The sequence below is a fragment of the Gopherus evgoodei genome, chromosome 9 (genome assembly GCF_007399415.2).
Source record: "Gopherus evgoodei ecotype Sinaloan lineage chromosome 9, rGopEvg1_v1.p, whole genome shotgun sequence".
NCBI lineage: Eukaryota > Metazoa > Chordata > Testudines > Testudinidae > Gopherus > Gopherus evgoodei.
This window is the reverse complement of record NC_044330.1, coordinates 59,432,694-59,493,641: the sequence shown is the minus strand read 5'-3', so window position 1 is coordinate 59,493,641 and position 60,948 is coordinate 59,432,694. Positions and strand designations below refer to the sequence as shown.

Genomic DNA, 60,948 nt, shown 5'->3' with positions numbered 1-60,948 from the left:
ATTGTCACCATAGAAGGGAAGGGCTCTGCATAGACAGAAATTTGCCTGGGCATCAGTAGAAAATGTTAAGTAAAATTTGCTGTAAAAATTAAACCTGGCGCTTTGTCATCTTGTGTTGTCATTTTTATTTCTTAGCTTTCAGCTATTTAAGTGAACTCTAAAACTTTCGTACTGACTGTTTACTATCTGCCATTGTATCTCTCTAATCTCCTTCATAACCATCATTGACTTTTTTCCATTTTAATACTATCCCATAGTATCAGAGACAGTGAGAAAAATAGCAAATAAAGGTACAGGATTATTTTTCTCTCTCTATAGAGAATGATAGATATACAAGCATCTGTCTCCCATAGAGAGATGTGATGTATTCCCTGCAGCCACGGCCTGCTTTAGGAAGTGCAGGGCCCAATTCGAACAGTTTTGATGGGCCCCCGGGAGGGATGACTAAAAAAAAAAACAAAAAAACACATGTGAAACAACACGTGGGGCTTGTACTCACTGGACAGTGCTCCGAGTCTTCAGTGGCACTTCGGCAACGGGTCCTTCACTCGCTCCAGGTCCTCGGCGGCACTGAAGGACCCGTCACCGAAGACCCAGAGCAAGCGAAGGACCCACCGCCACGGTGCTGTCGAAGACCCAGAGCGAGCGAAGAACCCGCCATCGAAGACCCAGAGCACCGCTGGGTGAGTAAAAACTAAAAAGGCGCCTCTAGCCGGGGAAGGGATTCTCACTGTGCGCGGGGCCCTCTTAGGCGTGGGGCCCGATTCGGGGGAATTGGTAGAATAGGCCTAAAGCCGGCCCTGACAGTGCTCAGTGCAGTGAGTCCCATGCTAGCTGGGGCTTCTAGTCATTGCTAACATGCAAATAATAAATGCTGTCTTGCACTCAGAGTCACCAGCTGGGGAATGCAAGTTGAGTGGTGGAGGGATAACAATGTTTGCAGCTAACCAATCTGTGCAATCTGGATGCAAATACTGTGACAGCTGCTTGATTTGCTGCTCTCCTTGATGGTGTCTCTGTTAGTCCCAATGATCTACTTCTTTAACTTCATCCTCACCAGGAGCACCACTGGGCGTTCAGAGAGGACTGACCCCACAGAGGTTAAATGAGAGGTGCTGCAGAGAGGAGAACAGAGAATAACGATACTGAGTTGTGGTTTCCAAGGTGAGGCAAGGAGAATGGTACTGGAGTGTAGCAGCTCTGGGATTGTGACACTGTAAAACTATAGAGATCTTGAACCAGCCTCCTGCAGCGAGACAGTCTCACATCTATTAATAAGGTCTTAGTCTGCATCATGAATTCAGAGGCACTGAACCGATGGGGCTCCGTGTATGACCATCATGTAGGCTGTCCCCAATTCATGAGCCTCAACAAGATGCTACTTTCTCCCTGGTTGCTTCTGCCTGAGAAGCGTGGGATACACGTCATTTCTGCTGAGAAAATCTCAACTCTAAAATAAGAGCAAAGGACTTGCCAGAGTGGATCGGATCTCAAGTCCAGTATCCCATCTGGGACAGCAGCCTGCACTACAGAGCAAGAGCAAAAGGGGTCAAAAGGTTCCCTCTGTCACCCAGAGGTAGGACTCAGAATACCCAGAAATGGCCAATCTGCTAAGGAGGACAGGCACTTCAGTGTAACCAATCCATTGAGCAGTGTGGTGTGTCGCTCATTCTGGGAAAGAGGGTGTGAGTCTGTCTCAGCAGCAGCTGCATGCAGGGGCTGGCTCTTTAGCTCAAGCTGTACAGACTCATGCTTCTGGCCCTACAGCTTCTTGGCCCAGTGCCTAGTGTGCTGGCTTCACCAATGACATTCGGTTTCTAATGCCACAGTGCACCCAGATACTACAGTGATGGGCTCTTAAGTATGGGGAATGAATAACTATACACCCCTCACTCCGTAAGTGAATAAACACCTAATAAGTATGTGGATTCAAACAACCGCATATTCCCTTGTCTTTCCAGACCCCTGGAGTGCAGATGATGGGCTCCTGGAGCACTCTTTTTCCTGCCACTCAGTTCACACAGCCTCAGACAAACAGCTCTGTTTGTGAGATCCAAGATGGCTTCCTTGCAGTGACCCTCCCTGTGATGTATTCCCTCATCTTCATCATCAGCCTGCTCAGCAACATGCTGGCCCTCTGGGTGTTCTGGTACCACACGCAGAGAAAGACCTCCATCACAGTGTACATGAGGAACCTGGCTTTGTCGGACCTCCTGCTCTCCCTCTGCTTACCCTTCCGGGTGGCCTATCAAAACCACAGTGGCCCTTTGATCCTCTGCACGGTAGTTGGTGCTTTCTTCTACCTCAACATGTACGTCAGCATCATGTTCCTCAGCCTGATCAGCCTGGACCGCTACCTGAAGATCATTCGGCCTCTCCAGCAGTTTAAAATCCACACCTTGCCTTGCAGCACAGTAGCTGCAAGAGTGGTTTGGCTGGCCTATGCCATTTTCACGCTGCCTTTCTTTTTCGAGACTAGGGAAAAAAGGCCTTGTGCCAACAAGTGCTTCCACTTCAGGAGCAAACGCCCACTGGGGGCAGCCCTCAACATGGTCGCTGTGGCCACCTTCTTCATTGATCTGCTGCTCTTCCTCTATTTTTATGGCAAGATATCTGCCAAGCTCCACGAAGTCTCCTCAGGGAAAGTTCAGCAGCAGAGCAGAAGGACAAGCAGCAGGGCCATCACAAAGACCTTTGTGGTCCTAGTCATCTTCACTGTGTGCTTTGCCCCCTATCACTTTGTCCGCGTGCCATACATCCTGGCTCAGCTGGATGTCATCTCAAGCACACAGTGGAAGCAGGCTCTCCACATCACCAATGAGCTTGTTCTGTGCATCTCGGCCCTCAACAGCTGCTTGGACCCTGTGATTTTCTTTTTCTTGTCCAGCAACTTCAGGAAAGCAGTATTATGTACCATCCAAGGCAAGCTGAAGAGAGCTCTTCTGAGGAATCAGGGGGCTCTAAACCACAGTAAATCCATCACAGAACCAGGGATGGATTAAAGAATTTTGAGGCCCTGTGCACTAGGAAGCTTGGCCTGCCCACATCTTCCTTAAACTAGACAGAGCATGTGATCTGCAGTCTGTAAATAGGAGAACAGGTCTCGTTACCATTACTTAAAATAAAAACAAAACACACACAAACCAACCCAACGTTTAGCTCAGCCAGTCCAGTGCAGTGAGCCACACAAACATAGGGGCTTGCTCCTGAAGGGCTGAAGGTTTGGGGTCTTCCAGCTCTGATTACTGAAGGAACTGCTCCATCCCACCTGCGCCACATTAACAGCCTGGATGGGACCTTCTGGAGGACAGCGGGAAGCGGAAGAGAAGGGAAAGTCCAGGGGGCTGTGGTAGAGACGTCAGGGAAAACCCTGACCAGGAGGTGGAACTCCAGCCAGCTAAAGCCTGGGAGTGACTAGTGACTTGGTGCCCATCTCCTGGAAGGAGGGCTCGGGACTTCCTACCCGAGGGGAGAGAGACAATGCATGGGGGTTGGGGACTGGAGACTTTGAATTGGGCGCCAGCTCTGAGGACTCCCTACCAAGGGGGCAGGGGGAAGAGACTGAATTGGCGTTGGCACCAGGAGGTAGTTTGCGCAAAGACTAAATAAACTGGATCCCAGAAGAGGAGTGTTTTAATCACCTTTTGGACTATGATGGCGGAGTAACTGAACAACCAAGAAGGGACACAAAAGCAGGGTGCTGCTGAGTGGCCTCTGGCCACAAGGGGGCACTCCAGAGGTGGCGCCCCTGTTACAGTGGTTATGGCACACCTCTCAGCGATGGGGGTTGGAGGAGTTTAACTGCCAGGCCAGTGCCACAAATACCACCTATTCACATTTGGCCCGGCTGGTCCCTGTCATGCCAGAGGTTTGGGTGTTGTTGACTGGGGCTGGCAGAGGTAAGGTTTGGGTTGCTTGGTTTTTTTCCCCCAAGCCTGAGCACATCATAAGGTTGACCTAACCTCCAGGGCAGCCACAGCTAGGTCAATGGAAGGTGAACTACAGCGATGGAAAGGCACGTCTGTGAATGCAGGAAGTGCTGATTCCATAGAGCCACATTTATGCTGCTACAGTGTAGACAGGGCCAGTGACTTACTAGGAAGACTGGAAAAGAAATTATAACTGTTTCATCGCTTCTTACATTGCAGCTCTCTAGGCTAGAACTGTTCAAGAGAGCAAATGCAGGAGAGGACTAACTGAGTCCCCTTCAGCTGGGAGAAGAGTGCGGAAGAGAGCAAGGCTTCAGTTCTTGCAGAGTCTTGCTGTTTTCATGAGCATATTCCTCAGAGCGCAGGACTAGTGGCATTCGAGAGAGCACGCTGTCATGGGCCTTTCCCCTCCTCAGTCTCCCCTGCTATGAGGATTCTGAGACGAGAAGAAGGAAAAGATGTGACTTCTAGGCCACAAGAATACTAGGCTACTGTGCATCAGGGGGAAATAGATGAGTCAGTGATCTGACTTGTATAGACATCACATCCCGCTCAGATGGAAATCCAGCAAGAGCAGGAGGTGCAGCAGGAACTGAGTAACACTTGGGCAGTGGGTGAACACATCCAATATACTGGGGGGGGGGGGGGGGGGAAGGAGTTGGGAAGATTGGCAGGCCAGGGAACAGTGAAAATGCTGTAATCTGAAATAAAGACAAGTTGAGCCTTCTCTCTCTGGTGCCAGTGTCTGTTACACCAGGTTAACCTCCCATTTCTGTACAGCTCCTGCCAAGAACTAAGCAGGTGGCCACAAACATCTCACATTTTTATTGTCAGTTGCATGCACCGATTCCATTCCCTGCCAGTGTATTCCTGGGGTTAGCATTTGGCCAGCTGAATAGGAAGCTCACAGCATGGGCTTCTGATCCTGTAATATGTTGCAACAGGGAAGACCTTGTAGTTTAAGTTCTCAAAACCAAGACAATCACAGACTCTGATGTCCCATGCACTATTTACATTGACCTTTAAAGGTAACTTGCAAAGGAAAAGCAAAATCAGCAAAATTGTTGGCTTTTTTATGAGAAGTAAGACAGGCGCAAGGTTCCCTCACCCTGCAAAAGAACAGGATATTATTCTACCTTTTCTTTTTTTTTAAACTACATTAGAAATTCAGGTCTAGTCTGGTCTGTTTTTCTTAAAAGCCTCCACCACACTGCCTAACACTACTTTGGCCCACAGAGCCCCACTTCTCTTCTTCAGGTCATAAGAGGGAGTGTGGTCTAGCAATGAAAGCAGAGACTAGGAGTTCTGGGTTGTATTTCTGGCTCTGCCACAGATGTGCTACGTGACCTCGAGCATATCCCTTAGCCTGTGTGTTAGTTTCCCACAGATAACAGTTGCTTACAGCAGGGGGTGGGTGGAGCTTAGCATATTAATGCAGCACAACAAGGTAAGAATTGCCACATTGGGTTATACCAACAGCCCAGGATACTGAGTCCAGGACCAGGTTCACAGGGACATGTTAGAAATGCAGCACCCAGCCTGGATTTTTGTGTCACTGTGGAATGGACTTCTGCCTTGATTGACAGTACTTGCTTGAAAACCCTTGTGAACACAGGGGTGGAAGGGCTGGGGTGTACCTGTTGCGGGTGTTGGGATGGGTGGGACTACAACTGAAGATCTGCTCCCTCAACCAAGGGGAGGAACTACTGAATGAATTCTGGGGACAACCAAGGGAAAACCAGGGTCAGAGGAGAAAAAAAAATCAGAGATCCAGCCAGGGACACTGAGCAGAGAACCCCTGACAGTGCCCAATGCTCCTCCCAAGTGGCTGAGTCGTCAGTGGAACTCTGCTCACAGGTGTGATTTGATGAGAGACCAGAAATATAGCCCCTCCCCCATCCACCTGCAGGAGTGATGGTTGGCACAAGGAGAAGGTCAATGAGGAGGTCTTATGACTTTATGGGGCCACACATAGGGCATGCTAGGATCAACAGGGGAGGGGAAAAGTGCTGGAAGAGGGGTTGCAAGCTAACACCCTAGGGTGTGCCAGGGTCTCCCCCTTGGCACAGAAGGTATGGGTGTCAGTCCATGAATCATGTCAAGTATGCATCTGTGTTCACCAACCAATATCCCCAGAGGGCCGTGGAACCAGAGTGGTGCACAGACTGGCCCACTGGGGTTCCTGGCCCTAGGTTAGGTGGCAGCAAGGCCTGCGATTTGGGGTCAGGGCAGGAGACAAGGGCAAAGAAGTGGAAAGTATGAAGCTCAAGCATACGCAGATGTTCTCAGGGTATGGTTCAGAAGTGGCCTAGCTGGTATTGTGCGGGGCGCAGCTGGGAGAGCTTTCATAGCGGGGGCCCAGTGACAAGCTCTAAGGGGTCTGGGGTGAGGAGCGTCCTCCTGCAGGCCCCATTTGAGATAAGCAAGAGCAGTGAGGGTCAAGGCTGCACTCACCCCTAGGAGCACACAACTGGGGAAAAGCAGAGTAGGCAACCCCATGCACTGGCTGAACACCCCAACTCCTCCAAGCATCCCTGTAGCATCCTACCCCTGCTCCTGTGGACACTCTCAGAATTACCAGACCTGCTGTTCCCCAAGGAACCATACACTACAGCAGGGGTCGGCAACCTGCAGCACGCATGCCAGACATGGCACGCAAGCCGATTTTGAGCGGCACGAAGCCGCCTGCCGCAGTCCAGACCCCCAGCCCCACTCAGCCCCTCCGCCCACTGCTCTCCCCTGCGGGGGCAGAAGGCAGAAGCTTGGTCCTGCGGCAACCAAGCTTCCCTCTCCCCCGCTTTTTCCCCAACTGTGGTGCTTTCCTGCCCTGCCCACTCTCCTTCCCTGTGCCAATCAGCTGATGGCCCTAGCGAGGGGGTGGGGGGGAAAGAGCAACAGCATGCAGGCAGTTCCCTAGAGGAGACAGAGAGGTAGGGAGGGAGCCTTGGGGAAGGGTGTGGAACAGGCATATCTCTTCCAGCCCCCTGCCCTGGGCCGCTCAGGGGAGGGGGTTGGGAGCACCCCAGCCCTAAGCCCCCCCCCCCACTGTCTTCTGCCCTACACCCCCCCCACACCGCAGCCCTCTGCTCAGACCCCTGAAACCTCCCCACCCAGGTCTGGGTTCCCGGCCGCAGGCCCTGCTCAGCCCGCTGCCGGCCTAGGTGAACAGAACCCCAGGCTGGCAGCGAGCTGAGCAGGCCGGCGGCATAAGATCAGCATTTTAATTTAATTTTAAATGATGCTTCTTAAACATTTTGAAAACCTTGTTTACTTTATATACAATAGTTAAGTTATATAATATAGACTTATAGAAAGAGACCTTCTAAAAACGTTAAAATGTATTACTGGCACGCGAAACCTTAAATGAGAGTGAATAAACGAAGACTTGGCATAGCACTTCTGAAAGGTTGCTGACCCCTGCACTACAGCTTACTGACTAAACCCTGCAGCACAGCTTTAGCTTAACACACAGCACTTAGATATGTTTATAGCAAATCTAAGTAGTTTATTTAACAAAGGAAAGAGGTTGGAGAAGCAGCAAGCAGAATTAGTAGAGACAAAAGGTTACATATAAAATAAAATAATGACATACTTTCTAGGGCCTAAATGTAACTAGCAAGTTATTCTCTGGTCTAAAGAAGCCCATTTCACCCAAAGTTATTCCCCGTGGTTTCAGCCAAGCCTGGCTGAGATTTCTTTTCCTGAAGCAAACCCACTGGCAATTTCCCTTCTTCCCTTGCCGTCTGTCTGCTGCACCCAGAGAGTTCCAAAGGGTCTTTGTCTTTACTTGCAAGCAGGATGCCCCTGCTGGTTTTCTTTCTTTCTGACCCCTCCCCAACCAATCCACTGATTAGCATTTTGTTCAGACTAGAAGTGAGCATCCATTGTGAACATTCCGATACTCATGCAGGTGCCCAGCCCAAGTGAGAAGTGTCTCTTGCCCCATGCTGGGCAAGAATATGTGGGTCACCTTTTGGTAACCTGCCTTAGCTCTCAGACCTAGAGACCATCGTCAGCATATATACGCAATTCCCCGCAGATTTCCCATACATACATCTTGCAATGCTTACGATGGCCAGTGTGACACACAGATCTCACACTGCATTCTGTGGCAGACTAGTATGTAGGTAATAGACCCCAGGGATCCCTATAACCCTTATGTCCCCCCATGCCGTCAGGCTGGCCGGCTGGAACAAAAGTCCCTGGATCACAAGCTCCTTGGCAGACTAGGCCCAGAATATGGGCCTTTGGCCAGCTCCACATCCAATTCTCTTGCAGGGGTGGAGTGGGATACCCACACTCACACTGGGTCGTACCTACGTCACAGTCCCCAATGTAACTGCACCTCCGACCCCTTCATGGCCTGTTGAAGGGCACCCTATGTAAGTCTCAGACCTCTAGCCATCACCTTTCTTGGGATGGAGTCTCACAATTCTCTCCCTCCAGACTGGGGATTTAGGCTGCAGATTCTTGCAATCCACTGTGATGCTCTCAAAAGGACAGACTTCACTTCAGCACCTGTCAGTGTGTGTGTGTGTACGTGTGTGTATGAACGACGGGGGTGGGAGGGGAGACCAGTGACCAGTCAGCTAAGCAAAGTACTATGTATTCAGAACAAAAGCATTACAGAGAAATCACATCAGTAATACAATCAATTGCTTCTATGCAGGACCAACTTACTAGGCAGTCACCCATCCTCCCCATGGAGACACTGAAAGGACTAAAGTACTTCAGGCCCCATCTCTCCTGGTCAGTCTCATGTCAGGTCTTGGACTGAAGTGTGTGACTCTCCTCAGGGCTGATATTTTTGAACCATTTCAAGTCCTCTGTCTGGAAAGGCCTTTGAACCAAAATGCATCAATCTGGGTGCTGTTTCCCCTGGGCGTGCATTTAAAAAGATGCATCTGCATTGTTTCAGTACTGGGATTTGCATTATAACCCCCAAGTGACTTCAGTTTCTGCAGGAAGCATCCGCCATTGAGCCAGGAATACAATTCCTAGCCAGCCCATAACCATACCTATTAAATCTTTATGAATTTGATACAACAATCTGAATATTTCAGGCATCCATAGTACATCACATCTCAAGGACTAATAAAAAATAATTATATTGCTTCCAAAGCATTGCATGTGTCACACCTTACATTAGTTTCAATGGGACTACTTCTAGAGTAGGTACTACTCCATGAAAAGATATCACAATCTGGCATCTTTATGTTGTGTTTCAGGCAAAGAGGAAAATTACCCCCTCCCCCCACCAAAAAGTTTACCAAGACCAAGTCACTCTTGGAAATTTAACATCCTTGGGAGGAGAAAAACCCTGGAGAAGTTTGGACTGAGGACCGGCTCGATGTAACAGAGCACATGTAATGGCAGGATCAGTGTAACACAGGTGAGGGATAAGTCCCATACTCACGCACTCACAGACCTAAGCCTCCAACTCACTGTGGTGAAAAAAGAAGCAATTCCTATTTTATTAGCCAAAAATGAGTTTGAAATGCTTGAGTACAAAGACTGATCAAAGAACATCATTGTGAACAGACTGTTCCAGACATGGCATTCAAATGCATAGATTTGACAAATTGCTAGTGTGTGACTAAGAAATACTGTTTCCCCAAATAATACTTGACTCCAGCAAGTTGCTCAGAAGAAATTCCAACTCCTTAAGATCTGGGGAAGGGTGGTGAGGAAGGTTAAACTAAATTCTCTCCCCTCCACTTTTGTTGCTGGGGTGGGAGGTTAAGAGAAGTTGAAAAGGACATGCAGGAAAATATGTTTCAGAAGCTTACACATTCCTGGTAGCTTTCCCCACCACGTGCTTCAAGCGGAAAACAAACCAGGACCACATCATTATACTGGAAAGTGTATAGTCACTTCCGGCAAGTTAGGGAGGAGGGTTCAGTTTCCAGCAGAGTTGCTCCTGGGTAGATTGGTGTCCCCATCTATTCAGTCTGCTGAGTCCAGAGGAGCTTGCACCTACCATACCCCTGTTCCTTATCAGAAAGGCACAGGTTTCACTCCAGTCTCTCATCAATAACCTTGAAGCAATTTCTCCCTTGCTCTAGTCTGAGTCCTGGGTATTTGAGCTTCCTGAAGTAGCAGAGCCTTACCTAGTAACAAGTGCTGCTGGGAGCAGCTGGCCCCACTGGAGAGAAGACGGAGTGTCACTGGCTGTGTTATCCACAGTGCTGCTTTTTGAAATACAGAGATTCAGAATCGGGAAATCTGGTACTACTTTGCCATGTGCAAACATCACTGCCATTCCAACAAAATCCTGACATAACATCCCCCAGGCTGTGAAGGAATTAATGAATTCCACTCCCTCTCAGATAAAGCCTGTAGCCCTTAGGCAGAGAGAACAGAAAGGCCCAAGCAGCAAGTCTGCAAGAAACAAGTGCAGGGAAGCTCTGACCAGGTAACGTAGCAGGCCGCGGGAACTGTGGAGAGAAGCCTGCGCTGCTGCTCAAGCCAAGGAGAGGTGTGGGAAATACTGCCCTTGCCTTGCACTGCTGCCTGATGAACCGCACCTTGTTCCCTCCCAGATCTTTCTCACTTCTCCTCCTTCCCCATAGATCTCCATGGAGAGGTTCCATACTACACTGGCTGATCCATTTGGGTCAGTCAGCACAGTTTGCCTTCAATGACTGGAGAAGGATGACATTGTATCTGCCCCGAAATGCATGCACACAGGTGGGGCCAGGGGAGGTGTTTAAGGAGCAGGAAAGAGAAGAGAAACTCACATTGGAGTAACTTGGTGTTTGCATTACTTCAAGCAGGACCAAAGAGATCCTCTTGTTCTCTCTCAAGCTGGAAAAAGGTCTAGCTCAGGGTCAAAACAAGGCAAATAGCTACTCTGGCCTACCATGTGCAACGAATCCTGGAAGGCTGCTGACAAAACACCCAGGGGAAGGTGAGGGCTTTGCCACCTCATTTAAAAACCAGAAGGCACTTGATTGGAATTTTGCATCAGCTGGCGTGCGTGAGCATTTCCAGCTGCAACTCAGCTCCTTGGCTTCTTCCTTCTCAAGCTGAGTCAGCCTGTGCTGAAGGCCATGGGGTGGGGAGCAAGAGAGGTCTCCCCCTCTGCACCATAGCTGACAATCAGGTAAAGCTCTGGTGACCCTTACCTCCCGCCCATTCCCCCAGGCACCAAGAACTATTTGGCAGGGATGAGGGTGTTTGAGGTATTTAAAACATGTTCATTCTGGTGACACAAAGTTCCAGGAGCACTGTAGCTGACAGGTTTTGCTGTCTCTCTGCTGCTGACAGTCTATGTTAAGCTTGCAGCCCCAGGAAGCGTGCAGTATTTAGCATGTCATCTCTCGTCAGGTAGCACCCACAGAGCTGGCGGTATCCCGTGAACGATTCCCGCCCATGCAGGATGCGCCAGTTATCCACAAACAGCGCCTACATAAGAGGAGAAAAGCACCGAAAATACGGAGTGAAGAAGTGTCTACATGAACAGAGGTCACATTAGAGCAGATTATGACCTAAATGGCACATTGAAACAGTAGTTGTGGCCCTTGAGCTGCTCGATATATATATAGGCATTGAAATGAAGAATGAATTACTATTTACAGTGCAGTAGCTCCTAGGAGCCCCAGTCATGGACCAAGGCACCACTGCAGTAGGTGCTGTATAAACGCAGAACAAAAAGGCATGCCCTGCCCCAAAGAGCTTCCAATCGAAGATGAGAGATGATAGATAACATAGACACACAGCGGAGTACAAAGAAACAATGAGACAGTACTGGCACAGTTTATACCATTTGCTTGTGCTTCCATGGTAGTGGTCTGTTGGCAGAGTTCACCAGCAATATAAACCTCGCATCCTTTGTCCTTCTGCAGTAACAGAGAGAGGGTGGAGGGGGCCCAAACACTAACCTCAGGGGTTGCCATACTCCACTTTTCTGGCTGCACATCCTCCCCTCAGCCATGCAGGAGCAGACGCAGATTGTAGCATCTTTCTGACACTAATCTCCCCTGGCTGAATCTGTTTTGTGTATATGTAAACCTTTTCAGTAGGCTTGGATGGATGTGTCTGCTGGGCCAAAACATGCCTAGGATCTGCACACTTGTAACATGGTCTGGTTCTGTGCACTGTAATTGTAATGCTAGATAAGGAGTTAAAGCACAGCACGTCCTTGGCATTGTAAACCCTGGGGTGCAGCCTTCTTTTTTCTGTTTCCATGGTTTGTGCACCACACCCTTCAGTCATGTCTAGGGGGGGAAATATTGATTTTATATACTGTTTGCAGTGCAAGACTCTGAGAGCAGCCCAAGAGGATGGAGCTTGATAGGAATTTTGGTCTCATCTGTTTCCTCAGACGCCCTCTACATGTTTCATATATTTCCATTAATAAGACCTCCCACTTCTACAAGACCTCAAAGCACTTCACACATTAACCCTCACAACCTACCTCACACTGGTATTTTTATTGGCCCTACTTCACAGATCAGGAGATCTATTTCCCTATCTGTGGCAGCCCTCCTCGCACACTGTTTTTGGGTGAATTCCCATTATTTTTGCTATGACATGTGGCCACATCCTCCCTCTGCCCCACTTTTTCTGGTGGTAAGAATGTATGCAATGGAGACTTGTGTTCTGTTGATACAATGCATCCTACCACAGGGTTGACAGGGGGAAACTGAGGCATGAGGAACTTATCCAAAGTATTACATCAAGTTGGGGGAAAGATCAGCTGTCTTAATTGCCAGTTCCCTGTTATAGCTAAATAAGTCCTCTGCCTCCCTCAATGCAGTGAGCTCACATGCTCCCCCAACCTGTGACTACCTTGCCTGGCTTCAGTTTGACCCAGAGTTCGTTTTCCGGTCTCCGTAGCTCTGTGGTCAGTGTGCGATGCGCAGCATACCAGCGATGCACAACATCATAAGGCACTGTGTTGATGACAGCTCGGTCGTAGTTATTGTACCTGGGTAAGAACAAAACAGAAGAAACAGTCACCATGGATCTATGAGAAGAGCAGAGCCAGATATTCCACCTCTAGAGTCTAAATGCACAAAGGACGTCTTTAGGAAGGCTACAAAAACGCACTGGAGTTGCTCTGTATTTATGTAGTAAATGTGGTGGGTTGAGGTGGGCGAAGAGTGGGGATTTAAGTAGGAACAAGTTTAAATCCAAACAAAACTATCCTCACTGAATTATTTAAAAACAAAACCAAAACCAAAACCAAAACACACCACACCACATTTTTGTTAATATTTTGTTTTGGATTTTTTTGAAACCTGCTGGCCTCAAATGACCAGATTCTTATAAAAACTTTTTTTTAAAACTACAATTGACAATTTACCCGGTGCAGGGTGAAGTTAGAGCACTGCAGTGCAAGACAGAGGCAACATCACTCATTTGCCAGCTTGGAATGCTGAGAGGGTGAAATTCACCCAATGCAGAGAGCCAGCAAAAGGCCCACACACCAGAGTGACTATTTCTTTATGGCTAGCAAGTAGGAACAAAATAAAAAACGATGCATGGTTAGTGACCTGTATGTCAAGGGATACATGGGTATAAACTCTAAGTGGAAGATCAACCCTGAGGTATCATGGAGAACCTTAAACTCCTCCTGTCGTAATAAAAGGAGATTGTGCCAGAAGTGCATGTGCAATCTACTATCTTATTCTCCAGTCAGTGACTAGCTCAACACTGTTTTGGGAATACTAGTGCTTGAACAAACTGACCAATCAGCATCCTCAGTAGGAAACAATCAGTGGAAGCCTGCTTCAATGCTATGTAAGTTTAATGAAATAGAGGTATAGGGAGCAAGGCTGAATGTTTATAGTTCATCTTAGGTGCTGTTATGAGGTACAGAGGTGGCAAACACAACTGATCATCATCCAAAGTAAAGAGCACAAGCTGGACAGCGTGCATTCTAACCAGAATCAAAGGCTCAATAAAATGTGGGCTAAGTTTTACCCCACCTCCCTGCAGACAAGGTGGAAATTCATAAAGACCTATGTATAAGGGATCTGATCCTGCTGGCACTGAAGTCAATGGCATGACTCTCATTGACCTAAATAGTGCAGGATCCAGCTGAAGAGGAAGACTTGTGCCAGCCGCAGTCCCGCTGCAGAAAGATGACTGTGCACGGCAATGGGTGGGTGCACTGGGGTTGGCAGCTACTCGCAGTCTGAGATTTAATAGCCAGAATTCTCTGTTGAAATGTATAGAGTGTTTGGACTTGTGGCTGCTTGCCCAGGAGACAATGCCCTGAAAATTCCCTGGACACCTCCCCATTGTTAGTCTGCAAATTTGGCAGGCATGGAATTGCTACAGGTAATTGTTTTAGACATTTATAATGAATGGCATGGGTAACCACTGAAAAATGTGTGTGTGGAAGTTGGTGAGAATTACGTAAAATATTCAGATTAGAATAGTAGCTCCCACTCTTTCTGGGCAACTGTCCTCATTTTTCAGATGAAAACCTTGCCTGTAGACAGGGCCTGTCCCCTCCCTTTCAGCCGTTTGTGCTGTCACCCACATTAGAGCCAAGGCTGTTTCAAACCCAGCCCTGCAACTGTTCCGTTGCACAGCAGACAGCTCGCAGCTGAATGGGAGATGGTCAAGAAGTGGCATTGCCAGAGCTCAAAACAGAGGCTTATCTTTAAAAGATAGGGTAGAGAGCCTAAAGTACCAGTTAGAAGAGCTGGCAGCACTGGTACAAGATTCAGTGGCTGGGACGGCAGGAGAAAATGCAGGATGTAAGAGAGAGTGGTTCTATCAGTCTACACTGTGCAACAGGACCAGCGTGCTGGAAAACCCACACATGCCTTTAATAGCTGCTCTCCCCCAACCCACTCAAAATAGTCTGATCCATTACTTCTCACCTGATCAAATAGAGCTCATTGTTCCAGGGGTAGATATTCAAAACTGGCCCAACCCCAATCATGTGGTTGTGACAGCCCACAACATTCTCAATGTACTCATGTTTCAGCGGCACCTTGGTGAGGAGCTCAAATTCTTCAGGAGCTCGCTGGAGAACCTGCTCTGCTGCGTAGAAGCCATCCACCAGCAGCGTCCTGCCACCTGTCCCTTCGTGCTTGAGGCAGTGGAACACCTGGATACTGCAAGGGGGGAGAGAACGCACAATACAAAGGAATATCCAGTCAGTCTGTCACATGGGAGATAACGGAGTCATGTGGGTTGTTATAGGAAGATAACTACCAAGATAGGGGAATGAACCCAGAAAAGAAGCAGCTCATGACAGCTTCAGAGTCTCTTTTATAGTATACTTCATTTAATTGGGACACCTGCCAGGGAAGTGACATGGCCCAATAGCAAGTGGTAGATGCTGCTGTTTTACTGTGTCAGGTATCATACGTTTCACTGAATGAGGACAGAGCCAGCCAATGCAAAATGCTAAGAAGTATTTAACCCTAATATATAAGTAGTTGTGAAATTCTAAAACCCAATCCTATAACTGAAGTTATTAATTAAAGACTGCAGGTTTATTTAGTACATTGTTTTCTCCGCCCTAACTGAAGTATGAAATGGCTCCTTCTCTTACTAGGGATTAGAGGACATGCTAGGACAGGGGTGGGCAAACTTTTTGGCCCAAGGGCCACATCGGGGAATAGAAATTGTGTGGCAGGCCATGAATGCTCACAAAATTGGGGTTAGGGTGCAGGAGGGGCTGCGGGCTCTGGGATGGGGCTCGGGATGAGAGGTTTGGGGTGCAGGCAGGTGCTCTGGGCTGGGATTGAGGGGTTTGGAGAGCGGGAGGGGGCTCAGGGCTGAGGCAGGGGGTTGGGGCGTGGAAAGAGGCTCAGGGGGTGCAGGCTCTGAGCAGTGCATCCCTTCCTCAAGCAGCTCCTGGAAGCAGTGGCATGTCCCTTCTCTGGCTACCACGCGGGGGTGCAGCCAGACAGCTCTAAGCTCTGCCCCATTCGCAGACAATGCCCCTGCAGCTCCCACTGGAGTGGGGCCACGCTGCAGCTTCCAGGGGCCGCATGGTGCAGCCCCTGACTCAGCACCCTGGCTGGAGTGCCAGAGTGGGGCTGAGCTGTGTGGTACGGCCCCAACCCAGCGCCCCAGACGGAGTGGGGCCAGACTGCTGGTGCTGCCCCTGACCCAGCACCCTGGCTGAAGCAGGGCCAAGCCACGTGGTCCGGCCCCTGACCCAGCAGCCTGGCTGGAGAGGGGCTGAGCCGCATGGTCCAGCCGCTGACCCAGCGCCCCAACCGGAGTACAGCCAGGCCACTGGTGCTGCCTCCGACCTGGAGCGCGGCCAAGGTGCGTGGTATGACCTCCAACCCAACACCCTGGCTGGAGCGGGGCCAGGCCATGTGGTGTGGCCCCCAACGTAGCATCCCAGCCGGAGCAGGGCCGGGCTGTGTAGTGTGGCCCCTGACCCAGCGCCCTGGCTGGAGTGGGACCAAGCTCCATGGTCCGGCTCCCAACCCAGCGCCCTGGCCGGAGCACCAGAGCAGGGCCGAGCCACATGGTGCAGCTCGCAGGCCGGATCTGGCCCATGGGCAGTAGTTTGCCTACCCCTGCATTAGGACATGGCTTAATTAAAATACTGTGTTACAGTTTCTACAGCAGTTTTTACAACGATCAAATTGCTTTGAAGTACTATAAACTATTCCCAACCCAAAAGAAGATTCACTCTGGATTTTAGAAGTTCAACAGGCATAAAATTAATTCCTCTAGAAAATGCCTTAGAACAAAAGTTAGTTTAAAAAAAAAAAAAAAAGCACAAGCTTTAGAAAAATAGGGAAACCAAAGTTAAAGTTCTACTTAAACGATGAACACCTCTCTCTCTCCTTCAGGTGCTCATCATTTTAGCATCTGAGCACCTCACAATCTTTAATATATTTATCCTCAACATCCTGTGAGGTATGGAAGTGCTACTGTTCACAATTTACAGGTGGGAAACTGAGACAGAGACTGAGTGACTTGCCCAAATCACAGAAGGAGTCTGTGGCAGAGCAGAGAATTCAACTCAGGTCTCTCGAGTCCCAAGCTATTTACTAGCCATTGGGCCAGTCCGCCACAGAATATTCCAAGGAGTGGAATTGCTCAGATAAGGGAAGCCAAACAACCTGAACTTCACCCCTCTACCACCTCCAATGTATCTTCCCCATTTCTTTCTCTTCAGACCTACTTGGTAAGGTGTAAGTCTGACAGATAGCACCCTCCAGCCACACCGGGCTCCCCAGCACCAGTTTTATGGGTTGACAGTTTCACCCATTAAATTACCAACACCACTTTCTGCAGCACTCTGTGCCTTCCCTGGAAGTCTCCGGTCCAATTCTAACTGACTGGTCCTAAGTTTTAGGAGGCCCAGTGAGAAACGGTGTGCAGTGATTCATCCAGCATCTGCAGCTTCTCTCTGTTGGGCTCTAATTATCCCCTTAGACCCACAAGCTGTAAGAGACTTCAAAACTGGCACTACCCATTCAAAGGCAGATCTCCTGACAATGGGGAAAGCTGTTGACAGACCAAGACAGCTGACAACACTGTGGCTTTCAAAAGGTCAGCATCCTGTAGCACCTAGAGGTAATACTGCCTGTTCATTTTAGGATATCAAAACCAGAGATAACGGTGGAGGCCATTGCAGACAATGACACACTAGGGAGACAAGTTTCTTTCAAAGCAGAAAGGAACAACAATAGCTAATGATTAGCAATTTCTCCAGTTACTGGTTTAATCAGAAACCTTTACTACTCTGCAAGAAATAAAGGCATTCACTCTTAAGCACTTTTTTCTATCTGTTTCAGTGTAGTTTTCATTGGACAGTTCCTTAATCAAATCAGCTGTGCAGAGCATACTACGCAAAAAAGGTCTCAAAATAATGCCCAGCTGTTCATAGAACATACTAGAGCAGCCTTGCTCCTGGGTGAGGGTGTGCCAGCACAATCTGTGCTTTGTTCAAGTACTCCTCTCCCACATACAGGGCTTCCTAATAAATTATTCACTTAACATCCCTCGCTGCTATGCAAGTTACTCCCTGCCACCTAGACGTTCTGTGCTAGCTTCATTGCCATGACAGTACATGGGATATGAACTGAGCAGCTGGAGTTTAATTCTGCCAGGCAGTTTTGTAGGTTCCCTCTACCCTTCCTAAGGGCTGCTCTGCAGTTCATATGCAGCCAGAGGATCTCTCCCCATTACTCCTTCCTCTACTGTCAAAGCTCCATGCCGCAGTTGCCACCCTTCAGATGATTAGAAATAGGGATGTAAATATCCATTTAAAAAGTTAACCTTTTAAATGTTTAAAATGATGACATTTAATTGGTTAACTGATTAAAGGGAGAGGGGGCTTGAGGCCGCTGTGCCTGGGGGCTGCTTGCTTCGGCCGGCCCGCGCAGCTGGGGGTTAACAGTTAGGGTCAGTTAACCAGTGAGACTAATGCTTACTGTTTAACCATTATAGTACTTTACATCCATACTTAGAAGCGCTCAATAACACTGGTCCCTAATTGGGCCTTTGCCTGGTGACTGAGGGAGCTGTCTCTGCAGCATTCCCAGCCCCCTGCCATGAAAAGAGACTGAAAATGAAGTCTTGAGTCTCCTGCATAACAGTGTGATCAACATTAGGCCAGCTGCCTTTCTCTCTCAGGGCATCACAAACAGGGTACAAAGTCTACATCACAGCGACTATAACTACTTGTGAACATAGAGTCTAGGAATGAGCATTTAATGAGCATGTTGCAGTTCTGAACATATTGAAAACGGAGACAGGCATGAGCTTTGGAACTGAGGCATCTGAGCAGCAGGCGGTTTAACTGATGACAGTAATACACCACTGGAAGAAAGTAAATCCAAACTCATTTGAAGTTCTTACTCAGATCATGTGTAATGATGGCATATAAGCCAGCACAACCCACACATCACAGCCTACAAACAATCAGTCACTAATATGCAACTTGTGAATTTTGGGATTCTGGAATCCATACACAGATTTTCATAGTAATTTTACTAACGCTGTAAAGCACATAAAATGCAAGGTAGTTGGGTGGCTGGGCCAACTATATATGATTGTATGGCCAACTTCATCCCAAAAGAGCACCAAAGAAGTACCTGAGTCACCTGGATAGCAAGATGTAGTCACCCAAGAGCAATCCACAACAAGAATGTGTCCCTGAAGGACCAGGAAGTTTTAGGTGGGGGAAAAAGGGGATTTAAAAAATAAAGCATGCTGCAGATTCCAACAGGATTTCAGTGCAGCAGTACCATACTGTTGGAATGGGAGAGTCTGCTTAGTGCGTGGTGAAGGTCTAGAACCAGCCAACCCACTTATCAAAAATTCTGCCATTAGAAACTTCAGTCTAGTAAACTACTCTTGCCCTTTGAGCTGCATCTTTGGGAACCAGCACAAGCACTTACCCACAGGGCTCCTGGAAGTAGGTGGTGTCAGTGTGACGATCCAGAGCCAGTTTTGTGTATGCTGTGTCTCCCCGGGAGAAGTCAGAGGTGAAATACCACATTCTACCATAGATGGTCTCCCTGGAAGAGAAAAGACAGGATCTGATCAGGTGTACATCACAGAGAGGCCAGTAAACACAACTGGTGTGGCACAGATTGCTTTAGGGAACATCCCAGATGTTTTCATAAGTGTATCTGTCACCATCCCCCACAGTGTATAAGTTTAGAAAGTCAGAATATCGTGTGCTGCATATTTTATAATATACATTAAGTGACTTTCATTACTAATGTCTCAAGTGAAGGGGCTTCCTCTACTATAAGTGTTCAATCCCCCTCTCTCATAACAGAGCTCCAACCTCTCCTGCGTAACCCCCACAGCCTTTGAAGTCTCATAACCAACAGCCTCAAGCAGATGAACGGATCTCCTCTTTCAGCATTCCTATAAAATCAACAAAAGCCTCACTCCTGAGTCATGAGAGGCATTCCCACAGTCTGAAGATGCTGACCCTCGCACAGCACATCCTCCCTTCCACCCACCTCCTCTGGGATTGTACAGAATCCCTGCTTGAGTTTCAAGGCCCCTCGACTTTCCCATCCGACACCCACTCTCCAAGCCTTGAACTGTGGGGAAGGAAGATGACCAGCAGTGGAGGAAATCAGCTGAAGACAAGCAAACTGTAGTGGCAGAAGGCTGAAAAACACTCAGCCCTAGATCCTCAAAGGTATATAGGTACCTAACTCCCAGTGAAATCAAAGGGAGTTAGGCACCTACATACCTTTGAGGATCTGAGTCTCGGGTGCCACAGTAATGAGGCCTATAAGTACCGAGCTAGATAACACATATAGGACTTCCTTGGGAACCCATCAATGCCACTCCTTAACCAGCATGACAAGAGTGGCAATTCCATGATGTAAGTCTCTGCATTGCTGATGGCCTGGGGCATGTAAGCTGTTTCTACAGCACTCAGTTTGGAGACAGCCTGAAATTCAAACCCAGGCTAGAACAGTGGGGTTTTTTTTGTTTTGTTATACACTTGAAAATATCTTTCCCACACTTCTCCTTTCGAGCCAACTACAGATTTTTTTTTCATTTTTCTAGCTCCCAGGCCCAAGGCTGCCCTCCCAACCCTTCATATCAAAACAGGAAATCTCTCTCCTAGTGAAGCTCAAATCTTCCCAGTCCAGCACTTACTCATTGCTCTGCACATTAGCACAACAGTGGCCAGATGCTGCCTATGCAGCTCCATGATGCCATAATCCTAGCTTTAATAAGGAGGTGGGGCCCGTGGAAATGGCAGGTTCTACAGTGCAATCTTCCATCTTGAATCAAATGGCCTGGCCAAACAGACTGCAGATCCCAGTATGTAATACTTCACCTTGACTGGAGTTATATTCTGGGATCGGGGGTAAGAAAAGGCTGCACCTTCATACTAAAGAGAGAGACTACAATCTGCTCATTATGTGCGTGGCCCTTGGAGCTCCTAGAAAGTTGCATGTGGCCTTCCTTAGAGCACCTCTAGTTACCTGATCAAGCTGATCCTCTCTGCTAAGATTTCCGTGTCCTCTTTGGTCGGGGGGACGTTTTCTACAAAAGCAATGCCATACAGCAGGAAGTTTTGTAGGAATTCTTTCAGCCCCTCTTTTGTCTCCAGGAAGTTCTGGCAGTCCACGGAGGGCACCTGGGCTTGCTGATAGATCTCAGCATTCCAGAGAATTCGAGGATGCATGACCTGCTGCTTCTGACCCTCATAGCTGTTCTTCACCAGCCACTCTAACCCATACCTGGTCACATGACCATCTGGCCCTGTGATAAAATAGAAAGCGTTGTTGCCACTGGAGCTTTGGGGTGATCAGCAAGTTAAAACATGGGACTGGGATGTAGTTGTCATTCTATAATTCTGTCTAGCAACAGCTTCTTACTGTGGAATTAGATTTTTCTTGGACAAGTTACATGAAGAAGTTATCTTTGAAGTTACAGTGAGAAAGTGAGCCTTTGATACACCACATTGCTGTTTCATATTTCAGTGCACCTGGCGGCTCCTTTAGTTGCATTACAAATTCCAGTTCCCAACTACATTACTTTTATTTTAGTCTTAGGGCTCCATATTCTGGCCATCTCCCCAGGTGTGACGTGGTGCCTTAATCAAAGTTCAGAACAGAATGCATCAGTTTTGCAGTCCTATAACCTGAAATCAGATCAATTAAAACCCCCTAGACAGTACAGAGTGGTAATGCACTAGGAATCAGGCACTGGTAGCACAGGAATGGCCTGAATAAACTACTGAGCTCCAATGGGACAAATCTACAATCACTCCTCAGAGCAAGAAAAAAAGTGACAAGCTGTGGAGCAGAGAACAACTAGTAGAAGATAAAGTAGGAGACAGGAGTTCTGATCAGACCCTCACATTAAGGGGGAAAATGTAAAAGAGAGGAAGTTGCTTATCTTCTAATGTATTGTTTGAGTGTCTGCATTTTCTCTTGTTCAAACAAAACATATTTTGGGAAAAAGGGAAACAGAGCTTTAGATTCTGAGGGAATGTTTATAACTACAGCACAGGCTAGAACCACACTGTTCTCAAATCATCTGTTCACAGCTAGGTCTTTTCCCAAAACAGCACTTAATCCAGAGATAAGCCTGGACTTCTCCAGGAAATGTAATAAAAATGTAAGCCCTTTACTGTGCTCATCAGCACTCTTTGCCACAGCAGGATCGCCTTACCATCAGCCCAAGAATGTAAGCTAAAGAGCACCCATAGGGCACTGGGAAATCTTTACCATATGCCTATATTCATTTCTTACATTCATTTAGATTTATTTATTTTTTTGAGTGGGGGAAAAAAGGGCACCATTTGTTTTGTGATTACGAAGGTTTGATTTTGTGCTATTTAAAAAAATATGCTTTAAAAAGTCACCTCTCTGAATTTTATTTTACTTGTTAAAAAAGAACACCCAAGAGAAAAGAAAAAAATTATTTTGAACTTTGTTTACTTTGTACAATGACTACACACAAAGTGCTGTCAAGCTGAAATGTTTTCCTATTTGTGTGAGCTTTTTAACACAAACAATAGAGGACAGCAACAATATATAGGGGAAAAAATGCTTCTCAATCACAGGAATAGGCAGGGGACTGAGGTAGTGTGTGGGACCTGAACCGTTTCTGAAATAGACTAGGTTTCTAACTGATATTGTTTCTTAAAGACTAAATCAGCAATTCAGCTCTCGCAAACCACTGTGTAACAAGTTGTCAGTGTGCATGCAAAAAAATGCAAAACAATGAGACTGTGTCTAAACAGAGAAGCTTACTACTAGAGTTATAGTGCTATGACTCCCTGTGTGGACACACTTACTATGGGTAGGTCTATACTGCACTTTTGTCAGTAAAACTTCTCAGACCAGGGTGTGGAGAAAAAAAAAAAAAGTCACCCAAAAGTTTTACCCATGAAAAGCACCTGTGTGGACTGTGCTTTGTCGGCTGTGCCACTGTAAGGTACACAATGTAGACATAGTCTAAAAGAGTGCCTTTTTCTGATTTAGCTTATGTCGCTTTGGCAGTGGTATAAACTAAACTGGAAAGAGGCACTCTTGTAGGAGTAGAGATTTATAATTATGCCACTATATCACTATGACTATAGCAGTATAGCTATGCCAGTAAATTTCCTCATACAGACAAGCCCCAAGTTTCAGATCTCCACTAGTGAGAAACAGTTTTTTAGACACATTGAAAACAAACTGAGTTTCCTTTTCAGTTAAAAGCAACACAACCCTGGAAATGATTTAAGGCATGTGCTGACTGTAGAAAGCACCTAGGGACATCTCGCAGAATGACAATGTTTACCATGGCTGCAGCTAGGCCCCTTCATAACATTTAGTGCAGACTCCCTTGACTTACATGTTAGAAAGAGCGTGGTCTCATCCACTCGGACAGTCTTTGGTTTGATGCACAGATCCACACTAGCTGTGTCTAGGCTGCGCTGGTTGGTCTTGGTGTTGTAGCAGGATGCAGAGCGGCAGTGATCACGCAACCACACGTAATCAAAGCGCATCAGGGTCTCTGCATACCTGAGCTCTGGGGAAATAGATAGTTAAAAAGAGTCCTTAGTCAAACAAGTTAAAACTAAGGATTTGTCTACATTGCAGCTGGGAGGTGTAATCCCCACTTAGCTAGACATACATGTAAGCATTGTGCAAACTAGCACACCAAAAACAGCAGAGTGGCCACAGCGGCCCAAGTACATATCAAGGATTTCAGACTTGGGCAGCTAGCCTGAGCTGTCGTGGCCACACTGCTATTTTTAGTATGCTAGCTTTATCAGAGCTAGCAGATTTATGTCCACCTGAGCTGGGAATTACACCTCCCAGCTGCCATGTAGATTTACCCCAAAAGGCTAAGAACCCCACCTGTAAAGGCCCACTTGCAGCAACTATAAAGTCTGTTAGTATTTACCCTCAAACCACTGCACACACACTATCTACTGCCAAGGCGTGTTGTGAATATTAGGCAAGTGTTACTTTAACCAGGGCCTAATATTCTATAGGTTGTTCAATTCTCACTGAGCCCAGAGGTCCCCTGCTGCGACACTGCTGGGAAGGAAGACTGCAGCCTTAGCCATGCTGGCCATGTACCTAGGCAGTTACTTATTCCTGTCTTCCCTATTCCTTGACAGACCAGACTATTTCATTCCCTTTGCAGAAGTGCTGTCCAGAAACCATCTGAGGTAAGATGCTCCCTTCAGGATGGCTGAAACCATATTGCTAACTGGCAACTGTATAGAAATACAGAAAGAGGAAAAAGTCCAGCCAAATAGGATAGGTATAAATCAACAGGCCCATCTGAACACAATGAAAACCACCAGTGCACTGGCACTAAGCTTGACAGTGAAATATTCCTTGACCCACAGCATGGCAGGGTGCTTTTGTCTTTCTCTCATCCCCAAACAGCTTAACCTGTCTCAGCCAGCTCTGATAGCTTTAAGAATGTCTTTGTGTAAGAGGAGAGTCCCTCCCCCTCTAGTCCAGCTTGGCTTTTGAAATCCAAGTATTCAGATCCATATGCAATTGGGCATTGCATCATGCTTTGGACCAAAGGTATCTTAAATACTGGGCAATTTCCTTTAATTATATACTTAAAAAGAGACGCTTTCAAATAGAAAGGTCCCCTAAACTAGCCTCATTTGTAGGGCCCTACCAAATTCACAGCCATGAAAAATGCATCATGGACCGTGAAATCTGGTCTCCCTCCTTGAAGTCTGGTCCTGTGTGTGCTTTTATCTTGTATTGTACAGATTTCATAGGGGAGACCAGCATTTCTCAAATTGGGAGTCTTGACCCAAAAGGGAGTTGCAGGGGGGGTTGCAAGGTTATTTTAGAGGGGGAGGGGGTCGTTGTATTGCCACTCTTACTTCTGTACTGCCTTTAGAGCTGGGAGGCTGGACAGTGGCAGCTGTTGGCAGATTCTCAGCTCTGAAGACAGCAGCCCGCCAGCACCAGTACAGAAGTAAGCGTGGCAATACCATACCATACCATGCCATGCCACCCTTACTTTTGCGCTACTGACTTCAGAGGTGGGCGGCCAGAAAGTGGTGGCTGCTGACTGAGGGACCAGCAGTGCAGAAGTAAGAGTGGAAATACCATACCATGCCATCCTTACTTCTGCGCTGCTGCTGATGGCAGCTCTGCCTTCAGAGCTGGACTCCAGCTGTCTAGCTCTGAAGGCAGCGCTGCTGCCTGCAGCAACGCAGAAGTAACGTTAGCAGTACTGCAACCTCCCCTACAATAACCCTTTGCAATCAGCCCACAACTCCTTTTTGGGTCAGGATCCCTACAACTACAACACTGTGAAATTTCAGATTTAAATAGCTGAAATCATGACATTTACTATTTTTAAATCCTATGATTGTGAAATTGACCAAAATGGACCATGAAGTTGGTAGAGCCCTACTCATTTGATATGCCCAAGGTATATCTTGACATGGTGACTGTACGTATCCTCGTGGATTGCGCTGAAAGGCTACACATGGATAGTGAATTGCCTTCAGGTAACAAACAGAGCAGAAATTAGCCAAGAAGTATCAGATATCATTCAACACTGGAGCTATTGGGGGTTATTAACTGGTCTGTCAGCTCCTTACCAGTCTGTTTGTCTGACAAGGGGCTGAAGTGGCTTGCTCAAAGCCACGCAGCAAGTCAAGGTTGAGATGGGATTAGAACTCTGCCTTAGCCTGCTAGACTCGGCTGCCTCAAAACCATTAGGGCATGAAGATGACCTGGTCCCATATGTCCCTGAAAATACCAAACCAAACCTCTAAACCAGAGGTGGGCAAACTACGGCCTGCAGGACCTTCCTGCCTGGCTCCCGAGCTCCTGGCCCGGGAAGCTAGCCCCTGGCCCTCCCCTGCTGTTCTCCTTCCCCCACAGCCTCTGGGCAGTGGGACTGCAAGCTTCTGGGGCAGTGCAGCTGCAGAGCTCAGCCTGACCCGGTGCTCTGTGCTGCATGGTGGCGACGGCATGGCCTGGCTCCAGCCGGGTGATGTGGCTGTAGTGCCGCCAGCCACCAGTGCTCCAGGCAGTACAGTAATGGCGCAGGGAGCGGAGGGGTTGGATAGAGGGCAGCGGAGTTGGGGGGGGGGCAGGGGTCGGGAACAGAGAGGCTGAGTGGGGGCAGGGATCTCGGGGGGGCAGTCAGGAATGAGAGGAGGGGTTGGATGGGTGGCGAGGGGCAGGGTTTCTCAGAACAATCAGGGAACAGAGAAAAGAGCTAGTTGGATGGGGCAGGGATCCCAGAGGGGCCATCAGGAATGAGAGGAGGGATTGGATGGGGCAGCAGGAGGCAGTCAGGGGTCAGGGAGTGGGGTGGGGGTGGATGGAACAGGAGTCCCACGGGGCCCATCAGGGAACGGGGGGGCTGGATGGGGCAGGAGTCATGGGGGGGTGGTGGATAAGGGGGAGGGCCAGGCCATGACCCCTTCCCCTAACTAGCCCTCCATACAATTCCCGAAACCTAATGCAGCTCTCAGGCCAAAAAGTCTGCCCGCCTCCAAAACCATATAGTAAGAGGGCTGTGATCTGACTCTACTCTCACTTACACTAGAGGAAATTAAGAGTGACTTGACTGAAGGAGCACCAGAACTGTAAAGCACGATCAGAAAAGGCTGCCTCCCACCCGACCCATACTGAGATGTGGACACACACCAACACACGTGCATGCGCATACACTCTCTCCCCTTACCTAAATGATCACCATGTAATTGCCAGGCACAGTTCAGAGACGCTGGGGCCATATGGTGCCAACGGGATACAGCAAGGAGGCTCTTTCTGTAACGGGGCTGCCATGATATTTGGTGTCCACTGCCTCTATTCAGCAGGCACCGGGTGCTGGAGAATAGATGTGTCAACCTATGGCACCACATACTGGGGAAATTCAAGAGGAAGGAGAGACACCAGTGTTACTATGGCTGGTTCTATGTTACTATCTATTTTTATTACAGAGGTGGCGCTCAGGGCAAAGATAGGGCCAACCCAAAATAGTTTACAGTCAATGTTACTGACAAAGCACAACCGCTAGATGAAAGACAAGCATGGGGAGGTGAAAGTAACAGTAACAGGAGCAAGTTTAGGTGAAGCCTGGCAGTGCGCCCAAAGGAGCACTGAGTTGTTTCAAGTTACATAGAATCCACCAAGTTCTTTAGTTCAAACCAGCAAGTGACCCCTGCCCTACACTATCTACATAGGCATCAGTTGTACAGTGAGAATAATTTAACATGCTTTAGGTTTTTAATTAATACATTTTTTTAATAAGGGGCTTTATTGCTGAACTTTGAATACTACTACTACATTCTCTCAATTACTACACAGCCAGGCAGGTTTCTAAGTTTAAATCAGAACCCACCCAGCTCTTCTGTGGCAGCAGGAATCCACACCTGTTTTATAACAACACTGACAGGGCACCCATCACAGTGATATCTGGGTGCCCTTTACCCTGCTTTCAATCAAGAGCTTTAGATCAATAATATTAAATACAGGAATGTTTGGAAAATATAACTGCATCAAGCAGGAGATGGAGACCACAGAAAATGATTTTTATCTGTTTCATTTTAATTCTCATTTTGGGTGTTTCCCTCATCATTTTATCAATCAGAAAAGAAGGTTTACCCTAACTCTGCTCTGATTCGCCATACCTTTCTATTCTTCTGAACACGAAGCCTGATCTCATTTCCAGCATCTCCACTTAAGGCTTTACTTGCTCATGGACATCCAGATGCTGGTAAGAACAGCAGCAATACAGAGGCTGCAAGTTTCCAAAGACCAGATCCTCAAAGGTATGTAAGTACCTAACTCTCATTGGATCCTTTGAGGATCTGGGTCTAAGACTTTATCTGCTAAGCAGAGGAAGTAACTAGATTAATCTCTCTGAATAACACTTGCCAGTCTTAACAGCAAACAGAATGGCCTTTGTAAAATGGAAGTTGTTTGAGATTACAGAATTCTAAGGTTAGAATATCAGTAAAATGATTAATTGAACTCAGTCCATAAATTATTCACAGACAATAGGAAAACAATCAGGAAGTTGCTAATTCTGGTGGTTACTAAAACCTAACAATACCTCTTAAGCAGGCTGCAAGCAAGCAGACTGTTTTGCTAATCATCTGCTTTCATCTTAGAATCAAAGCTTTTTGGCTCAACATTGGAGAGGGTGGGGCAGAAGGAAGGCAGAGAAAAGTATGCTGCTGCCTTACAGGCCTGTGGCTTGGGACAAGTGCGTTTGAACCACTGAATTATCACCTTAAGTGCCCAAGCGTGAAAGATATTGAAAATTTGCATGCACCATCACTCCTAGTACCAAAGTCAGCATCTACATCATTCCTGTATTAGGTGATACCATGGTTCAGAAATCACAGCAGACTGGCCAATGTTAAGTTTTTAAATGCTGTCCAATGTACACCAGTTGAAGAAAAAAAAGGGGGGGGGGTCCAGATTAATTGCACTTCGGATACTTTTCATCCAAGGAGCACTTTACAAACAACGACTAACTATTCTTCCCCTGCCTCTGAGAAGTATTCCCATTTTACAGTTGGGGAAACTGGGGCACAAGCAGGTCACTGTGAAGCAGAGACTACAACCTAGGAGCCCTCTGAATCCAACTCCCTTGCTCTGACCATCCGATAATGCTCCCTCCTACATAAAATTAATTAGTGAATCAGATATTTGTTTCAATCCTAAGTACCCAACATTCCCTAGAGCCAGGTGCCACAGGAAGGCCTTGTCTAAATGAACACTAGTTTGTGGCAAGCTGGAGTGTAAATCTAGCCTGAAGTAGGCTGTCTGCTGTCGTGCACTAGGTATCCATGCAGACCCTGTTGCCACACACAGTTTTGTAGTGTGCTTTAATTTATGCTGCTTGATATGGGAGTAGATCAATATGCACGAGGGGACTTTTAGTGAGTGGCAGCAGGATTCACATGGACACTCAGTGCCCAGCAGGCTAGTACAGGTAGACCAACACCCCAGCTTGGTCTGAAAACTAAGTGTTTGTTTAAACAAGCTCTGAGACAGTGCAATGGCTACACATGAAAGTAAGTTAGCCAGGTCTCATTCTAGTCCCTAATTATTCACTTCACAGTGTCTAGTAGCTGCTCAAGAGAAACTGGGGCCAGAATAGCAAGACATAGTGCTGCAGCTCAGGAATAAGGTGCCCTGGCAGAGCCGGCTGAGGAAAGATGACAGTGCCTGCTTTTCCACCGTTAGGGTCTAGCCAGCAACAGTCAATCGTTTTTGTGGACAAACTTCATACTTCTAACATCAGCAGCCCTAAAAAGAGAATTAGCCAAATTGAGTGAAAAACCTTTACAATAATAAAACAGCAAACAAGTCTTCAAAAGATGCTACCTTGAGCTCAGCAGTTAACTACATGATATTTATAAAATTTACAAATCCAAACTGTATTACCTACTATTGTACACACTGAACCTGAGACGATATCCCTGAGACTCTCTTAAAAAAAAAAATATCGAGAGAGAGTTTTTGCTCCTTAGATCTGTTTTGCATAAAACAGGGCTAACAGAAACAGCTTAACCAAGAATTGGATTGCTTCAGATTACAAATGGGTAGTGCTGTAGATGAGATACACACTTCTATATTACTTGTCAGTTATAAACTAGTGCAGAAGAGGGACAAAAATTACCTACCTAATGTAAGGATAAAGTATCTCATGCTTTGATATCAAAGTATCAAATAAATAAGACCAAATGTATTCAGGTCTGAAACACTCTGCAAAGACGACACAAACTTTCATCTTGGTGAGCTGTAAACTAGACTGCCGGTCAAAAGGCTAATTTTAGCTAATAACTTCAATGAAGTTCAACTAGTGTGTTAAGAAAAAGCCCAGTCTAGCTCAACACCATACCATGCATTTGGTATTTCACGACAACCTCTCTTTTCATACTATATGTTAAAGAGCACAGAGGTTCATTTCAGCATTTGGTGCATCCACAAGTTTAGCTGAAAGAAAACCACAGGGTCTATATACATTTCTATACAGAACACAAAATAGAAAGATCGCTGCTACAAATCTGTTAAGAAAACAACCTCTACCGTTGGGAGCTTGAATTGTAGTTATCTGGTTCCACACACAATCCTTTTATTTCCTTCCTCTTTCAGTATCAAAGGTTGCCAGAGAATAAAAACATTTAGTGGGTAAATGATCTGCTTATCTAATCCAATCAGAATCATACTGTGTTTCTCCTCTGTTGGCAGGAGTCAGTCACTGCAATAAGTGCATTCTGTGTATTTCATTCAAGTCTCAGTTATGGATATTAAAACTAAAAAGAGAATTTGAGAAGCTGAAACCAAAAATCCATATACTAGAGAGCATTTACATTTACCTTGGGTGCCAGTTTAATGAATCCTGACTGAAAGCAGCAGGTTAGACCTGTCCTCATTAAAATTAGCCATTTAGACAACTAAATTTTCTTGTATTCAGCTTACCTTTATACTGTTGACCTTTAAGTTGTCCACATTACAGCTAGATCTAGTTATCAATGCAGAGAAGTACAATGGCTTGAGGCGTCAAGACAAAGTCCCTCAAGATTCAATAACAAGTGGGTAGGTGGAAGCAGCAGCTAAACCATCTCAGCCTGAATCCAAATGATCAGAGGAGTTTGAGATGGGAGAGATGTATTGGATCATCAAGCCCATCCCTTTACCAGCGCAGGACAGAGTTGTACACAGAGAACTTAAGATATTGTTTTACTTTATTTATCCAAAAGGCCAAGAATAACAGGAGTGAGAAAGACAGAAACATGTCAATAGAATCTTAACCCAAGACTCAGGGTGGGAGGGAGAGACTACTAGGGAAGCGAATGCAAAAGAATGAAAAAATTAAACATACCAGCACCACTGCTTATTTAGGTTTTCAAGAAAAAAAACACCATAGCACAGCCTTCTGGAGAAAGGAGTAAAAAAACATGTTTGTTGCTATGGGAGGCATAGGGACTACAGCTGCAAGTAACAGAATAGTTTCTCTGCATAGGATACAAAAAGAACTTACAGTGAGTGAGATCAGATGGTCTTTCAGTTCATTTATTAAAGTGCTTTCAGTTCCCATTTCAAGGAAAGAAAAATATTGAGCAAAGGAAGTTAGTTAGGATCCAAGTATTTTAATCAATACAAGGAGATTTTTTTTTTTTTGGTAGAGTATTAAATGAATCTGTGGTCTCTATCCAGTTTTTAGCGAGCAGATCATCATCATCATCATCATCATCATCATCATCCCCCCACATTATACCTGGCACTACCTGGGAAAGAGGATTTCTTATTCCAGTGCTGTTAATCCAGCACCATTTAACAACACAACATTTACTCATAATCAGTTGGCCTGCAAACTCTTGTTCTAATTTGCTGAATGGCACATATCTATTCCTCCTTTGATTAAGCCTTTATTTTCTTACAAGCTTCCAACTAAAACCAAATGACTTGTTCATGTAGGAAATAGGACAGAATTTCAGTATTGCAACCAACAATCATCATCATCATCTTTTAAAAAGCAAACTGTTCCCCTAAGCAGCCTGAGAAAATGTATATTGTCTGCAAGTCTCAGTCAGGACAAATATTTGGTGCTGGTTGCCCGGAGACACAGTTGCATCTTTAATCTAGAATTTCTGTGCTGCTTTAGAAAATGCAACCAACCATCCTGAGGCTGCACTATTAGAGTTAAAATAACTTTTGTGAAGAGAATACTGATTAGACAGGGATAATGCCGAAGGCTGATAAGGAGATGCCTCCTGTAGGAAAGTTACCATTCAATGCCAGGGGTAAATGAGAGAGTTATTAAAACTATACCAAGCACTGAAAGTCTAATCATAAACCAAGTGAAATAACTGATAGGTACATAAAACCCAGTGATGATGGGTGTCTGAAATTACATGGATGCTCATAATGCATTTCCTATAGTAACATATCAGCAGTTTTAAGGATTTACGGAGAACATGTTACACCACACAAGTACCACTTATAAAAATAAATAAATAAATAAATAAATAAATAAACCCACCACAAGCGGTGGATAACACTCTTGTATCAACCTATATTATTTTCTCTGCTAAGAAGCAATCGTCCAGATTTATTCCACTACACTGCAGCAGCAGGCAGTTTTCCACACTGGATCTCTGCTATGACAAATCCCCACTCCCCTTCCCCCCACAATTAAGGTAATGTCAACAGTTAAGTAGCTAATAAAAGACATCAGGAGGCAATGTCAGCTTTGAATTAATTTAGCTAGAAATGAAAGCCGTAAACCAAATACCTGGTGTTTAACGCTGACTGCTTGAGACAAGACCCACCTTGCAGTAATTGTATTGACAGAACAAGAAGCAATGGTCTCAAGTTGCAGTGCAGGAGGTCTAGGTTGGATATAAGGAAACACTATTTCACTAGGAGGGTGGTGAAACACTAGAATAGGTTACCTAGGGAGGTGTTTACAGAAGGGAAAGCCTTGGCTGGGATGATTTAGCTGGGGGTTGGTCCTGCATTGAGCAGGGGATTGGACTAGATGACCTCTTGAGGTCTCTTCCAACCCTAATTTTCTATGATTCTATGAAATCTCCCAACTCTTAACTCATTTGTATCAATACTTTCATCTGCTTCTTTTTAAAAGACCATAGCACATCATTCTTTCTGTAATTCTCTTTTCCAGCAGACTAACCAACCCTCTTTTTATCACCCCCACACATGATCACATTTACAATACTTCGTTCAAATGGTCCAATTTAACATGGTTCTATTTTTGCTGGGTCTGTACTCTGACACTAATTAAGCCTGGGCTAAATGCAGGAAGGCTAGCTCTCAACATATCAGAGGTGTACTGCCACCTGCTGGAGAAGAGGTAAAAATAGTGCCCTCCCCCTTTATAAACTATCAATGACAGAAGCATAGAGAAACCTATTGTAATTCACGGATCAATAACATTTGAAGTAATAATCCCTGTGTGAATTTTGGGTCAAACCATAATAGACAAAATTGCACTAACATGGGTTTGAACTGTAGTGAAGACAGGGCCAAAATTTATCTGGGTCTAGGGTATTTTGATAAATGCAAATCAGAGCAGACCCAGCAAACTGAAAATTCTTGCCTAGTTTGTACGTGTATGTTTTTTCCATTATTTCTTCTACAAAGGCAAATATTTAACTTTCTTATAAAGCTAAAGTGTCTTCAGCACTAAAGTTTTATATCACACATCAACATATACTCAGGGTTTGATTAAAAGAAGCAAATAAAATACCCCAAATATTTTAAAATTCTGCATGCTGTCATAGAAGTTATTTTGTTATAGCCAGAAGAGCTAATAATCAGACACCCTACTGGACTAGAATCAATGTATAACTGAGTAGAGAGTTCATATGTAATCTAGTGGCAGCATATTCTAGTGGACTAAGTTTTGGACCAGAACTATGAACACAACACTTAACATCTCTGTTTCAGCTTTCCCTTCTGTAAACGGGGATAATAATTACCTAATTCTTAAAGGTGCTGGCAGGATTAAAGTTTGTATAACATGTTGAGGGTATTAAATGCTATGTAAGTGCTAAGTATTAGATAACACTGTTCCCAGTGGGTGAAGAGATGATAATATTGAATGGGAAAAGGCCTCCCCACCCACTGAACCGATGTAGATGCCCCTCCATTAGATCTGACTAACAGTAGGGCAACACACATGCACCCTATGCAAGTCGGTTGTTTTGATAAAACAGATGTTATCAGGAAGCTGCCAAAAGTCTTTTGAGAGTTCAGCTCCCTCCCTAACTGCTGGCACTCCTGCCTCCATAGCCAGTTATGGCTAACTAACCAAACAGCATCATCTGAGCAATTGTTGCCAAAAAGTCATGGCTTCCACTGGAAAAAAAGGTCAAGCCACCCTTTTCCCACACATCTCTTCCCCACAGACCATCATCACCCACAGAGAACAGGCTGAGTCTCCCTTTCACGTCTACTGAATGTTATTCTTTCAAATTAAGGAATCTTTTAAACAGATATTAAGAAGACCAGGATAATGTACTTTTGATCTAAGCAACATGGGATGATCCTGGAGTAAGTCATAGTCTACAGAGACATCAGATACTTATCCACATCCCCTAAGAATCATTTGGCCGATAGTCTGGAAATTGCTAGTGTTCTAAGGATTAAAAATCCTCCAGTGAATCAATCCCAATTTAAAACAGAAACAGATTGCTGAAACAATCTGTTTCAACACCTAAACCAAATTTGTGTACCAAGTGTGCTATTATTCAAAGTTAGAAAGTAGCTTTGTCTGGATTTAGGTGGTCTATCAATCAGATAGTTCAAAGGTCAGCTCCCTTTCCCACCCTAAAGTTTAGTCCAGTAAATGGGGTACAGGACATCAGGGCAAAATGTATAAATCTAGTTTTGACAGGTTAGTCCATCTAAAGCAGCAGTACTGTGTAAAATCACCTGAGATGGCTGGAGGTAGAAAGATCAGCCATTCTCTCTCATCCCTACAACCCTTTCACTAGTTCACAGAACCAGTTATACAAAAATTACAACACACCACACTGGGCTCAAGACAGTACACAGAGTGTTTCTCCAATAACTTTAGAGCAGCAATAAAACACTAAGATAGCTGCTCTTACACTTTGGGAAAGCAGTTTTACTAGAGAAATTGAAGTCTACACACATGAAAACTGGAGCTGGACAGGGGAAAAATCAAACGGTTACTAACGTTTCCCCTTCAAGATGTGTTGCACATGTCCATTCCAATTTAGATATGTGCACACCCTGAGCACAGCTATCGGAAATTTTTCCCCTATTGGTATCTGTCGGCTTGGCTCTAGCGCCCGCTGGTGCAGCGTGCTCATAGCGCTGGTACAGGGGGGCCCCCGCCGAGCCTGCGCTCCTCAGTTACTTCTTACCGACCACTCCGAGAATGGGGCTGGTGGATGGGTCTTAGAATGGACATGTGCAACACATGTCGAAGAAAAACAGTTACGGAAAAGTTAGTAACCATTTTTTCTTCTTTGAGTGTTTGCACATGTCCATTCTGATTTAGGTGACTCACAAGCTGTAGCATCGGAGGTGGGCTCTGAGTTGAGGGGCAAGCCAACTGTAGTACTGTTCGGCCGAATTGCACATGGTCTATTGCCTGCTGAGTAATGGCATAATGAGCTGAAAATGTACGTACTGAGGACCAGGTTACTGCTCTGCAGACATCCTGAATGGGGACCTGAGTCAGAAAGGCCACTGATGAGGCCCAAGACCTTGTTGAATGAGTTGTGAAGTTTGGTGGAGGGGGAATGTCTGTGTGGTCATAGCAAGCTCAGATACAAGATGTTACCCATGACGAGATCCTCTGAACAGAAATGGGAAGACCTTTCATCCTTTTAGCTATCACCATGAAGAGCTGTGGGGTTTTGTGGAATGGCTTGGTCTTTTCAATACAGAACACTTATGACGTTATTGATATAAACTGGGACCATATAGAACATGGGTTGTAACCAAGGTCCTGTAGTGGCACCAAATCCTATGTAAAGGGGGTCATATAAGGTGTCTAAGACCAAGTTATGAGTTACTGGTTATGATTATGCCATCTGTATGTCTGTATCATTTTGTAGTTGAAGTTATAAGTAGTGGCTCTACACTGTCTATATTTCAAACTTGTGCTGTGTTACTGGGAGAGATCCCAGACAAGTTGGTGTCAGCTCTGTTTAGCCTGCTTGATGGCCCATTAAGGACCATCACCTACACAATTGTCCCATTGAGAGAAGGCAGTTATGCCCTGTGACTCAGCAGAGTGTGCAGAAACTGGCCCATGTGACTGCAAACTCCGTTTTGCTGTAATTTTCCACAGTAAGCACAAAAAAGTGTTCTTACACCTGGAAGTGCCTATATAAGGCTGATGCCTCATCTCCATCTGGTCTTCAATCCTGCTTCTTACCTCTGGAGGGACTTTGCTACAAACAGAAGCTCTGCACAAAGGACTGAATAACCCATCCCAGCAGGGGATGCTCCAGAGACTTGATTTGAACCTGCAGTTTACTCCATCACTGCTACAAGCCTGAACTAAGAACTTTGCCATTACTGTATGTAATTGATTCCATTTAACCAATTCTAGCTCTCATTTCTACCTTTTTCCCTTTATGAATAAACCTTTAGATTTAAGATTCTAAAGGATTGGCAACAGCGTGATTTGTGGGTAAGATCTGATGTGTATATTGACCTGGGTCTGGGGCTTGGTCCTTTGGGATCAAGAGAACCTTTTTCTTTTACTGGGGTGTTGGGTTTCATAACCATTCATCCCTAGGACGGGTGGCACTGGTGGTGATACTGGGAGACTGGAGTGTCTAAGGAAATTGCTTGTGTGACTTGTGGTTAGCCAGTGGGGTGAAACCGAAGTCATTTTTGTCTCGCTGGTTTGGTTTGCCTTAGAGGTGGAAAACCCCCAGCCTAGGGCTGTAATTGCCCTGTTTAAGCAATTGGTCCAGAATTGGCACTCTCAGTTGGGTCCTGCCAGAACCACATCGTCACAACACCAAAACCCACCTAACATCCAGAGAGTGCAAGCATTGTTCCTCCCCATTAATATGCAGTTTAGGATAAAAAATTGGCAAAAATATGGGTTGGTTGTAGTGAAACTGGGACACCACCTTAGGAAGGAAGCTCAGGTGTGCACGTAACTGCGCCTTGTCCTTAAAGAAGACTCTATAAGGAGGTTCTTCAGTGAGGGCTTGGCTCTGACACCCTCCTGGCCAATATGATTGTCACTAAGAAAGCTACCTTCCATGAAAGGTGAAGTAGTGAACATGTTGCTAGTGGCTCGAAGGGTGGTCCCATCAATTTTGAAAGGACAAGATTCAAATCCCATGGGGGGGATTGGCTTCCTCACTTGAGGGAATACCCTCTCCACGCCTTTAAGGAAGCAGATTACCATCTTATGAGAAAAGACCAATCTATTGCCTATCTTCAGGTGGAACGTGGAGATAGCTGCCAGGTGGACCCTGATCAAAGAGAGGGCCAAGCCCTGCTCCTTCAGGGATAGAAGATAGTCCAAGATGAGTTGTAAGAGAGTTTCTAGAGGCGACATTCCACATTGTGAAAACTGCACAGAGAAACACTTCCACTTGGTGCAATAAGCCACCCTCGTGGAGGGTTTCCTGCTGCCTAGGAGGACTTTATAGACCTGCTCCAAAAAGGCTCGGTCATTGGATTTAGCCATGAAAACTCCATGCTTTCAGAAGCAAGGAGCCAAGGTTTCGGTGGAGCAGATGCCTGTGGTCCTGGCAAATCAGGTCTGGGTGGAGCGGAAGTGTAACCGATGTCTCCACGGACAGTTGAACTAGTATTGTATACCACTGCTGCCTGGGCCAAGCTGGAGCTATTAGGATGATTCAGACCTGATCCTGTCTGATCTTTGTCAGCATCTTGTGAATCAATGGAGCGGGTGGAAAGGCATAACACAGACCATGTCAGCAGGAAGGCATCTGTGATGGATCCTGGGCTGTGACTCTTCAGGAAGCAGAACTGTTGACACTTCCTGTGGGCACTGTTAGCAAACAGATCTATCTGGAGATAACCTCACCGGTGGAAGAGGTCCCATGTGACATTTGGATGAAAGGATCACTTGTGGTGAGCAGAAAAGAACCTGCTGAGGTGATCTGCGAGGTGATTCTGTACCCCTGGTAGATAAGAAAAATACAGCTTGATTGCATGAGTGATGCAGAAATCCCATAGACTGATTGCCTCCTGACACAGAGGGGATGAACGGGCTCCGCCTTGCCTATTGATGTAATACATGGCTGACGTATTGTCTGTGAGAACCAAAACTGTCTTGTTTGTAATATGAGGCAGGAACGTCTGGCAAGCTAGGCAGACCACCCGGAGTTCCCTGATCTTGATATGGAGCCATAGCTCCTCCTTGTGTTCTGAGATGACTTAGATGGGCTCCCCAACCTAGTGCTGAGGTGTCGGAGACCAGATGTACAGATGGTTGGGGCCTTGCAAAGGGTACTCCCTTGCATAATACTCTGCGGTCCAGCAAAAAACTTGAGGGAGTCAAGGCCTGAGGCAGCACTGTGAGGACCCTGTCCAGTTGGTGCCTGGACAGGGAGTACGATGAGCTCAGCCAAACCTGGAGAGGTCCGAGTCTCAGCCTCGCGTGTCGTATTACATATGTGCAGGAAGCCAAGTGACCGAGAAGGCTCAAGCATAGTCTGACTGTTGTGATGGGGTGTGACTGAAGGGAACAAGTAAATTGCCTGGAAACATTCCTCTGGGAGACAGACCTTTGCCAACATTCAGTTGATAAGAGCCCCGATGAACTCTATTCTTTGAACAGGTGTTAGAGTTGATTTCTGTATGTTTATAACGAGGCCCAGGTCCCAAAAGGTTGACTGTATAATGGCAATGTCAGAGTGTAATTCTGCTGGGACCGGCCTTTGATAAGCTAGTCATCCAGGTACAGGAAGACAGGAACTCTTCTTTTCCTTAGGAACACTGCTACCACTGCCATAGATTTGGTAAAGACCTGCCAGGCAACTGAAAGGCCAAACAGGAGGCCAGTGAAGTGATAATGCCCCTGATTCATCACAAAAATCTCAAAAATCATTTGTGACCTTGGAATATTGAAATATGAAAATATTAGTCCTTCAAATCGAGGGCAGCATACCAGTCCCCTGGATCCAGCAACAGAATGATGAATGCCAAGGAGACTATACAGAACATTAGCTTTTTGAGGTAACGATTGAGCTTGGTCAGGTCTAGGCTTGGCCTCAGGCCTCCCTTGGCTTTGGGAATCAGGAAGTAACTTGAATAGAACTCCTTTCCCCTTAGCTGACCTGGAACCTCTTCTGTGGCTCCCATCCAAAGGAGGGATTGCACCTTCTGCTCTAGCAGAGGCTTGTGAGAAGGTTCCCTGAAGAGGGCTGGGAACGGGGGGGGGGGGGTTGGGGTGGGGTTACACACGGGAAAATGTAGAAAGAAACTGGAGGATATACTCCATGTAGTAAGAAGAGGGTCTGAAACGTGAAGTCTGAACTAGAGTAACGGTCAAAACTTTCCTGAAGCATAGTCAAGTTGTGAGCAAGAGGCAGGCCCTGCTCTCAGAATTTGGCAAGCACAGGGCTAATATTGCAAAAATGCATATTCCTAAGAGATGCTCGGCACAGAGTACTCAAGCAAGCACATTCCAGAAGGGTGGTACCAGAACACCTCGATACCAGCACATTAGCCAAAGATAACAGGAATACACTGACCCATCCTAAAGATAAGGTCAGGATAACAGCAAGATGGATAGAAATGTTTTGATCAAACCAACATGTACAAGGAAATGGGTGGCATCCTGATATATCAGGGGCAATATGTAACTTGTTTGTATTGATGTACAAAGATGTATCTCAGAGGGAGTGTCTTTGGCCAGCCTAGGGAGCAGTGGAATGTCCCACCACTGACTGAGCTGCATCCATTGTCAAGGACATATATGTATTAGTGGTCCGGTAGAGTCTGCATGATACTAGCACCATATTGTGTCGACAATAAACCTGGCCGGGTACCGTTGTATCTTCATACCTTAACGGATTTTGTGGTCTTTGAGCAGTTTGCTCAAGGTCTGCTGTGTTAACTGTCTGCACAGAGCTGGGACAGCAAACAAGGAGAACAAACGCAGCCAAACATCTAACCACACCCTAACTCTACTGTGTTTAAAACCCAGCGGTTTGAAGTAACCCATTTCCAGGCCTTGAGGAAGTTGGTAAGGCAGTCGGAAAAGATGGGGAATAGATCCTGAGATTGAGGGGCTAGTATGTCATCCTCGAGAACCTTGTCAAAATGAGTGTCTCAAGTTGCCTGAGTGGCGTGGGCCCAACTGAAGTCCTGTGGCGGAGGAGGGTGGAGGTGGTCTGCGACTGAATCCCCTACTCCTTCCCCTCCTCTGGTTATGGCTAGGCTGCTGGGCATAATAGTGCTTAACTGCTGGCGTCTGTATTGCCTTCTAGGCTGAGACGGGTTATGCAGCCCTAGAATCTTTAAGGCTGTGAAGCCTAGCATCTGTTTGCTCTGAAAAGAGCAAAGAACCTTCAGCGGGCAAATCCTGCAGTGTCTGCTGGACCTCCTGAGGAAAGCCAGCTTCTTGGAACCAAGAGCTCCTTCTGATGGTAACCATGGTAGCCATGAATCTAGCTGCAGAATCGGCAGCACCCAAGGCCACTTGCAGGGAAGCCCTGGCAATTGTCTTGCCCTTGTCCACCAGAGCTGAAAACGCCTGCTGGCTGTCTTGAGGGAGTTTCGCTCTAAATCTGTCCATTGACTCCCACATGTTAAAGTCATAGCGATCCAGCAATGCTTGCTGGGTCGCTATGCAAAGTTGGAGGCCCCCCACCATTGAGTATTATTTTGTGCCGAGTAAGTCTAACTTCTTTGGCTCCTCTGGTCTTCGCACATGACCCATCTGTCCTTGCCGGTCCCTCTCGTTGCCCGCCACCACCATGAAAGATCTTAGCGGGGGACGAGAAAGTAAGAATTCACAGCCCTGAGCTGGAATTAAGTATTTGTGCTCCATTCTCTTGACTGTGGGTAGAAGGGAGGCAAGTGTCTGACACACGACCGTAATCGGCTTCATTATTGCCTCATCGCAGTGGCAGAGTGACGTTTGCAGGCATTGACGCTGATAAAATAGCCACCCGCTTTAGCAAATCTTGGGGAGGCCCTTAAATCATCTTGTGGGGGGGGAAGCCCTGTCACATTGTCATCCAGTGAAGAGGAGGATGAGACATTCTATACCTTGGGGGAGCATGCTGTAACCCCCATATTCCTCATTTTCATATAATCATGATCTTACATATAAAGCATGCCTTATAAGGTATCAGGGGAAAGGTTATGATCTGCTAAAGGTCATTCTCTATCCATATATCATTAATGCATATGAAGTTATGAGAATTGTGTAGTACGGTTGTCACTAAAACATGCTGTAAGTTGGCGGAATTGGCCAGATATTAGTTCTCCAGAGGCAACAGCAAGGAAAGTAAGCAATGCCCAGGCGGGGTATCAAACAACCCATCAACATCTGTTGTCCAGCAAGGGAGCTACAATGCAATTACTCACCTGCATGAGGCCACACCTGGGGAATTGCTCAACCTTGCTTGGAGAGACTCAGTAATGCTCACTTGACTCTGAAAGGGGGGCGCAAAGCCAAGGGGGAGGAAAAGACATGAGAAAAGGAAGAGATGTTTGCCATGCTCTTCCTTTCTCTTCCACTTACAGCTACATACACCACACCAAGTGACTGAAGCGCTGATCAAAAGGGAAAGCGTGACTGAAGAGCAACCAGCCCACCTGTGGTGAGACACATTTAAGTTTGTAAGGGCATTGAAAGTGTTAAGATCAGCTTAAAAGGCATTTTGCTTTTATTTCATTGGACCAAATCTGACTTGTTCTGCTTTGACTTATAATCACTTAAAATTTATCTTTATAGTTAATAAATCTGTTTGTTTATTCTACCTGAAGCAGTGCATTTGGTTTGAAGTGTGTCAGAGGCTCCCCTTGGGAGAACAAGCCTGGTACATATCAATGTCTTTGTTAAATTGAACAACTCTCATAAGCTTGCAGCATCCAGCGGGTATAACTGGACACTGCAAGACGGAGGTTCCTAGGGTTGTGTCTGGAACCAGAGATATTGGCTAGTGTCATTCAGTTACAAGTAGCTTGGAGCAGCTTACATGCCAGAGGCTGTCCGTGAACAGCTCAGAAGTGGGGGTTCTCACAGAGGTGCAGGGTAAAGCTGGCTCCCAGAGCCAAGGATTGGAGTGACCTAGCAGATCACCGGTCCAGATAACACCAGAGAGGAATGTCACAGAGGAAGAGGCATGAAAAGCTGTTTTTCTTCCATCGCCTCCTCTACTCAGGATGCCTGAGCCTACTATTTGGTAGCAGTTACGGAACTGAGCTGCATGTCAGGGCCTGTGCATCTCTTCCCTTGGTACAGGTTAGTTACAGTATCTCTCATCGCTGTGGTGCCACAGTCTCCAGCTGGACCAAGAAAGAGCTCTGCAAATTGGTGCCTTGGCCTGAGGGAAGCCCATGCATTCCAGAATGGTCACTGCATGGGATTCAGCCCCCATGGGCCCATAGGCCAGGTGTTCTGCAAGGTCATTGTCACTGTAGCTCCGGAAACGACCGTTGATCATGGGGAGCGGTGGCCATAGCACCGATGGTTCTGTTGGTACTTGGAATAGGTGCCTGAATCTGACCCTGGGAAGGAAGAGGCATACAAAGTGTGGTCCCCACAGCATTACCGACCCTCCTGGTGCTGGTGAATAGTGCTGTGGTGAAGCCAGAGGGGAGGCAATCAGAGGTGGTTTCCTTCTAGAGAAGGGTCTTGGCACCAGTCTCTCAATGGTGGAAATCTCAGCGTTTCCTGGTGCTGCCAGGGGATCCCGGTACTGGCAGAGTCAAAAGATCCCTGGCTGCCGCATACACCTTTGGCATTGAAGGGACCATGAATTGGTTGGTGCAGTGCTGGCTGGAGTGTAGCTCCTTTTGCGGAGTCTGTGGCACCGGCATGGTCATTGGTGCTGGTTGTCGCAGTGCCTCTTCTTTGGGGAGTGGTGCTGCGGGCCTCTAGCAGTTGGCAGTGCACTTTGCACAGATGCTGATGTGCTCAGCGCCGAGTATGATCTTGGTTCCAAGGTGGGTCTCAGCATGGCCTTCATAAGAAGGACTTTAAGTCTCGCTGCCCGGTCCTTCTATGTTCTGGGTTTGAATTCCTGACAAATCTGGTAGAGGTCTTCTCTATGGCCTTTTCCCAAGAACTTGAGACAACTCAAGTGTGGGTCACTGTTGGGCACAGGCTTCCCACAGGAGCACGCCTTAAACCCCAGGGACCGAGGCATGCCCTGGTACCAGGGGTCGGGACCTCCTCTCCGGACACGGAGAGGTGCTTTGCTAGCCTTAGCTTGCTAAGAATCTACTAAAACTACTAATTTTAAAACATTACAACTAACTATAGATAACTATACACAAATAGCTGATTAAGGACAACCACCAAAAACTTTTTGTGGGTGTAAGAAGGAACCAAGGAGTGAGGGATCGGCAGGGACCCCTTTTACTGATACTATGAGTGTGCGGCACAAGGGGATTCTAAAGCTGAGTTGACAGATACAACTACAAGAAAAAAATTCTGACAGCTGTGCTCTGGGCACGCACACACCTAAATAGGAATGGACAAGCATAAGCAGTAGAATAAGAAGAGGAATTAAGGTGTGTAATTTTTCTGAGAGAGAGGGCTATACAAAATATGGGAATATACTGAAAATGAGATCAAGAACAAACATAATGAGCAAATATCTATACCGTGAAGGCGGTTTTGTATCATTCCATGGAAATGTTGAAAAAAGCTAACCCCTACTATCCCATCTCTTGCTCATTAATGAAGAGGTGATGGCTCATTTGGATTCTGAACACATTTGGTTTACTGCAAATATTTTCCCCCTCCTAACTATATAGAATGAACTCTTTCAAGGGGAATCTTTTCTTTCCTGCCACAATTGACACTATCTGAAATCAGATGTGTAAGTGACATGATTTCATTCGTTGACTCAACTAAAAGCTGTTGGTCTGCAATAATTCTGAAATCAGACACCTTTCTGATCCATATTAGCAATATGCACTTTTGCCTAGAAACTCAGAACTTGCTTTTCACACCCAAATCATCTTAAAAATTCTCCTCTTGTTTGTGCAGGTACATGTGTTAATCCATCCTTCAACATTTTCCTCTCCCGTCCTCCTACCCCAGACCTTCCAGGCTAAACCCCGAGGAACCCTCAACCAGCTAATAAGACAGATTTTTCACACCCACATTTTCTGTATCTTTCAACTCCCTTCATCCCTTATAAGAGAGGGACATATAAGGAGTATTTACAGAAGTCTCATAACACTGGTGCTTGTCCATTACTTAAAAGTGTACCGGTGCCATGTGTGGTATATCAGGATATCTAATATCATTCATCCAGCACCATTGTATGAAGATACATATAGAGGTGTTTACAGACACTAGAATGAAACCAAGCTAACTTTCAATTCATTTATCAAGTTCCCATACAGGAGAGGTGAATGAAACGTAGAGCAAAGAAATGTAGGCCTAGTCTACGCTAAAAAACATTTGCCAGGATAGTTATACTGGCAAACTCTCCTAGCATAGTTGCAGTTTTTGCTGTTACAGATTACACTGGTTCCGCCAATGAAATATGCTATACCAACAAGAGTAGTGTTTTGCCAGCATAACTGCATCTACACTAGGGCTTTTGTCGGTATAGAAATGTTGTAAAAAACCCACCCCATATTCACAATACTATACTGGCAAAAAGTTTCCAGTGTAGACCTGGTCTAACACTGTATGCCAAGTAGTTCAAGGGTAAATCAAGTGTAAATGGGATGGGTCTTGCTGCCTCTGGTTCCTTTCTTCCTATTTACCAGGCTGTGGGAGTGCTCAGTGCAAATTCGATTACTGTGAAGTATGTTTACTTCACCAGCAAACAAAGTAATGGGAGAAGATATGATTTCAAAGAGAAAAGCAGTAGAGTTTTTGTTTTCAGCTGAAGCCCAGGGACAGAGAGCTGGGCCTCAGAATCATGAAAACTGAAAAGAGTGAAGCACAAACAAGAGATTTATGGTTAAGATAGCTGGAAGAATTGATGATAAAAACAAACAGGATTAAAAAAGAAGGGCATTGTCATCTGACATCAGCCTTTAAATTAGCAAACAACACAGATAACATTAAGCAGCAAAGAGTCCGGTGGCACCTTAGAGATTAACAGATGTATTGGACCATAAGCATTCACCCACTTCGTCAGACGCATGTTATCTGACATCAGCTTTTAAATTAGGAATGTTAAATTGCTTCCCAACTCTTACCAACGCAGTGGGCTTCATCTCAAAGACGTATATCCTATATCTGAAGTGGATCAGGTTTTAGTGGCACCAAAACCTGCTAGACTGCTAGACCCACTTTTCAATGGGGGCTGCTTAACAGCAAGATTTGTAGAGGATATCTAAAACTTGAGACAAAACTCAAAGGTAAGACAAGACTAGTGCAATTCACAATTCAATGTCCAAAAGGTAGCTGAATTTGAGAGATTTGCACATGAATCTCATCATGAACGCTATTAAAATAACCCCTTTGAACCATATGCTTCCCCACTGCACAGACGTCTCCTGAGGTTTGTGCATGAAGATTTTTTTTTTCAAAAAAAGATAGATCTGTTTGCTTATGAGGGAGAAAATATTGTCAGGAAACAGGAGGGGCTTTGACTGCCACATCCAGAGCTCGCAGACCCAGTTTTATGCACTTAGCAGGGCAAAGTGGCCTGGATTCAATCATGGCTGTGCAGCTGGACATTTAACATTTGAAAACAGCTTAGACAGACAGATTAGCTTCTGAGCAGTTAAATGCAATTAAACAGCTCAAATTACTATCTGTAAGCATATTGCTCAGCCAATTTTTAATACATTTATGTGGCTCTTGCTATACACCAAAAACTCCAGATGTGTCTTTGGAGATGTCTGGAACTGCTCCTATGATTGTCCAAAGACATCAAAATTGTAACTTTAAAAAAAGGAAGGAAGGGTCCCGAGTTTACATAGACTGCTCAGTTAACATACGCAAAAGATTTGAGAGTTCTGAAACACTCGTACTTGAAATCACCCTATCTGTAACATTAGTGCAGCAGGAAGAATGGAAAATGAGATTCACAAGCAACTGAATTTTCAGATGAAGATGTCTGCCTGATCCTAGAGTACTGTCAAGGTGGTAAGCAGTGAGGAATGAAATTGACATTTGGGGGGAGCTATTCTCATCTCCATGAATGCTCAGCTACTATTACATACTAGGAAGTTAAACCGATGCATAGGAGAAGAATAGAGTAGTAGCACACGAATGAGGCAGCAGAAGCAACTTATGCATCCTTGATGAGCCAGTAGTAAGGTAATCATGCAACTAAACAGGCCTTGATGAACAAGGGGAAGGAAACCAACTAATAAGAAAAGAACCCAAAAGAAGCATTAGCAAGTTCTGGATAAACTGAAAGGAAATCTCCCTACTAATAAAAGATAAAAACAAGAATAAAATATTTACAAATCCTGATGACCTTAGATTTTTGCTGGCCCATTTATACAATTTACTTTAGAGTTCACTAAGGACTTGTCCACACAGGAAAATTGACCCATGGCCAATGGTACCCACAGGGGAGGACAGCGCACAGCGGAGCCGCCTGCCCTGCCCCACCCCACCCCCAGGATCCACTGCTGGACATGCTGGCCACTTCCGGGAGCAGGGCAGGCAGGGAGTCTGCCTTAAACCCACTGTGTGCCACTGCCACCCCAGAGCTGCTTGAGGTAAGCAGCGCTGGCTGGAGCCTGCATTCCAAACCCCTTCTGCACTCACACCCCTAACCCCCTGCCCTAAGCCCCCTGCTGTACCCCTGTCCTGAGCCCCTCTTGCACTCCACACATCCCCTGCACCCCAACCCCCTGCCCTGAGGCGCCCCCCCCCCCACACACTCAGCACTCCCTCCTGCACCAACCCTACAGTCATGGATGTGCATACAATTTCCCCACCCAGATGTGACCCATCAGTGGACATGAAGAATAATTGATCACCGCCCTTTTTATAACAACCATTAATACAGTGGTTCTCAAACTTTTGTACTGGTGACCCCTTTCACATAGCAAGCCTCTAAGTGTAACCCCCTCCTTATAAATTAAAAACACTTCTAAATATATTTACCATTATAAATGCTGGAAGCAAAGTGGGGTTTGGGATTGGGGCTGACAGCTTGCGAGGCCCCATGTAATAGCCCATGACCCCCAGTTTGAGAACCCCTGCATTAATATATCTGAATACTTATCAGTCTTTTTTCAAGACAAAATATGCCCAGTTTTTTTTTAACCTTTCCTCATGACAATAGGTTTAGAGAACCTGACATTTTCATTGCTTTCCTCTGGGATCTCTCCCCAAACACAGCCCCCCCTCCGGCCACTCCCAGCTCCCCCCCAAAAACAGCCCCCCCTCCGGCCACCCCCAGCTCCTCCCCAAACACAGCCCCCCCTCCGGCCACCCCAGCTCCCCCCCAAACACAGCCCCCCCTCCAGCCACCCCCAGCTCCCCCCCCAAACACAGCCCCCCCTCCCGCCCCCCCCAGCCCCCCCCAAACACAGCCCCCCCTCCAGCCACCCCCAGCTCCTCCCCAAACACAGCCCCCCCCTCCGGCCACCCCCAGCTCTCCCCCCAAACACAGCCCCCCCTCCCGCCACCCCCAGCTCGCCCCCCAAACACAGCCCCCAGCCCCCCCAACACAGCCCCCCCTCCCGCCACCCTGCACTTTCAAGTCACCTGCCGGGCAGCCCCGAAGCACAGACGGTCCCTCCCGAGGAGGGCTCCACCCCGCCTCCCGCGGGGGCCCGCCCAGGAGAGAAGCCTGCGAACCATCGAGAGCTGCTGCCAGAGCGGTGCTGGAGGCTGGAAGGAGGCCTCCTAACCATAGAATATGCGGTTTCCGGACAGAGCGGCCTGGCACCTCCTAACCATAGAGATCGCGGGCTCCGGACAGAGCAGCTGTAAGCGGGGGGCGGGAGGTCTCCTGACTGCAGAAAGACCCCGACCAGTGGGGAGGCCTCTTGACCACGGAGATCGCTGCCGCCTGCTTCCTGTACAAAGGAGCGCGGGTCTCCCCGGTTACGTGTGGGCTCCGTGGAGTCAGCCTCGCGTGGCAGGGCCACATTCCAGTGCGGTGGTTCCTGTGTCACCCGTGGCCATGCCATGTTCCTGTGTCATGGCACTTGTATCACGTGTGAAGTTGGCATGACCTCACATCACGGTGATACATGTAGGGTTGCCAGGTGTCTGGTTTTCTACCACAATGGCTGCTCAAAAAGGGACCCTGATGGCTCTGGTCACCACCTCTGACTGGGCTGTTAAAAGTCTGGTTTGTGGTGCAGAGGGACTAAGGCAGGCTCCATATGGCTCTGGAAGCAGTGGCATCCCTCCTTGGTGTAAGGGCAGCCAGGTGGCTGTCTGTGCTGCCCCCATCTTAAATGCCAGCCCCACAGCTTGCATTGGCTGGGAACCATGGCCAGTGGAAGCTCTGGGGGCAATGTCTGTGGATGGTGCAGTGTGAAGAGCTGCCTGGTTGTGCCTCCATGTAGGTGGTGGAGGGAGGACATGCTGCTGCTGCTTCTAGGAGCTGCCTGAGGTAAGTGCCAGCCAGAACTTGCACTCCTGACCTGTTCCTGTGCTCCATCCCCCTGCCCTAGCCCTGATCCCCCTCGGTCCTAGCCTGGAGCACCCACCTACACCCCAAACCCCTCATAGAATGATAGATTATCAGGGTTGAAAGGGACCTCAGGAGGTCATCTAGTCCAATCCCCTGCTCAAAGTAGGACCAATCCCCAAATGGCCCCCTCAAGGATTGAACTCACAGCCCTGAATTTAGCAGGCCAATGCTCAAACCACTGAGTTATCCCTGCCCCCTGGCCCCACTCCAGAGCCTGCACCCCCAGCTGGAGCCCTCATAGCTCCCACACTCCCTCTGCACGAGCCTGGAGCCCCCTCCTGTACTCCGAATACCCCAACCCAGAGCCCCCTCCTGCACCCCAAAGCCCTTATCCCCAGCCCCACTCCAGAGCCCACACCCACAGCTGGAGCCCTCATCCCCTCGTGCCTGAACTCCCTGCCCCAGCCCTGACTGCTCTCCTGCCCTTCGAACTCCTCAGTCCCAGTTCAGAGCACCCTTCTGCACCCCAAATCCCTCAACCCCAGCCCCACCCCACAGCCTGCATCCCCAGCCGAACCCTCACCCCATTCCGCCTCCCAACCCACTGTATCAGCCCAGAGACCCCTTCTGCACCCTGAAGTCCACCTTTCTGGCCCCACGCCAGAGCTTGCACCCCCAGCCAGAGTCCTCGCCCCCTCCCGCACCCCAACCCCCTGAGCCTGCCTAGTGAAAATGAGTGAATGAGTGAGGGCAGGGAGACTGAGCAACAGAAGGAAGGAGAATGGAGTGAGCGGGGCATCCCCCGTCCCCACCCCTGCCCTGCACTCACTCCACCCTGGGCTCTGGGGTGAGGCCAGAAATGAGGAGTTCAGGGTGTCGGAGGGGGCTCTGGGCCAAGGAAGTGGGTTGGGATGTGGGAGGGGGTGAGGGCTCCAGCTGGGAGTATGGGCTCTGGGGTGGGGCTGGGGGATTTGGGGTGCAGGAGGGGGCTCCAGGCTGGAGGTGGAGCAGAGTGGTTTGCAGTATGGGAGGGGGCTCTGGGGAGTGGGTTTGGGCTCTGGGCTGGGGGTGTGGGTTCTGGGTTGGGGCTAAAAATGAGTGTTTCAGGGTGCGGGAGAGGGCTCCGGGCTGGGGGTTGGGGCACAGGGGGCGGGGGGTGATGGCTCTGGCTGAGCATGTGGGCTCTGGTGTGGGTTCAGTGATGAGAGATTTGGGGTGCAGGAGGGTGCTCCAATCTGGGGTTGAGGGGTTCAGAGGGTGGAAGAGAAATCAGGGCTGGGGTTGGAGTGCGGGGGAAGTGAGGGTTCTGGCTGGGGGGCTCTGGAGTGGGGCTGGGGATGAGAGGGTTGGGGTGCAGGAGGTGCTCTGGGCTGGGACCAAGGGGTTCAGAGAGTGGGAGGGGAATTAGGGCAGGGGACTGGGGTGCAAGAGGGGTTCGGGGTGCAGGCTCCAGGCAGCGCTTACCTCAAACAGCTCCCAGAAGCAGCACCATATCCTACCTCTGTCTCCTATACAGAGGCACAGCCAGGCAGCTCTGCATGCATCTGCAGTGTCCCGCCCCCCACAGTTCCCATTGGCTGCTGGCACTTGGGGCGGGGGCATTGTGCAGCACCCCGTGGCTTCCCCTACACATAGGAGCCGAAGAGGGGACATGCCACTGCATCCGGAAGCCACACAAAGCCATGGCAGGCTCCCTACCTGCTTTAGCCCTGCTGTGCTGCCGGCTGGACTTTTAATGGCCCAGTTAGCGGTGCTGATTGGAGCTGCCATTGTCTCTTTTCGACTGGGCGTTCCAGTTGAAAACTGGACACCTGGCAACCCTATCACAGGCACCACACCTCAACATCACAGTGTTTGTGTCATGTGACAGTGCAGTGTTGCTAAGATAACAGCAAATAATCAATTTGCAGACACCGAGAAGATAATGGATGATAAGTAACAGTCAGCATGGATTTGCTAAGAAGAAATCATCTCAAACCAACCTGACAGCTTTCTTTGACAGAGTGACAAGCTTTGTGGATATGGGGGAAGTGGTAGATGTGGTATATCTTGACTTTAGTAAGGCTTTTGATACTGTCTCGCATGACCTTGTCATACACAAACAAGGGAAATGCAACCTAGATGGAGCTACTATAAGGTGGATGCATAACTGGTTGGAAAACCATTCCCAGAGAGTAGTTATCTGGTTCACAGTCAAGCAGGAAGGGCATATCAAGTGGGATCCCACAGGGATCAGTCCTGTGTCTGGTTCTGTTCAATATCTGCAGGAATGATTTAGATAATGGCGTAGGGAGTACACTTATAAAGTTTGTGGATGATACCAAGCTGGGAAGGGTTGCAAGTGCTTTGGAGGATAAGATTAAAATTCAAAATGATTTGGACAAATGGGAGAAATGTTCAGAAGTAAATAGGATGAAATTCAATAAGGACAAATGCAAAGTACCCCACTAAGGAAGGAACAATCAGTTGCACACATACAGAATGGGAAATGACTGCCTAGGAAGGAGTACTGCAGAAAGGGATCTGGGGGTCATAGTGGATCACAAGCTAAATTTGAGTCAACAGTGTTACACTGTTGCAAAAAGCATGAAGTCATTCCAGGATGTATTAGCAGGAGTGTTGTAAGCAAGACACAAGAAGTAATTCTTCTTCTCTGCTCTGTGCTGATAAGGCCTCAGCTGCAGTATTGTGTCCAGTTCTGGGCACCACATTTCAGGAAGGATGTGGACAAATTGGAGAAAGTCCAGAGAAGAGCAACAAAAATGATTAAAGGTCTAGAAATCATGACCTCTAAGGGAAGATTGGAAAAATTGGGTTTGTTTAGTCTGGAGAAGAGAAGACATTGGTGGCAGGAAGAGGCTTCGTGAGGCTTAGCCTCCTCACACAGGGCAAGAAATGCCAGATGCAGATGTGCCAGTCTGCTGTCTTTGGAGTGCCACCACTGGAAGTTCCAGAGAATCAAGGAGGCCAGTGGCATCTGGACCAGGATCCTTCCTGTGCTCTGCCCTGATGCCCTGCCCATGCTGTATCTCTTCTTCCCAAGGCCTGTCCTCACTCTGCCTCTTCTCACCCTAATTCTGCCTCTTTCCACCCTGATTCCATCTCTTCCCCCCGAGGACCCTGCCTGCCACTCACTCCTCTCTGCCCTCTTTCCCTCTATCACTCACCCTTAAGGCAGGAGAGGGCAGAAGAGAGTGAGCGGCAGGAGCCTCAGAGGAGGGGGTGGAGAGAAGTGAGTGGCGGGAGTGGGGGCCTGGAGGGAGGGGATGGAGAGAAGTGAGCAGTGGGGGAAGAGGCAGAGTGGGGAAGGGATCACACCCTCCACCTGCCCTGGGCCAGAGGGGAAGCCCAGGTGGTGGGGACGTGGCCAGGGGGCTGCTTTCGTGCCCCCCCAGCGCAGCTTCCTTGTCATGGTGTTTGTCTTTCATGACAGCACTGGCTCCCTGTGTCGCATGTGACAGTGCCACATCCCCACATCATGGTATTTGCATTATCTCACATGGCAGAATGTACAGTAAGGGTCCAAAGTACGTCAAACTCTCCTAAACCTCTTGCAGGCTGAGTTTAAGACAGTCCTACACCCTTCTCCATTTGCCAATCATCTCTGCATGTTTACATAACCATGGAGGCATTTAGACAGTTAGGTCTTGCAGGTGGATTTTGCAGTAAATTGTTACACTTCTTAGGGCTTGTCTACATCACAAAGTTGCAGCGCTGGTGAGGGGGTTACAGCGCTGCAACTTAGGAGGTGTACACATCTGCAGGGCATCACCAGCGCTGCAACTCCCTGTTTGCAGCGCTGGCCGTACTCCCGTTTTGTCTCGGGTGTAGAGGATCCAGCGCTGGTGATCCAGCGCTGGTAATCAAGTGTAGACACTTACCAGCGCTTTTCTTGACCTCCGTGGAATAAGCAGGTATCCCAGCATACCTGAGGAAGCCTCTGGTAATCAAGCTGGTCTCCTTCCCCGGTTTGCTCTCGCGTTCCCCGAACCCCGAGCAAGCAGGTCTCCTTCCCTGCGGTTTGCAGGGGGGTTCGGGGAACGCGAGAGCAAACCGCGGCGAAGCTGGTCTCCTTCCCCGGTTTGCTCTCGCGTTCCCCAAACAAGCAGGTCTCCTTCCCTGCGGTTTGCAGAGTGGTTCGGGGAACGTGAGAGCAAACCGCGGCGAAGCTGGTCTCCTTCCCCGGTTTGCTCTCGCGTTCCCCGAACCTCCGTGCAAGCAGGTCTCCTTCCCTGCGGTTTGCAGGGTGGTTCGGGGAACGCGAGAGCAAACCGCGGCGAAGCTGGTCTCCTTCCCCGGTTTGCTCTCACGTTCCCCGAACCTCCGTGCAAGCAGGTCTCCTTCCCTGCGGTTTGCATGGTGGTTCGGGGAACGCGAGAGCAAACCGCGGCGAAGCTGGTCTCCTTCCCCGGTTTGCTCTCGCGTTCCCCGAACCTCCGTGCAAGCAGGTCTCCTTCCCTGCGGTTTGCAGGGGGGTTCGGGGAACGCGAGAGCAAACCGCGGCGAAGCTGGTCTCCTTCCCCGGTTTGCTCTCGCGTTCCCTGAACCCCCCTTGAAGCCGCCCAACAGCGCTGCAGTATGGCCACATCTAACACCACTTGCAGCGCTGGTTGCTGTAAGTGTGGCCACTCTGCAGCGCTGGCCCTTTACAGCTGTACTAATACAGCTGTAACAACCAGCGCTGCAAAATTTTAGATGTAGACATACCCTTAGTCTGCAAACTAAAGAGCATATGACTGTGAAAAGAACAATTATTTTAAAGTATTCAGGTAAGAGAAAAAAGCAGATGTAGAACCAGCCTTACCTTCAGTAGGAGAAAGAAGGCTGATTTGTGACTAGATGATCTAACAGGTTTTTTCCATCTCTAGATTCTTTGGCCAAATTCAGACCTGTTATGACTGGGCACATCTTAACTGAATTTAATAATCTGTGTATCACATATCAAAGGGAGAGGTGGGATGGAGAAGACCATTATAGTATCAAAGGACCTCAGCATTTCTTTGGCCAGCACTCTCTGTTCTGGGTTCCCATTGTTTCAAATCATTAGGTAAGAGATTGCAAGATGTATCAGGGAGAGGTTCCTTCATATAGCACTTACTTGCCTTATGACTGGTTGAGGACACAGGTCTCACATTTTTTAAATGGTCCAAGCTCAGCAATTCCTCCCATTTCTCAACATATTGCATCATGAATAAGAATGCTTGTACTGGCCCAGCCCCTGGTGTGCCTGTTATTTGAATATAACAACAGCTTTAGTCTCCAGGGCTGGGAATCTGGCACCAAATTTGCTTAGAAAAAGAGAAAAGGGAATTATATTACTCGGAGGAATCTACAGGGTGATTTGCTCTCTCAGATGGTTGAATTTATGGGCTAAGATCAGAGTTCAAGAAATGTAAGACAAAGAACCTTTGGAACTGGAACAAAAGATGGATGTTGTAGCACACTGGTGAAATAAGACTAGAAATAAAAGGAATATTTTGGATCCAGAAAGTTAAAATAAATCAAGATGAGTTTTTCCTAATATATGTGCTCTATGCAAACTATTTGTGGGAATTTTCTGTCTGCCCAGTAGAGGGCCTCATTGTCAAAGGATTTTTTGGACTTGAATCCTTTCTGTCTATTCAAAAGAAGTTCATACCATAAGAGTGAACCTACGAGTTTATTTCGAATTTAGCAGCATTAAACCGAATTAACCCTGCACCCATCCACACAATGAAGCCCTTTATTTCGATATAAAGGGCTCGTAAAATCGATATTTGTACTCCTCCCCGACGAGGGGAGTAGCGCTGAAATTGGTATTGCCATTTCGAATTAGGGTTAGTGTGGCCACAATTTGATGGTATTGGTCTCCGGGACCTATCCCACAGTGCACCATTGTGACCGCTCTGGACAGCAATCTGAACTTGGATGCACTGGCCAGGTAGACAGGAAAAGCCCCGCGAATTTTTGAGTTTCATTTCCTGTTTGCCCAGCGTGGAGCGCTGATCAGCACAGGTGACCATGCAGTCCCAGAATCAAAAAAGAGCTCCAGCATGGACCTTACGGGAGATACTGAATCTGATCTCTGTATAGGGAGATGAATCTGTTCTATCAGAATTCCGTTCCAATAGATGAAATGCCAAAACATTTGAAAAAAATCTCCAAGGCCATGATGGACAGAGGCCACAACAGGGACTCAAGGTAGTGCTGAAACTTAAGGAGCTGAGACAAGCGTACCAGAAAGCCAAAGAATGAAATGGACGCTAACGGAGGGAGGGGCGACTGACTACTGTAGCTATCCCATAGTTCCCGCACTCTCCGAAAACCATTTGAATTCTTGGCTGAGATCTCAAAGCCTGAAGGGTCAAAAACATTGTCGCAGGTGGTTCAGGGTATATGTCGTCTCCCCCTCCCCTCTCTCTGTGAAAGCAAGGGGGAAAAAATTATTTCTCGCCTTTTTTCATTGTCACCGTATATCTACTGGATGCTGCTGGCAGACGTGGTGCTTGCAGAGGCAATAGAGTCAGTGTTATTTCTTAATTCATGCATTCTTTATTACTTCATCACACAAATGGGGGGATAACTAACTGCCATAGTAGCCCAGGAAGGGTGGGAGAGGAGGGAAGCAACGGGTGGGGTTGTTGCAGGGGCATCCCCTAGAATGGCATGCAGCTCATCATTTCTGCAGGATGTCTGGGGCTCTGACCCGGAGCAGCCGTTTGCCTCTCTGGTTCTTTAGTAGACTTGCCTGATATTCTAGGCAGGACTGACTCTCCCTTTAGACAAAACTTAAAGAAGAGAATGACCTGGGGAGTCATTCCCATTTTTGTCCATGCGCCCCCAGCCAACCTCACCAAGGCCAGCCAGGAGCACCCATGACAGTAGCAGATGGTACAATATGGCTGGTAACTGTCTTTGCTAACTTGCAAAATACAAAGGGATACTGCTGTGTAGCGCTGCGCTACCATGTCTGTTAGCAACATCCAGTAGACATACAGTGACAGTGAAAAAAGGCTGAATGGGCTCCATGGTTGCCGAGCTATGGGGTCTGCCCGGGCAATCCAGGGAAAAGGGCTCGAAATGATTGTCTTCTGTTGCTTTCACGGAGGGAGGATTGACTGACAACATTTACCTAGAATCACCCGCGACACTGTTTTTGCCCCATCATGCATTGGGATCTCAACCCAGAATTCCAATGGGCGGAGGAAACTGTGGGAACTATGGGATAGCTGTGGGATAGCTACCCACAGTGCAACGCTCCGGAAATCGACGCTAGCCTCGGTATATAGATGCACACCGCCGAATTAATGTGCTTAGTGTGGCCGCATGCACTTGACTTTATACAACCTGCTTCCAAAAAACGGTTTCTGTAAAATCGGAATAATCCTGTAGTGTAGACATACCCTGACTGTATATGTGGAGTGCATACTACAGCCAGAGAATGAGATGTCTCTTCCAGTTCCTTCATTCTATGTTCCTGAGACCAGATATATTTTGTTGAAATCAAAGTGTTCACTTGCATAATGAGGGATGGTCTAAATAATACTTAGTTCTGCCATGAGTGCAGGGGACTGGACTAGATGACCTCTCGAGGTCCCTTCCAGTCCTATGATTCTATAATGGATTCCCATACAGCTCTGCAAATTCACCTCCATTCCAGTCCCGGCCCCCGTTCCCCGCTCTGCCAATCCACCTCACTGCTGACCTTCTGCTGACCTCCTTCATATTCCAGTCCTCTTCTCCTTGAGCTATGATATTTCAGTCCTGGAGATGTTTACAGTTTTACCAGTACTAATCTATAATGCTTCCTATTTTCAATATCAGGTGTGTTCTGAGCAGGGACAGAAAATTGTGCCAAACTGCATTAGTTCTCTGATGTGGCTAAATGTCCATGAGGAACCAGGCTTGAAACCTCCAACCTCCTTTCACATATGGCACAATAGGCATCTTGTCTTGATGGACAATTTTATAGATGGTTAGGTGGACACTGTGATTCTCTTTTGTTCACCCCTTTCAGTGAGATGGTTCCTAAATGCCCCTCCATTTGTCCCATTCTGACAGGTCTCCTTGGTATACAACTGCAATGTGATAGATAAAGCTGGAAAGGGGAAGGTTAGCCTCACTGATCATGATATAAACACATTTTAACATATCACACTAACTGAACGTGAATAAGGGGTTTTCCCTTTTCACCTTCACCTCTACCTAAGTCCTGATCAGTGGCACTGTTCTGCATGGTGGAAACTGGTAAACCCCAATTGTCTTTGCCCAGACACAGTCCTGAGTGCTTTTCTTGAAACCTTCTTGATAAGGAGTTTTATATCTACATTATAGATATGATCACTTAGATTCCAATTGGGTTGGTCCTCTCCATTGTGGTGGAAATGTGGAGGCAAAAGTGATGTCTTCGCTACCAAGGTTCCTGGCCAGTTGTGGTCACTGAGGTTCTGGAGAGCTTCACACTGCCAGTTGTGATCTGAAGCAATATCCTTCTTGGTTGGCAAGAGCCAGTGGAGACACATTGTGTCCATAACTGGTGCATATTGCCTTTACCTCCCTATGGGAGGGCCGCTCTTAATGATTGACTGTTAAGCTCATGCTCAAAAAACCAACAGTCTCCCCCTATAATGCCCTATTTCTAGTCTTCCTTTTATAGGACAGAACATGCAGAAGGATTGGACAAGGTGTCCCTGGCTGCACCTGAAGGTCTCAGAGATTCGTAACCCTTCCAGTATGATATCTATGGGTATGACAAAGAAGTGATGCTGGTCTCATTGGCAGTGATGCCCTCCTTCTGGTGATGGGTAAAGGTCAAGTGTTCATGTTGATTTCTTTAGGCTGTGATACCATCCACCACAGACCACAAAAGGGATAGAAAGAGTCACCCTTGAGTAGGTCCATTCATTTATCTTGGAAAGAATGCGGACAGACGTGTTGCTCTTCTTTTCCTGTGGGCTTCCCTCCTGCTCAATGTGTATATGAGGATGCAAAAGGCGATAGGTGGGTTGGAGTGCAGTATAATCAGTATTCTGCTAGTACTCAGCTGTGCATCTTTATTTCATGGGTCTGCAAAGTTTAGTTACTTCTCTTTCCCTGTGTCTAGCCTAGAGGCAGGTTTGGATGAGAACTGGCTAGAGAAAGCTTACCCCAGCTTTGACAGAGATAATAATGAAAGGCTGGGAAAGGCAACCAAAGCAAGGAGATGGTGAAGCAATCTCAGTCCTTTCAGCTGAGGGGATATGCCTACCTGTTGTTACTAAGACCTGGTCCACACACAAAGTTGCACCAGTTCAACAAAGGTGTGGTTTTAAATAGATATAGTTAAACTGGCTCAACTTGTGTATGTAGACAGGGCCTAAGAATCACAGCCTAAAGATCCTGTTAAATCTCCATCTTTCTGGAAGTAGAGATAGCAGCAATGACGCTGGATGTTCTTTCTATCTTCATGTATCAGGAGTAGACAAACATAATCTTCTGTATCTGGGTTCTGGCCAGTAGTTAAACTTTCCTCTTGCACGCATGACACTAGTGGTGTCTAGATTGAGCTGGCTTCTAGTTTATTTTCAGCTGGAATTCAAGCTGTTGGCTTTGATCTCTAAAGGTCTTGATGGCTTAGGTCCAGAGTACCTGAGACACCTGTCTCTCTCTTTAGACCCTGGATTGATAGTCGAGTCAGGTGAGGCAACTAGGCTAATAAACTAGGCTACATTTGTACATCTGGGACTCATGGCAGGGCTGCATAATTGGTTCCTAACACCTTTGTTTTTTAAATCATCAGCCTTTGTTGCATTGATATTAAATAAATCAGGTGACTTGAAAAATCAGAATTGTTAGTCTGATTTGGAAGTGTAACTCATAAGGTACATCTTCAGTGCCTTGCATGTAGATACAGAAGGTATAGACATGAGACGTAGCTCTGAAAGCTGCTGAGAATCTGACTCTTTACAGTACAAAACTGAAGAGTCACAAAAGCTTTTATGTATGTGGTCTCCCTTATGCTCAGGCAGAGCATTACCATTAACTTTATCCCTCATAAGTAACTTACTGCCAACTGTGCAATTACTTTGCCATGAAATAAAAAAATTAAAAACGCATACGGACTGATTTTCAAAAATGTGTGCAGTTACACAAACAAAAAAGTAAATGGAATTGTGCACCTTAACAGAAACACCCAGTTATTATGATTACACCTGCAAATTGGGCATTTTTTGCACAGATGGCCATTTATGCATATAACATCTTTTGCATTCACCAATACCTGTTTTGTGCATGCAATAGCAGTAACTTGCATGCATTAATGTCTGAAATTCAGGCCTTTGAATTCTACAAAAAGCCTCTGATTTCCCTGACATCTGCCATTTGTTCTGAGTCTTTGAACTATTTCTACTGCTAATCCAACAGGATGTAGTAAAGTAACAGAGTGATTAGTGATGAGTTACTTTTAGGAGAAAAAACACAGCGATGTGTCATTGTGCTTTGTATTTTTAGAGTATGTTCTTTGGGGAAGGGGGATGTGACTGGAACTTGGAGAGGAGCTGGCTGAGATCTAATGCTTCCCAAATGCTTGAGTACAGTAGAGCAGCTCCCACAGGAGATAAACAAGTTAGTCACTCAGAGTGAGCTCAGAGCCTAGGTATTTCAGTATCCATGAGAATTTGTTGCAGCCCCTTGATTCCAGAGAGAAAGGATGTGTCCATGCTAATGTCTGTGAAGGAGATATCTACCAACCAGCCTATGGACAGTGACAAATCCCATGTTCCTAGGATCAATCCCTTTTCCCCACAACTGCTGTCCATTGTCTAGTGCAACTACCTGCTCCTTTTCTTACTCATCATACACTTGGCCAACATCCCAGGCCTCTCCCTCTTGCTCCAGCATTCTTTGCAATTATACTGCAGAATGCTCAGGCTGAAAGGGGATCTCAGCAGGTGTCTTGAGGAAAAAAGACCTACCCTCCTTCACCTCCCCAAAGATGGTGGTAGCCTTCCCAATATTGCACTGTGGCACAATGCTAAGACATTGCAATGTAAGGGGTCTGCACTGAGATGTATCATCATGGAGGGATGCCGCAATGTCATGTTGTCCCATGATATCATGGAGTGGTGACATCCCATTGGCCTCATAAGTATTTCAGTATGCAGTCAAGTTGAGGTGGGGCCTGAAGGAGAAAACGTGAGATTTGCACCACTGGTGTGAAGCAACTGATTGCTCAATGTGTGAGGCTCAGTACATGAATCTTCTTAACTTCTCTTTCTTTCCCTGTTGGTGCTCTCATCCACACCTGGCACAGCTCCCTGCAGTGCTCACATGTGTTAGATGAGCCCTAGCAGCCATCCTTCCATAGCCCAACTGCATTTGACCTGCTCTTTCCAAAGACCAACTTTGTCATCAAAGAGAACTGCATAGAGAGACTGACGCAGAATCACAGATACCTGCTTAGTAGGAGATGGTGCTACTGGAAGCTCCTTGGACCAGGGACCATCTTTTTGTTGTGTTTGTACAGCACTAACACAACAGAGTCCCAGTCTACAATTGGGGCTCCAACATGCTAGGGTGATGCACATAAACAATAATATTACATAAGTAATGAATGCCCATTGAAAATGCAGCTGTGGGTATGACAAGCTTACTACATAGTACCAGTGTGTAGATGTTATGGTTGATCAGAAGATGGGCTATCTAGCACTTATTTTATCCATTTACAATAATAATAATGAAAACCCAGGCCTATCATTTTCCATTCCACGTATCCTTCCCTTCCCACCCCTTGTTTGTCACTTGTCTTCTTAGACTGTAACATTTTCAGGGCAGGAATCATGTCTTCACACATCTTTGTACAGCTCCTGGCACAGTTCCTGATGGGGTGTTACCAAATACCATAAATATTAAAAATGATAATATAAGTACTATTGAATAGTTAATACCAGGGAACAGTGACTAGCTAGGACTTCTGCAAGGATCTCGCATTCTAGGTAGAGAATTTGAGAATTCTAGTCCTCTTCACGGCACTGAATTCATATCTGTGGTGTTCAGTGAGCACTCAGTGCTTGCTAGAGCTCTGCTTTATGCTGTGCATTGTTCCAACTGGCTGTGCACAACAAAAAGAACATCACAGCGCCCTGACCAGAGTCTAAGCTCTTAAAGGCCTGGCGCCCATCACCACATGTCTATGTATGCATCTCTACAGACGTGTATGTCTCTCTCTGCTTGGTTTTAAATAACTCTTTTGTTCCTGGGGAAGATAATTCATCAGCCTCAGAACATCCTGGGATGCCTGGCTCAAAGCTGAGAAGGAGCCATATATGGGGCATGTCTCTCAAGAGCTTCATATTGATTATCACAGAGAGACGTATGGTGCCGCTAAGGGTGCATCTACATGGCAATCAAAGGCCTGCAGCTGACCCAGCTCAGCTGACTTGGGCTCATGGCGCTATAAAATCGCAGTGTAGATGTTTGGGCTCAGGCTGGAACCTGGGCTCCTAGACCCTGCAATGGGGGAGGCTGCAGCCTGAGCCCAAATGTCTACAGAGCTATTTTTAGCTCTGCAGCCCAAGCCTCGCGAGCCCAAATCAGCTGAGCTGGGCCAGTTTTATCGCAGTGTAGATGTACCTAGGGCTGATTAGGGCACAAGATCCTGCTGTGGATTCTCCGACAAAGCTCAGGACCTGGGAACTTACTTTCTCCCCCTTCCCCCCATAAATTATTCTAATTTAGATGCAGCTACATGGGTCACAAGTTGTTTAAAAAAAGCAACAGCCCTCATAATGCTTCCCTTCCTTTCCCTGGGCTGAGGAGCAATGATGGGATGTTACATCCGGCCTGTAGGACACAGAATTAGCCTCCTGCCTGGGAAAGACATTGACAGCTCTGCCTGCAGATCCATCACTCCTGAGTTCTGAG

At 46.9% G+C, this 60,948-nt stretch overlaps 2 protein-coding genes across 6 annotated transcripts; one reads left to right on the top strand and one right to left on the bottom strand.

Annotated features, from left to right (window-relative positions):
• The first annotated feature begins 765 nt into the window (after window positions 1-765).
• Window positions 766-5,681, top strand: LOC115657217 (probable G-protein coupled receptor 34). Its single transcript, XM_030574691.1, has one exon. It carries the CDS (start codon window positions 1,977-1,979, stop codon window positions 3,000-3,002), a length of 1,026 nt encoding a protein of 341 aa, XP_030430551.1. The 5' UTR covers window positions 766-1,976; the 3' UTR covers window positions 3,003-5,681.
• A 2,838-nt stretch (window positions 5,682-8,519) lies between these two features.
• Window positions 8,520-47,323, bottom strand: TMLHE (trimethyllysine hydroxylase, epsilon). 5 transcript variants are annotated; one of them, XM_030574685.1, is made up of 9 exons: window positions 47,190-47,322; window positions 40,907-40,974; window positions 26,538-26,719; window positions 23,202-23,378; window positions 20,837-21,116; window positions 19,274-19,393; window positions 14,771-15,007; window positions 12,723-12,861; window positions 8,520-11,336 (listed from the first exon to the last, which is right to left on the bottom strand). In XM_030574685.1, exons 1-9 carry the CDS (start codon window positions 47,283-47,285, stop codon window positions 11,205-11,207), a joined length of 1,431 nt encoding a protein of 476 aa, XP_030430545.1. In that variant the 5' UTR covers window positions 47,286-47,322; the 3' UTR covers window positions 8,520-11,204. The 5 variants fall into 5 exon arrangements, with proteins under 5 accessions (XP_030430545.1, XP_030430547.1, XP_030430549.1 ...); XM_030574686.1 differs by lacking the exon at window positions 8,520-11,336 and adding an exon at window positions 11,343-12,148 and having other exon boundaries at window positions 47,190-47,323; XM_030574687.1 differs by lacking the exon at window positions 40,907-40,974 and having other exon boundaries at window positions 47,190-47,268.
• Between the last annotated feature and the right edge of the window lie 13,625 nt (window positions 47,324-60,948).

Coding starts and splice junctions, on each gene's coding strand:
- LOC115657217 (XM_030574691.1), top strand. CDS start 1,977: ATGATGGGCTCCTGGAGCACTCTTTTTCCTGCCACTCAGTTCACACAG.
- TMLHE (XM_030574685.1), bottom strand. CDS start 47,285: ATGGTTCGCAGGCTTCTCTCCTGGGCGGGCCCCCGCGGGAGGCGGGGT. Junction 23,379..26,537: donor ATTACATGGTGATCATTTAG/GTAAGGGGAGAG, acceptor CTATTTCCCCAG/AGCTCAGGTATGCAGAGACC. Junction 19,394..20,836: donor GAGAGGATCAGCTTGATCAG/GTAACTAGAGGT, acceptor TTTCTCTTCCAG/GGAGACCATCTATGGTAGAA.